This window comes from Anarhichas minor, unplaced genomic scaffold, assembly GCF_050575085.1.
Source record: "Anarhichas minor isolate MPS153535 unplaced genomic scaffold, ASM5057508v1 ptg000023l, whole genome shotgun sequence".
In the NCBI taxonomy this organism is placed as follows: domain Eukaryota; kingdom Metazoa; phylum Chordata; class Actinopteri; order Perciformes; family Anarhichadidae; genus Anarhichas; species Anarhichas minor.
In genome coordinates, this window is record NW_027466469.1 from 5618009 (window position 1) to 5690097 (window position 72089).

Here is a 72089-nt window from a genome sequence, read left to right on the forward strand (position 1 = left end):
GACTAACCTTGTCTGTGAGCGGGTCACCATGGCTGGCTAGCTGCCATTTGGGAACACTGGAAGTGTGAAAGAGATGGCAAATTCCCTCAATTGGCTTCCAAAGCTGAGCTTAGTGAGGCCCCTTTTCTTCCTCGGTGTGACTAGCCGCCGAGGCAGGATCCCCGAGAAGTCTTGTCACTTTGACCTAATCCGTTTTCTGCCCAGCTGTGGGGGTGGGGGGGAAGTCACCTCTTAGTTTTATCACATTTGAATGCAAACAAGGCCGGAAGGGTGCTCCCGTCGGAGCACCATTCTGAAAGGGAGCCCCTGTAGTCAGGGAGAAAAATGTGACAGGCAGCTCTATCATTGCTCACCGGCCAGACAATTTGAAAAATATTGCCTCTTTTCAAGGAGCACTGTCCTTTTTTTGGGGGCCTAACCCAACACACCAGGCTGTTTAGCATCACCACAGCCATGAGATTGCTCCTGATGAGAGCCATACTATGGGGCCTCATTGTCAGTGGTTAACATTGCGTTGGAACTAAGAGGATTGACTTTAATAATTCAGCAGTCAGCAGGTGCATACATTCATTCGTTCATATAGAACCCTTTAGCCATTAACCACATAACTGGTTTCTCTGAGAGAAAAATAAAACGGACTCATAAACGTTCTGTGAAATAACCTGTTAAGATTACATTAAAAATAGCTTAATTTGCTGTCTTTTTCTACATCTTTGCGTCATCATAGATTTTAACTTAATGCTTGCGGTTGTTCCGCTGACATCAATGTGTAAGCCTCGCAACAGCTTTGTCTGACTTAATTATAAAGGAAAGCATGAGTTTCGTTATTTGGATAATGACTGTGTGCCTATGGATCTGCCAAAGACTTGACAATGATGAGGTCATTAGTTAACTGGGATGTGCTTAAGGTCCAGATGTGGGGGCTCAGTAGTAGATTGTGACGCAATCCGGTTCTACCGAGTGAAGCCAAAGCGGAACTTGCATTCTCTCTGCTGACCAGCAGGCAGTGGTGGGCCGTCAGGGCCTTCAAAGCCTTCTCTGCTGGCCTAAACAGAATCACAAAGTTATAGCTATTTTATAATTGAATAATTGTTCATAAATACACTACATGTATTCTTATTTTCTCATTGCACAGCTACTGTCTTCCTCAGTTGCTCTGCTTCCAGTGCAGCTTGTTTTAAGTAGAGCTCTTATCCAATCAGATGTCACCTCTGTGTCTCTAGGTAAGAAGAGAGGCCCGAGGCCTGTTAGGTAGACTTTGCAGATTAAGTAAATGGGGATATTGTTGATTGTCATAGTCTTCAACCAATCAGATCTTTAGTTTGACATGTTATGCGTATTCTTTGACATGTCAGGTGTAGGTGGCCTACAAGGACGTCAGCATTAACGTGCGGCGTGATTGGTCAGTGGGCTAGCGTCACTGTTGTGAAGCTGAAAGCTAGCTAGCAGAACTTAGTAGTAGAGTTCAAGGTGAAAGTTATGACATTGACATGACAATTTTTTTGCGTTTTCCTTGGTGTAGCTTTGTTTTTTTAACACTCAATGGCTGAAGGAGGAGGAGAAACGGATTTGGGAGTTACTGGCAACGCCTTTCTGGAGAAGGATATTTCCAGAAACATGAGTTTATGGTCTCAATCTCTAGTTTCAAGTCTTCTTCAATACAGCATGATGTTCATTTAGTAAATTATGGTCCATTTAGAGTCAAATAGACCATGAACTTCTTTTCATTGGTTGCGAAAAAAACAACATGGCAATGGTCGTAATCCAAGATGGCGACGGCGAAATCGCCGAACTCAAGGCTTCAAACGGCAGTTCACAAACCAATGGGTGACGTCTACATGATATGTCCACTTCTTATATATGGTCTATGGACACAAAGGGCAAATATAATTATGTAAATTATATGTTTTCCCTGTGATTGCAGAGATGACATGTTCTTCCTTGAGAGGCTTGATCCTAAAAGATCTTTATTGTTTTTACTGTATTGTGTATATTTTAACATATTAAAATATACACCCAAGCTTCCGCCCTTCCTGCCTCAAACAGTGGTGGTTTCAGGTGGCTTTACACCTTAGCTTGTCTCATGTATGAGAGCATGTTTTTAGCATAATGAAAATAAATAAATATAAAATCCCCATATCAACAAATGCGGATCTCTCCAAACCACACACCACGTTTGTGCCGTCCTCCAGCTACTGCACCACAGCTGTGACAGTCTGCGCTGGCTAAAAATGATGAATGGGTTTAATAAGTGTGTAGCTCACGGTTACAGCACAGCCAGACGAGACAAAACAAACCTGTGTGTTTCCGTGTGTTTTAAGGAGCATGTAGAAAACATGCATGTACAGACTGGCTTTGTGGCCCTCCGGCACCCTGTCTTGTGGACTACTGATACTCAAGTCTGTGCACACACAGTAGGTTTCCAAACAAGCTGATGAAGCTCAGAGCCTGTTGTCGGGAATTTAACTGGCATTTTACATTGTAGCCGGAGTAACTTTTAAGAAAAACCTTTGACACGTGTCGGCAACTTCTTACATTAGCATAAACAAGCGAGAGCCACCACAAAGATACATAACACAGCACAAAAGCTCAAACTATATCAATGGGAAAGTAAGTCTGACTGACAAATTATTTTGCTCTCTGTAAATTGACTCCGAAGAGATGGGTGGTTTCAAAACAAGTTCAATTTGGATATTTTTCCGTATAATTTCTCCTGTTTGACACATGAAGGACTTTGACTGGCAACAAGCCTTTGTTGTGCCCGCACCTGTAACCAGAGAATCATTGGACCTCAGGAACTGCAATTTACGGCGGCCGTGATCACACAAGTATCGTCTGACAGTGCCTCTGCCACATTTCATTTCAATGAAGTACTGTAGCTGTGTCAATGGTTACTGGTAATAATAGTATAGCTTTCCCCTCTGGGAGATGACGTGAATGCAATCTTGCCACACCATCGCTCTGCTTTTAAGCCTCGCGCACACTGCTGACATATCGCACAAATGCTTCTTTTATTACCTGGCAGTGATTGTTTGCTGAATGGGGGAATGGCCTCCAGGAACCCGCTAAGCATTCCAGAGGAGCGCTACATTATTCCTGGGGGTTGGGGGGGAGGAACGGCCATTGTGTCTCCGCTGGCTCGGACCTATCATGTGGCCCAGAAGTTAAGGACGAGTTTGTAAATAGCTGGATTTGATCGGATTTTCTCTTTTTAAAGCCGGAGTGCGAGACGCTTACATATAAATGAAAGTCCATTACATTCAAGCGCTCGCCAAACAAGGTCATATAATGCTGATTAAGTCTATAGCCGCCAAGGGAAGCTCTCTGTATTTCGCAGTATGGCAGACTGGTGGTGTCTGGTGTTCGCGGCGACTTTCCTGCGCTGGCGCACGTATAAAACTTTTCTCGGAGGCTTCTTTGGAATGTTTCCGCCATAGCTTCTTTGATACTCCTAGATGCTGCTCCGACTTGTCTCTCCTATATGATTTTTCCTCTCACTGCCAGAGGGGGGGGACAAAAGTTCCCCACTCCAGATTTAAGTCAGGTGCACAATTGTTTAGAATTGTTTCAAATTTTATTTCATAAACCTGCAGGCTGCACTTTCTGTGTTTATAGACAACTTTTGATTAGTATTTTTGGTCAGAGGGCCTATGACAGTCTTATGGCGGGAATAAAGGAGGAAGTCAGGTGGCGTAGTGTAAATAGCGATAAAGTCTGTGAAGGGAGGAGGTCAGGGTGGATGGATGGGTCGAAAAACACCTTTCACCCAGGAGACCGCCGTTGGTGTCCCGTGTGAAACCAAAAGCCGCCATTGACTTGAGCTATGTATGTATGTTAAGTTATGCAATGTTACTTTAGGATACGTAATGTAGCCCACTTAACTGTGTAACAAACATACTCATTGACACCTACAAGACTGGCGCTAGAGGGTTATGTAGAGTATCACATAGTTTGCAGCGTAGGGCCACTGACCAAGCTGCTGTACTTGACTAGGTGGGATTGAAAATGGGTTGCAATATATCCCTACATGAATGAGAATTTATGTAGTGTACCCTTTGAACCAAATCCACTAAAGACAAAAGCTACTCTAGTCATATTTCTAATTGTTTCTAACGTTGGATCAAATGAGTTGTCCGTAGTGATCCACAGAGAGTCACCCCAACTCTGCAGTTCCCCTACGTACGCTGCCTGCCAAACTGAAGAAATACAAAGCTAGCAACGTCTTCACGAACCCCCCAAATTGTTTCTAGTACTAGAACTAGGAGAACTACCAATTAAATGAGAGGAGTACATCTGGACTTGCCAACATTCCTTTTGGTAATAACAACAGTTAATTGCTAGGCGCTGGGAACACAAGGGACTAAAAAAACAGCCTTTGCCTCATTTGGAAGATAAATTGATGGCAAACGGTAAAAATAATCAACAATTTGGATGCACTCACATTTAAATATAGAGGTTAACATAATTGTTAGCTTATTTTACAACATCTCTGCAATGACTTTGGCACAAATGTACAATGTTATTAAAACCGATAGAGATGAATTATTCTTTGGAAGACTTAAGCAGCTCTTTTGGGAGAGAACAAAAATGAAACAGCATTTGCATAATTCATAATCTATCCATTCGATTGATTTGTGATTGCAACCGATGCACCGTAGTATTGTGATTGTACATCGCTTCATGTCCTTACACAGTATTAGTTCCATGTCAATCAGCCTGGCCGGCATCAGTTATTTAATTATCATCCTCCGTCCTGACATCACTGGTCCGGCCAGCTGTGTTTTTCTGGGCGGAGGATGACACCGACGCACACCTCTGACCTCATGCTGAACTACCCTCTCAGCCAATCAGGCGGCAGCGGGGGGGGGATCCGCTCCTGCAGTTAGCTACCACTGGAACACACTCGGGGGCTAAATAGAGATAGAACATCTTTCCAGATCAATTGGAAAAAAAAGAGGAGCACTGAGAAGAGCTCCGTGGAAAATGTGTGTTAGTGGAGCATTTGGGTGACGTAGCCTGCAGCACGGATACAAAAGACGCAGAGAAAGCCTCACCTGTTCAATCTGAGAGCCGCTGTCTGAACCTGTCCGTTCTTTCCCCCAAAAGTATGAATCAAAAGATTGTATCAGTGGCAGGCTGCCCAAGCCCGGGCAAAAACTCCTCCTGCTTACGGTCAGTCGGAAAGCCTCAGCATAAATATCAACTTTCCCTTCTTGAGGAGGCCTCAAGCTGTCTAAACAATGACAGAGGGGGGACAGAAACAAGCAACGTGGAGCCGCCATGGGAAAGCAGAATGCACATCTCAGGAAGCAGAGGGAAGAAATAGCCTTTATTTTTCTTATTCCGAGAAATATGAGCTTAGATCCCAAATGTGTTTGTTTGACTTTTTACATTCACCAGGTGGTGCAGCGCATTCCTACATTCTCTTATTATCAAAACCCACATTAAGACATATGAGGCCAGGTCAGACAGAAACAATTTGTGCATTTCAAGGTTTAAAAATACAATTACTATATTCATATAAATAATACATTAAATGAGAGGTGCACGGGCTCCAAGTGGGTACCAGGGTTCGATTCCCGGGCAGGACGGCCCTTCTGTGTGGAGTTTTGCATGTTCTTCCCGTGTCAGCGTTGGTTCTTTACGGGTTCTCCGGCTTCCTCCCACAGTCCAAAGACATGCAGCTTTGGTTAATTGATGACTTTAAATTGCCCGTGGGTGTGAATGTGAGCGTGAATGGTTGTCTGTCTGTATGTGTCAGCCCTGTGATAGTGTACCCTGCCTTCACCCAATGTCAGCTGGATTGGCTCCCAATTCTCACTTTCTCCTCCTCTCCTTTCTGCGCTTGAAAACTAAAGTCTGGTCAAGGTTAGAGTGAGACCATGGTTATGGCAAGGAATAGATCAACATTTTGGGAAATAGGCTAGATTGTCCACTCAAGACTACAGCAGTTTAAATTTAAGCCCACAGCCTAGCAGGTACTTAGCTTAGCTTAGCATATAGACAGGAAATGTCGGTGAAATGGCTAACCCGGTTCTGTCCAACGGTAACAAAATCCCATGTTACATCTTCTTTGGTTAATTTGCACCAAAATTCACTGTTTTTGTTTATGCTAAGCTAAGCTATTGGGCTGCTGGCTATAGCCTTTAAATTCATGATGCAGACAGAAGAACGATATTGTTTTTGTCATCTTTCTCTCTGCTAGAAGGCGAATACAGTGAGCGTATTTCCTAAAATGGCATACTTCTGTTTTAAGATACGGCAAAGATAGTGCTGAGAGTTAATACAAATGGAGGTCTGTGGCACTCTCTGGGTCAGATGTACGCATAATAATTTAGGAAAAATCTGTAAAATAACAGTGTTTCTCTGCAAAACATTGAATGAAAATGTCTGTAAATGTACTGTTTCTGATATTTATTTCAAATGTTTTGTTTGGCAGCCACCACTACAAGTCAATTAAGCGTTTTTGTGTGCAGTGTTTTTATACACTCATCTACCACCGCTCCCTTACTTTGAAGGTCACTACTTTCCAGCACTGTGACTTTCAGAATTGTCCAACTTGGACGTAATACTTTACTAAGGTAAATAGTGAGTGTGCCGCGGCTTCCTGCTCTTCTCACAAGATTTATGTAATTGCTCTTTAAAGAATAACAAGTGGTTGACCCATCCCAACAGTACTAGTCACAGATTTCATGGACAAAGGCCCATACAACAAACTACAAGGGAATCTCTTTCACCCAGAAAAAAAAGCTGCAGAGTATAATTGCATAATAGATCTTCAGAAGGTGATCTCTGTCTCCCTTTCTACCTCTGCCAGACTTTGTCGGAACATCAGAGGCTGCAGTGAGATGAAAGGTCACCAAACCCACAGGTACAGTGATGTTGTCGCTATTGTTTTCTCTGCAGTATCATTACCCTGACAGCTGACATGCAATCTGGCTTTTAATATGTCACATAGAGACCCACAAAGGATCTGCATCACAGGCAGCGAGCAGCGAGGCCTTCCAGCGCCTGACGTTTGGCACAGAAGTGGGCTGAGGTCTTTTTTTCCCTTCAGAATCCATGTCTTGTCACTTGTTAAAACTCGTTTTGGAGTGGAGAGCGCACCAATCCAACCCTGGGCTAATGTTGCCAGCGTGAATGACTAAGCCTTTTAGTCATCATTATTGTACTAATCTCCTAGTTTCCATTGTTTATAAATCTGTGCCATTGCAGTGACCTCACTGTGAACCTCAAAACTGAAAAATCCAAAACATTTTTTGTGCAGTATGGGAAATAAAAAATTAATAATACTAAAGTTTGCCTCTGCATTCATCTTCTGGAACTTCCTTTCCACTGTGATTAAGAGCTCTATCACAGAGGCTGTTGAAGCATGCAGTTTCAATGCAAACTCTGTTCACATTGACAATATGACTGTGTCTTATCTCAGTAATTCCTCATGAAGCTCATAAAGATATGCGCTTGATGAATGCGAGCAGAATAGTTTCCTAACCGAAGCAATGCAAACGTAAAAAAACAGACAGGTGATTGGACGTAAAGATAAGGTGTGCGAGGTCCTGCCCAGGTAGTGTAAAGCACACCCAGACCTCAGAGGAAAAACAAAGCTCCTCGGGTTTCCTGTCTGCAGGAGGAGACGTTAAAGTGGTGATTGAGGCCTCGCAGGTTTTTAAAGGGTTTGATCTGTCATATGTAACCGAGTCTGGTCTGGTGTCTGTCTCGGAAATGGAACATTTGATTCTGGGGTGAACCACCGCTGCTTCCACAATCATCAGATTGGATCACCGTCAAGATCAACACTTGTTGTAAGAGGGAGAATCTGTAATATCTTAAAAGAATACATTTTTTGGTGACGTATTTCAAAGCGGCTATAATAGATATTCTTGTAATAACAATGTAACAAATGCTTTTGAAAGCAACCCGCTGTAAACTACCTGATCAGCTCCAAACAGAAGACAGACGCAGTTAGAGACTAGCTGGTGAACATAACGGAGTATTAAGCAGAGAGAAAGATATGTCCCTCACGAGTTGGTAGAGACAAAAAAGTTAAGTTGAACGCTTCTGTCCACCCAACAAATAGTTCAATCTTCACTCTCCTTTTAGCTCTGTTTTGGGCTCCACCATGCTCAACTCTGTTCGCCAGCTCGCAGCTAACTGTTTCTCTCTGTTGTGTGGCGCTGGGCAGTTTGTGTTAGCGAGTTTATCAGAGCTTTAGGAACCCGTCAAGCATCAAGCATTGGACGTGTCAGTTTCCACTCGTTACATGCATACAGTGTCTTTTCAAAATAAACTTCAAACTTAGGTTTATTTAGTTTTTAGATTTGCTTATTAAACAAAAAAAGTACTTGGTTAGGCTGAGGAAAAGATTGTGGTTTGAGTTAAAATAAGTATGTTTGTTTTGTAAAATAAGCATGCTTGTTATATAACCGGCATTCGTCCGGAAGATACAAAACAAAACTACAGTAAATAAATCTTATTTCTTCATTTAAATCTTAAAATAAGTCTTGTTGACTTGGTTTCACACAGTACACCAGCAGCAACCTCCTGGGTGAAAGTCCTGTGTTTGTTTGACCCATCCTCCCTAACTTCCTGCTCGCCGGACATTCTCGCTCGTTAAACTACGTCAGTTGCTCTAATCGTCTAATAATGACACAGATAAGTTCACATTGGAGTTAGTTGAAAGCATGGTGTGTATCATACACATGCTAAATGGTGCCTTGGTGCGTTGGTATCAGACACTGAGGGCCATTGATCAAAAGTCGGTATTTGACACGTCAGGAGTGAGAACGGGTCGCGAAAACAGATGGGTGACAATTCTTTGCTTGTTTCTCTCTTTGTGTCCAATCGTTAATCTTAATGTAGCTTTAAGTAAATGGAAAGCAATGTATTATTCGTACATCAATTGTAATATTATGTAAATATTGCGTGTAACAATGTAAGTGTTTCAGGCTAACTGTAAAAGTGTCTATCAAATGTCAGATCAAGTACCTTTTACTTTGAATCTTCTCATAATAAAATTTAAAGGTCTCTCTTTTTTTTCTTTATCATTGCAAATGGCAAATATCAATATCATTGCAAGCAGCAATACCAGCAGCCAAGCAAATGGGCCATTCTGAATGGTCGAATCAGTAATATCAGAAAATATCACTGATCATTGCTTGAAGTTCCCATAAACGCTTCATCATTCATCAAATGTAGTGGATGTATTGATATAGCATTAGTCTGTCATCAGGCTGTTCATTACTCAAACTATTTTAGCATGACTGTCACAACTGTTTCCAGGTTCCTCCAGCTGCCCCCTCGGCCGCGGGGATGATCCACCGCATTCCTCGGCCTTAATCAACTGTGAATGGTGAGAGGTGATGAAACCATCAAGAATGAGCGAATCCTACACAGGAATTTAAAGCGTCACTTGAAGCGTATACCTGCTCCCTCTGTGAACGAGTGATCCGTGCCGTTCATTGCAGTAAACTAGAGCAGGATGCAGGATTTGTTTCAGCCGTTGAAGCTTTGGGCTTCAGACGTCACCGTTTCTCCTCACATAACGGCTCAATATGCTTTGAGAACTTTTTTTTTTTTACATCCTTTTATTTGGGGGAGAAAATTATAGCTCTCTGGGCATAAAGCAGGAAGTCGTTTGTGTAGCTGATGCTCGCTTATTTGGTTTTCATGTCAGCATGGCCACAGGGACATACCTCCCATGTGCTGCGAGTACGGTGGTTCATACGGTGCACACCACGCGTCATTAGTACATTCTTCACACATCTTTACAGTCAAAAGAGCAGAGGGTGTAGTGTCTGATGTAAACCTTTGCAAGGGACAACTCATAATTTAGTTCCTCGGCTCTGTAAGGTCTAATAACAGCATGACACTCTTCCATACGCTCCACAAATTGGTCTGAGGTGCATGCTAACACAAGCACGAGAATCATTTCAGATACACGCCACACATGTGGTAGAAAGGCCTGCAGGAGGAAGAAAAAAGGGTAATTAAGTGCATTTTGATGTTATTTCCTTTTGGCTTCTCTGGAATTAAGCCGCCTGTCAATCACTGCAGGAAACGAAGGGGGCCTGGGACCTCCTGCATGGCTTCAGGTCTCAGTGCGTAACCACAGCACAACTGCATGACGCCTCAGTGCCGATGGCAGGAGATCTGTACCTGCTCCGTGCACTGATCTCTGTTTGGACTGAGATGAGGGGGAAAAGCAGGTAGTTGGCACAACTGCAACACTAATCCATGTAATCCTTTAAATATAGAGTTCTGTGTAGTTTCTACAAAATGCCTTTTTGTCATCAATGTCATGAGAGAGTTGCATCCACATTTATGACATCCTTACTCAGGTAAGATCAGCAGTGAAATTAGAACAACTGGAAATTGGATGTCATTCAGGATAGATAGAGTTGGATTTTTGTCTTTCAACTATCTCCGATGTAAACCCATCCACATCATTAGACATTGCTCATTAGACAGAACAACTGATGTTGTAAAAAGACAATAAACTGTTTATAAGAAGTGGACGTAGTCGCCGTGATGTCACCCATTGGTTTGTGGACTGCTGTTTTGAAGCCTCGAGTTCGGCATTGTGTCCGTTGCCATCTTGTCACAGAAGTAACATGTGTTGATGGAGCTAAGTACAACAGAGCGCTGAACAACACCTTTTCATCCAGACTCGTCACATACTGACGCTTGGTCAGACCTTTTGGCGTGACTTGCTAACGCACTGGGTAGCCCAGCGCGTCAAACTATGATGCTCCACTGCAGTCGCAGTAGACACTTGGTTGACGTTGTGAGTTCACGCTACGTTCGGGCGACAAAACCACTTAGTAAGGTTTAGGAAAAACATCAGGGCTGGGCTTAAAATAAGTACGTATTAAGTAAAACGTCTCAAACATCACTAACGCAACTTCAAAATAACTCAACAACACTTTGGGACACAAACACAGGTAGTACTGCGTTTGTTTAACCCACTACATTATCACACTCCCAGAGCTATTACTCTGAGTGTCTAATAAGGGCACTAATGGGTTTACATTGTAGTTACTTGTAAGCCCGGTGCATCTCATAGAGGCGCTAAAGGGTGCATTGTTCGTCAGTATTTGACGCCCTGGGATTGAGAACTGGCATTTTTAGGCGACCAAAATGTTACAATTAACTTTAATGAACTCACACTGTGAAAGGTTTAAAGATCTAAGAGGAAAACGCAGAACACCCTCACATCGGACAACGCCCTGGTAGCGACCTGCCAATCATAAAGTAGCCACGCCCTAAAGAATACCCTGCTTTGTGGTCTACTTGACTCTAAATGGACCATCATTTACAAAATGAACATCATGCTGTATTGAAGAAGACTTGAAACTAGAGATTAAGAACATAAAGTCATGTTTACAATGTTTACTGAGGTAATAAATCAAGAGAGAAGTAGAGTCGTAGAGACCAGATGAGTCGTTCCCTGATGGCCAGTAGAAAGAATGCAAGTTTAAGGCACTTCCACATTGGCTTCCTTTTTCAGACCCGGAGACCAGGAGATGTCTGGTAAACACTGCATGGCTGTGTAGTGCTGGTGGGAGGGGAGGTTGGTAGATAACGAAACACAGGACTTTCACCCAGGAGACCGCTGTTCATATCTTGTGTGAAACCAAGTGAACATTAACTTATTTAAACCCTAGTAACTTTCTGACTTTACCAACGGTAGTTACATAACAAACAATTATTTTACGCAACAAACGTAGTTATTTCAACCAATACCATGATCTTTTCCTAAGCTTAGCCCAGTAGATTTGTTGCGTAAGTAAACCTAAAAGCTACGCAAACCTACGTTGGAAGTTCATTTTGAAAAGACACCATGCATGTAATGACCAGAACCTGACATGCCGTCCATGGCACATCTAAAACTGATGCTAGAGCGGAACCTAGAGCGTCATAGTTTGAAGCGCAGGGCCACTGACCAAGCGGCCATATTTGACGAGTTGGGAGTGAGAACGTGTTGCCTTTTCATAATAACCGAGTGACCTCAACTCTACTGTAAAAGATTAACTAAATCCACCGTGCAAAACGCATACCAAAGTTGAGCCCAAGCTAATATGAGTCTCAGCTAACAAAATCACATTGGTATTTTCCTTGAGCTGCAGCAGAGGAATACTTCCTGTTAGCCAATTCACCCAAATTACAATAAAGCAATGAAACGGCTTTCTACAACCTGGGGAAATGACTCTGAAAAGAGTTTTACGAATGTCACTTTTCAAAGTTGTGAGCTCCTCAAACAAGATTGCATTCACCTCCATTATTATATATTTTCTGGGGTAGATCTCAAAAGCTGATCAAACAAAAACAAAACCATCTGCATGGCTAAATGCCAAAAGAGATAGTTGTTAAGTGTTTTGTTTTTTTAATGAAAAGTTTAAGAGTAAGGCCATAACTTCTTAGATCTCTTGAATTGTGCAATAACTTACGCAGAGCACCTTTACAAACAATTTGATTGCATTTTCTTTAACAGTGAGTAACGCTGAAAACATTTTACTACCAGAGAGCAGAAGTTTAGCTCGGGGCTATAGATTTATCATTATCTGGCATGCCCCAACTGTGGCCTGTTTTAACCAACAAATAACACATCATTCATTATTCAATCCCTTCTGAGCTAAATTATGATTTATTGTAGATGCAGCCTTTAAAGTACGTGATATGAAATCTTTGATTTATGCATCCCTCAATTAAAATCTTCACAACACCCTTTGGTTTTTTTCTAAAGCATGTCTACCTTGTTTCTGTCTCATTCCTCGCCTACGACGTCATTGTTGGCAGAGATTTCTGTTTGGACCCTGATTGGCCCTTGCTCTCAAGGTACTGCCATAATGATAGTTATTAAGCAGCCCCTGTCTTAAATAATCAACGTTCTGACAAAGAATCTCTCCTGCGCAAGCCAAGCGTGACGGCTTCCAGCGCCATTCGCTGCGCAGAACAAGCACCTTTTTTCGCCGGAATCTGAAAACATCAAAGGTCTAGATTTAAGAAGAAAGCATTGCACAAATAAAATATCTACTCCGGATTACAATTTATACGAGCAGGAGGCAGACTCAGAGATGAGGCAGCTGCAGCAACTGACAGTCATACGTTTTAGAGTACAACCACAATACAGGTGTTCATAGGTGCAAGGCTGGCAACACCTGGAACATTAGCAGTGACGTAGCCTACTGGTGTTTATAGGAAAAACACCACGACATTAGTGCTTCAGTGATCCCCTGTCGGCGTGCGGTTTGAGGCCTTTGGAGGACGAGTCGCTGCTGTGCTCGTATCTGCAGGTCTCTCTTGTAGTCCGGTTCGGCTTTTCTCTGGAAGTGTATGGTTTATATTGCTATCCAAGGAAAGAGGATGTGTGACAAAACGTCATGGAGACATGTGGCAGGGTATATGGAAGAAAAGTGTGATTCACAATATCACACTTGCAGAAAAGTTTGTTCATCATTGATAACAAAAATAACACTGAAGTACATTATGAAACAAAAATGCGGAAAAATGCTAACTTCTCCAATTTTTCTTTTCAAACACCGCTGTCTACAGCACTGCTCAACAAGAAAACAGATACATCCTTGCTTTTGTAGTTCACAGGAGGGATGCACGGTTACATTTTGTTTTATGTATTATGGGTTTATGGATTTTATGATTCTCTTCTGTTTTATATTGCCTATACGTACACTACATTGTCTTGTTAGCTTTGTTCTAAACTGATGGCAGCTGTGTGAAGGACTACTGCCCGAGCAAAATTCCACCTTGGAGAGAAGAAAGGATATATCTTATCTTAATGCTGATTTAATATGTGTAGGGTTTGGGCTGTTGGTCAGACTAAAGAAGCAATATGAATATGTCATGTTCACCAAGAGAGAATTACAATTGGCCCCATTTTAAAGACAACTTAGCAACTTTCATGGGAATGAACGGGTGCCCTCCTCCAACGCTGCATCGCCTCTCTTTATACATGTTCGTGTCCTGTGTGCGCCCAAAATGGTTCAAAAAGGTTTTGTTACTTACTTTTGACACGTAACTTACGTACCTTACTGATGCCATCCACGTAAGTTACAACAAACATAGATTTTTTTTAATGTAACAAACGGCTTACTTATTTTAACCCAAACTACGATCTTTTCATAAACCTAACCAAGCAGCGCGTAACACCTAACCACTTGTTGAAGTCTACTTTGACTAAGCTGCACATTGAAAAAATGACGCTAAAGTGGTTCCCGGTGCATTGGTCAGGTATCGATCAGTCTTTCCAATAAGGTTGCTGAACAGTGTGGTCTCTGCTTTCATAAAAACATTTATTTAAAACAGTCATTTCATACAAGTTCATTCTAGTAAATTAACTAAACAATACATTAACATCAAAAGTATGCCATCTGTTTTGCTATGACAGCTGAAGTGTTTGTGTCAGTGTGCGTTCACACTTCGTTATACATATGCCAGTCATGATTCTAGAGCGTAACAAACCGACGGCCTGTGTTATGTGTTGATGTAGTATCACACCAAGGTTTCATGCACTGAGCAAAGTTGTGGGCCTTGTGGTTTTGCTAGCAGCATACCTACTGCAACATGGTGACATGAAGTAAATGTAATTAGTCATTTATATTTGGCTTTTTTGTGTAAAAAGTGTCACACTAAAGGACACTGAGGCCAAAAAGATTTGATTTATTGAAAAAAATGTCAGGAGACAACTCACTTTGAAACCCTTCCATGTCCTTCTGAGATGTTCTTCCTGGTTGTACAAGGACCCCTCCTCCCAAAGGGCCACCAAAGAAATGTGCCTGTTTAAATATCAAAATATAGTGTCACACCATGTCATATTTTTTCTGGGACAAATTCGTTTTGATCAGAGACGACTCAAAATATTGTGCCTGGACTTTGAAAAAGAGCATTTTCACAATTATACATCTGTGTTATCATTCTGTACTTCATTGAAGAGAGTTGCATTTATTTTGCTTGGAGTTTAAACTTTGTGAACCGTGATGCTTGGAGTGGTGACACCATATGGGTTTGGTTGGAAATTGTGAAAAGGTGAGTGATGAATTGCATGAATGTTCAGTTTGACATAAAACAGGATGTTTTGAACAATATAAAAACGTTTTTTGACCAAATCTTTATTTATTTGTGTTTGCCACGTCAACCACCCATTTTCTTCAAAGACTTCTTGTCCATGTTGTCTGAAAAGTTGAGATTGAAAGTTCATTGTTGACCTTGGAGTTGACAGTTGAAATACTATAGTAAACTATACCATGGTATAGTGTACTATAGTAGTACATGGTACTTCTGACATAACTTCAAGTAGTACTATGCTCATGACAGGGGAATCGCTATGATACTTGAAAAGGTCATATTACCCAGAGTGCTTGTGAACCGTACTTTCATTCTAATATTGAATGATAAACAATGTTTAATTGTTGATCATATATAAAACACTGTTTATATATATATATATATATATATATATATATATTTATATATATATATATTATTAACTATTACATATAAAATTGGACATTGTGGCTTTCATCACACTGTTTTGTCAATGATTGTTTCAACAATAACCTTTCAGTTTTGACCAGCAAGATATTATATTATATAAATAAATAAAATCCACATTAATGAGGAAGGATGTATTGTTAGGAAGTGGAACCAACGTCACATGCATACAGCGGTAGGTTAGTGAGTGGAAAGAAGGAGTATCATAAGACAGAAAATAGGAAAATAGGCAATCAGCATATCCAGGTATGGATATGTGTGTCTATTTCATGTTGACAGAAGTAGCTGGAGAGCATATCATTATCGGCCCTGTGAATAGAAAAGTGAAGCATGTAACCAGCCGGCGCTCTGTCAGACACTGGAATAACGTTGTTGGGTCCTCGGTGACAGAGCCTTGGTGTTACTCTTGGTGAGGCTGTTTGGCCAGCTGCCTTTTCAAAGCGTCACTCTATTGAGGCGAAGTTTAGCCGAGGAATGTTTTGTGCCGATTATTCTGGGAGCGAAGACCTTTTCTATTGCTCGGATTGAAATCCTTCTTGACATCATCTCCTTGCAATTGTAAAGCCCCCCCCCCCCCCCCCCCCCGCTTTCGTCCCGTTTGCCATTTCCACAAAATAAATAGCGTCCAAATTTGATCTGGGTTTTGCATGGTTACCATTTTGTTAATGGGCAGTCTGGCCTCTTGATGAGACCAAGAGCATTTTTGGGGGGCACAGTGTGGTTGTTGTAGCAACGTCGTTGAGGAGTGAATGAAGCAGATGTCAGAGTAATCCATCAGCCAGCAGCTCCGCACTCCCACACACACACACACACACACACACACACACACACACACACACACACACACACACACACACACACACACACACACACACACACACACACACACACACACACACACTGGTGTGACAGCCTCTGCAACCCTCAATCACACCCACTTCACTCTGATCCGTCCTCATCATAACACTTGAAAGATGTGTCTCAAATACAAAATGACCTCCCACAACAACAACTTTTATTAGCCAAAAGATGAATGAAAAGACAACGTGGTTTTACTTGGAATACGTCAACAGTGACCTCTGATTTAAGAGCACTGCAGCAGCGGGCGATATTGCTTCGTCAGTTCAGTCTCATGCAAGAAGAAGCTTTAACGAGGACTGAGTCAGTACTGAATGTCACGTCACTCGAAAGTCTTTTTAACAACCTAACGAGAGAACTGTGAATTTAAAAAAAAAAACTGCATTGTTTGCTGCACCCATCAACCTACTGTATACTGTACAATCCCAACTGGCCACTAGTGTCACGGTTAGGATTGGTTGTTATATGTTGAAGTATTAGGGCTGGGTATCACAATGTCAAAGTCATTAAGTTCAGACTATCAAGTATTAGAAGATTGGATTGAATTGCTTGGTCTGGCTTTGTTGTCTTGTTTATTTATTCCCCAATCAGATATTTCATATTTATTTATTTTACTCATTTTGTTTTTGTATTGGTAGAGAAACTCAGGTATATTAGTTTTATACAGCTGATGTCCTGGACTTGTAGAGTTCAAGGATCCGACCATTTGTTGGATATTCCACCGTCCATCTCTTCCCAATCTCTCTACTTCTGACTGTCTAATGATCTTTTTTTTTTTAAGTATTCATATGAAATGATACCCAGCCCTACTTGGTGTTGGTGAGAGAATAGACAAAGAGCCCAAAAGTAGAGCTGTGTATTGGTGCTTATCCACATAGAGAGCCACAGTGAAACTGTAACTCCCAGATTCTGTTCCTGAAATATAATAACCTCAACAGTCTCACTCCCAACTCGCTAAATACCAGCACCTGGTCAGTGGTCCTACACTTCAAACTATGATGCTTTTCTTTTCAAAGCAGTCCTCTGTGTTCACAAGAAACGTACAGTTTCCGTCAGTGTCTTTTAAAATGAACTTCCAACGTAGGTTTACTTAGTTTTTAGGTTTACTTCAACAACAAAAGTACTTGGATAGGCTGAGGAAACCATCATGGTTTGGGTTCAAATAAGTATGTTTTTATGTAAAATAAGAACGCTTGTTGGGTAACCAGTGTAGTTAAGTGCGTAGGTTATCTTGGACATAAACAGCAGTCTCCTGGGTGAAAGTCCTGTGTTTGCTCTGTCCGACCTCCCCTCACATCCGCCCTTAACAGGTTTCCTCCCTCTTTATACTCTCTCGGTTGCTATGAAGTCTCATAATGATGCAGATTTGAAAGCCCAGTGCGTCCCATACAGATGCTAAAGGGTGCACTTTGGCGTCTGTATCATGCCAATGACCAAGCGTCGGAATTTGACGTGTTGGGAGTGAGAATGGGTTGGTCATGTGGTTCAATCCATATGTATAGATGGATAGATAGTTTTAGAAAAAAATTGAATATTTATTTATGTTTATTCATTTTTCCTTGTTAGCAGCCTTTAACAAACACCATTAAAGACCTTTGTTACTCACACGTCATGCTAGTCATGGCAGAATGACCCAAACGTTGTTTAGACAGCAGAGATTACAGCTCATAAGATGGAAAGATGACAAAAACACGAGGGTGGGTATCATAGCTAACAGAGAGAGCCACAGTTACAATGGCGTATTACTGCTAATACGTACCACAGGCGTACCGCACCATTAAAAATGTATAGCATTATGCTAATGATTATTTTGTTTAACCTTTGTTTAAATTTCCAAGGGTTTGAATTTGAATGGCAAAAGCTGTTGCAGATACTAGTTGAACTTAGGCTATGGATGGTAAACCACAAAAAGACATTTTACTTTTTCAGAAAGGCAGATGAAAGAAGCTTCGTAAGCTAACGTTAGCGGAACAGCAGCTAGCATGGTGGTGACGTCAGGACTTTGTCTCTCTACAGGTGGCAAAGCCAGGTGAGATAAAGTTTCCTGAAATGGGTTATGAATCACAATGCTGCACATTTCATTCAACGTTATCATGTTCCACTGCCGAGGAACAAGGCACAATTTTTCAAAACAGTGCTTCAGTGGCAAACTCAGTAACTCAACAGTTAGAAATGCTAAGGGAAAATATCTTACATAGAGATAGAAAATAAATTAAAAAAAATATTATATAAAAATAATCTCTTACAAAATATATTCTATCAATCAACATTAAGGGGGAAGTCATGTCTGGAAGCTCGCATTTGCTCCTGGTGACGTTCATCTTAGCTTGAAGAGTCAATATTGCTGCTAAGTCACAAACTCTGTAACATTCCAGACAACTAGCAGCAAACTGTGGGGGACGGGGACAGAGACGAGTGGAAACAATACTATCATAGCGAGCCCAGGATCAGTAGTTTAATGTTCCTCTGCTAGGCTTAAAGCACATGAGCTGCAGGCTTGCAAATGTGTCTTTCAGTCGAGCTCCAGTGTGTAAGTTGTCTTGTTAAAAAAAAAAATGCTTTTAAGTCCACTTGAAGGCATCTACACCAACTTAAAACCTTACCAGATTTAGTCAACAGTGAATTTTCCAAAATCATCAGTAGTTTTCTCATTTAATAAATTATTAGTCTAGAAATAAAAACAACTGCTTGAGGTGAGTCATGCCAGCAGAGAAGTCAAGCCTGGGGCAGGAAATGGCATTCAAATGAAAAAAATAAAATGTATAAGCCCATAGATTGAGTCCAGTGTCAAGGCAGATGTCCATTGGCATCAGTATAATCGACACACATTGGAGGAACCGGGTGTCGTGATTGTTGAGAGAATGTCAGTCACTCCGCACGCGTGTATCGGCCACGCTCGTCCAAATACATGCCCAATAAATATTTCTATTTACAGGTGTACACCTCTGTCCTCTCGCTGCACGTGTTGCACTTCACGTAGCAGCACCACAGGAACTTGCAGTTGCACTGCCAAACGCGCGAGTACTGGTGCGTGTCGTATCCTCTGCCGCAGCACATCAGGTCGCAGCTGTTGGGCTGCAGAGCCGTCTTGTTGCACAGGCGACCCTGCGTTCCCATGCTGCCCGTCAGCGGGTCGGCCTCGCAGTAGTTGGGCGACCTCTCGATGTAGACCAGCTCCGTGTCCGTGGGCTTGCGGTAGGAGTGGGGTTTCTTGATTTTCAGGAAGACGGGGCGCTTGTTGCGGCTGGCCCGCACCGGCTCCACGTGCACGGCCTGGTTGTACCTGTCCTTGAGGACATATCCCAGCTGGCGGAACTTGGGGAGCGTCGTCCAGCATGTCTTGGTGGTGCAGGATCCCGACACGCCGTGGCACTTGCACTCCAGATGCATGCCCTTCTCCAGGACCTACAACGTAGAGGGGAAAGTTGAGATGGAGCAACGGTTTCAAAGTTTCAAACCAAAACGTGTGCTGAGTTGCAGCCCCCCAACTGAAATCCAGTCACATTTAATTATTTAATTTGTTTAGATCGAGCTTTGCCCGATACATTGCGTTGAACTTAGATGTTTTCCACCATCATAAGATCAAAGTTAAGAATTATTCTTATCTCCTACAGCTCTTTTGTTGCCGTCTTCCCATAATGAGCAAGTAAGAAACACATGAGTTTGCAGAAATACCGAGTCTAACATATTGCATGAATAGTTCAACAGGTTGAGACAAAAGTTTTCTAAATTCCAAATGAATGTAAGCATTCCAGAGATCTCAGAGCTGCTACAGTATGTCGCCCTATGGCCAGTAGCTATGTGTGTGCCATTCTTTTTACAAGACAGGGTGAGTCTGAAAACACATTCATGGAATAAACGAACCCTTCTAAGTTCATGTAGGTCATGTTATTGAGAGTTAAAAATGATAAAAACTTGTGAAATTGTGGTGGAAGAAGTTCTCAGATCTTTAACTTAAAGTAGTAATACCACAGTGTAGAAATACTCTCTTATAAGTAAAAGCCCTGCATTCAAAAATCTTACAGAAGTACAAAAGTATTAGCACTAAAAAATACTAAAGTTTGAAAAGTACTAATATGCAGAAAGGCCCATTTCAGATTCATATATATATATAACATTGTATCATAATGCATTAATGAGCTATTGAGTTGCATTGAGGGAAGTGTGTTTGTACAAGAATCTGTTTTTGTCTTTTACTGATTTTCACCCAAAAAATCTCTGGATGTTTTTAAAATGATCGATTCGAACTGATTTTTTTTTCAAATTGAACAAACCCATGCACCTTAAGGTTTGTGTTGTTTCTGCTGCAAACATACAATTTCAGTAAACTTCCCGAGAAATGTTTCCAGTAAACGAAAAATTGGGAGAAATAAGCGATAGAGTCCCTCTAAATTAGAAAATCAATAACTGATTTGTGCTGCACATGCTATTTTGCATTACATTGTTCTTTTAATCTGGATTTAATAACTAGAGTAGATGGGATACTTTGTAACATAAACCAAATTTAAGAGCCCTAAACCTCAAAGATCATTCATTGCTTTACTATGGACAAGAGCAATGGAGAAACATGCAGCGAAACCACAAAACTATTCTTTGTATGGGATTAGAATAGAATAAATCGGTACGAGGCGATTAATCCAGTCAGAAGCATGGCTTAATTCACGAGTTCTTGGTGACTGGAGACATGGAGGCGGTTACAGCGAGCTGATGGCAGCGGTGAAAGGCCTGTGTCCAGAGTTAGAGTAGAGGCGTTTCGGTGTGATTGGCGAAGCGGCCGCGGTGTTCTGTGTGTGCCGCGGGCTGAGCGACATCAGCTCACCCTTCTCCCTCCTCCTCCCTGAGAGGGAACCCTCGCCGGTGTTAGCGAAAGCCTCACCCTGCTTTTGAATCATTCCGCTCTGATGTGGCCTCAGACTCTCTGGAGTCCCGCGGGGTAATTGTCAAAAGCCCTGGATGCATACGGCTTAGCGTGGTCATGCCCCCGAGACCTGACAAGCATTTGATTCATGGCGTTCAGTGAAGTGAAGTGCCAACCAAGCTGCCACTGTTTGTCTAACAGTAAGCCTCCCGTGGCACCTTTTACTCTATTTCATCTTTTTGTTTATTCTTCTCAAGAAATGTAAAGGTTGGCACTCACAGTGACACACACACACACACACACACTCATCTCCAATTAAACATGAAAGCCTTACTACAATAATTACAGAGGTATCAGTTCAGTAGGTGTATATTAAGAGATTCACACGCTGTGTCACATACTGACTGGTGCCAGACCTCAAACATAAAGCCCCAAAGACTAAAGAGAGATGGAAGTTCTCCTCTTTCCTCCTGAATGGGACCACGACCTGTCACTATGGCACCAACATGATATCTCTGTAAGCATTTTCACTTCTCAGCTTCTCAATGTTTATAAGCACAGTACTCCAAATACACATTTTCATGTATAGTCCTCAAAGTAATGCATATTGAGGAATTTTCACGAATAGAAACAATAGAAGATACTTTTGGCGCTCTCACACAGAAAACAACTGAAACATCGCTGGGAACATCCCAGCTTCAGCATCTACGGTAAGTTCTAGAACCACTCATACGCATCTATGCAATGAAATAGAGAGGTGAAGTCCCCGCCCCTTCCGGTGGACCCCCCATGGGACCTTTTTCTGAAATAAATATGTATGATAGTCAACGGCGAGAGACAAGTCATTTTTTGAATCCCATTTGAATTGTGCCATAAATTACACACATGATGTTTGTCAATTCAAAAGATAATTTTGCTTGTCAAGAAAGTCGCATTTTGTTATAAAACTGTTTCCGTAAAAATACGTGACTAGAAATTAGAATGCCTGTGTGTTTTCGTACTGGGATCACACCAACAACGGGTCTTACTCGTTATTTCTCTTCACAGTTGCTAAAACCAGTCGCTGGATAAAACACATCGGATAAGAAAACATAACGTGTGAGCTTGGAATATAGCTGAGGCAGCCAGATAGCTAGCAAGACAAGGTAAGGGCCATGTTGGTGTCGAGAGATGTAGTTTACTGAGCGATTTCACACAAAACAAAATGGAACCACGACAAACCTACGACAATTTTCAACTTTCTTAACTTGCAAAATTATCTTTTAAATTGACCAACATCATATGTGTAATTCATGGCAGAATTCACAAAGGACACCGAAAGGGGCGGGACTTCGCCTCTCTATAGGAATCAACAGATAATGAGACAAGATGGACAGCACCTGGGATTTGGTTGTTAGATTTGCTTTGACCGCATTATCTGTTATGCTAGCCTCGCTAGCTTAAATTAGTAGTTCTAAAGAGTATTGTTTTCGACTGAATCAATTCATTATTCAAATGTAAGCCAAGGTTTAATAGTGCTCATCACAATTTCCCAGAGTCCAAAGTATGGTCTTCACATTGCTTGTTTTGTCCAATGAGAGCCAGGGTAGCTGTTACCAGTCTTTATGCTAAGCTAAGCTAACAGGCTGTAGCTTCATATATACCGCGCAGATTTACAAACCTTAGCCGGCAAATCGTAACACTTTAAGTTATCGAGGATGAGGGCAGTATCCTGGCTATTCTTAGAAGCTTTTCTCAGTCTTCCACTGATCTAGCATGTTCCTGCTGGGACTTTTTTCCAACATATTGCTTTCTTATGGGGCCATTTTGTGGACAGTCCCGCAGTTTTTATTGATCTGTTATTTGGCTCCGTCTGTCCCCTAGTAAACAACATCAGTCGAGCTAATGCACTCTAATATGGTCATGGGTTCATCTCACTGTGCATCTTGTCGGACGCTGTTTACCTCTTGACTCTACATTACTTGTGTTCTCTAAATACCAGTAGGATCTGACCACACTTTGTCCTCTTTGGCCTCCGATTTGGCTTTATTTCTAGACATGCAACTCTCACTTGCGCTGATGATGTACTCTCTCACTGTGTCATTGAAACAAGTGCGCTGCCAATCTCAGACCCCTACCAAGATTCTACCCATCAGCTGATCAACAAACCATGTGTAAACCTTGTATATTAACAAATGTCTAATAACAAAATTATAAATGCCCCAAAGTGAGAAAATGATATAGACTAACTTGTATAGACTAAAGCCGGGCTGAATAATAAGTGCAGTCAGTCGTGCACTCAGTCCACCAGGTATCTTGCTCTTGAATTTCACTCAACATAATAACAAAAACGAGGATTTATTCATCTCGTATCGTGCCTAACGTTTGTGGATCATCACATATTGGGTCTGGAAATAATCTGCATATGCTTCGGTTCAAAATGAGACCAAATTTTTCAATCGATGTCAGTTTTTCAGCCATGGCAAAGCCCCCAATGTAGCCTACAACGGACTAGGTAAGGTTTGGCCCACAGGCCTAGCGGAGATAATGACACAATTTACCTAATAATAATTATTTACTGCACATTTCTGCACATATATCTGCTGTAATATGTTGCTGTGAAATTACTCAATGACCAGTTACATACTGGGCTGTTGGCTGATTGGTTGGTTGAACTCCTGGTACAATGTTTCCTCACACAGTATGATATCTCACGAAAAGTTACCTCTTATTTTTCATGCGTTATCCTACGAAAGCCAGCCACCCGTGTCACATTCCGCTCGTTATATGAATACGGACTTTTCAAATCGAACCTCCGTCTTCACAGGAAACTACTTTGGTTTAGACAGCAAAACTACTTGGTTAAGTTTGGGAAAAGGTTGTAGTTTGGGTAAAATAACTACGGAAGTGCGTTAACTACATTACGCAAGTTACATGACGAATAAATCAACTTTGACTTCTCGTTTCACACGGGGAACGAACAGCGGTCTCCTGGCTGAAAGATCACTGTTTGTTGGACCGCCCGCCCTGTGTGTGATCTTGTGGTAATTTCATGGCATATCTACGAATTGGGGCGGATTATTTTTCGAAGGTATAGCTACAAATGCTGGATGAGACCAGCCTGTCCGGTGAGATGTTGCTGGCCACTGTCAGCTAAAAGACATTTATTGAAGAATGTGATGTAAGACATTTTTGGTCAGTAAGAAAGTCATGATGCAGTTTGATGAATGAAATGTATTTCCCTGCGTCAGTCTAAAGGGACAGATACTCGGTACCGGCAGGTACCCTGAGTTGAGGTATTGGATGAGAAAAAGTTGGATCGGTGCATTCCTAGCATCAACCCTGAGACAGACTGACACCATGTCCAAGCCTGAGATAGAAGGGAAGGGTGCACCTTGGACTCCATGGTGTGTCTTATTATAGAATATTCTAAATACAGCATCAACTTAAACTGATTTTTTAGGTGTCTAAAATACGTCCACAGCAGTACAATGCTTTGCTCCTGTGCTGGTTCTCCTGTCTGTTTCTCCAAACTCCATCTACTGTAGTCAAACACTGACTACAAAACCCCACTTCAAAACATACAAACTATCCCTTTAATATTTCTAAAACCATCTACTGTAAATTACTTATTGTTGGATCATCGTGATGAAGAATGAAATAAAGTGGATTTCTGGATCTGTTCAGATAAATCAAAAGGTCAGACTCCATATTCACCCGCCCGCACTCTCAGGTCAAACGCTCTAGGTCTTCTGTTAGTTCCACGCACACGATTTAAGACCCGTGGTGACCGAGCCTTTGAGGCAGTGGCGCCGAGGCTGTGGAATGCTCTGCCTGCGACTCTATGCCTCGCAGATTCTGTGAATACTTACAAAAAACAGCTCAAAACCCACCTTTTTAGGCTGGCGTTTGAGTAAAAACCCATGTCCTAGACCTGCTCTTAAACTATGTTTTAATTTTGATTTTTGATTCTGATTTTCTCTCCGTGTATGTAATTTATTGACCCTATAGGGTCACATTGTGTTTTTTATGCTTTTAAATTTCTGCTCTGTTAAGCACTTTGTGATTTTCTGTCTGTGAAAAGCGCTCTATAAATAAATTTTATTATTATTATTATTATTAATAAGACGAGCTGTACCTTGCGTCCCACTTCGTTGTTGTGTAAATTCATGAGAGTCCTGGCGTTCTGCTTGATCTCCCGCGCGTCCACGAACACCTTGGAGAACCCCAGGCCGTAGAGGACGTCCGCGGAGCAGCCGCCCCACTTCCAGCCCTCCTCCTGGTTGTAGAAGCCCTGCTTCTCCTTGTCGCAGCCGCAGCCGCTCAGGCTCCCCTGGGTGCAGGCCGCGGTGACGGCGTGGGCGACCCCGGCTGCGATGATAGCGTAGGTGAACGCGGCCTCCTTGCTGCCTGCGATTGGGAGAGAGAGAGAAAAAAATGCATATTTTAATCACAATTGCCGACAACAGGATTCACTATTTCAGGCACTGTCAAGACTCCTCGCATACCTGGCATAGCTGCCTCGGAGCAAATCATAAAACACACGAGCCAAGTCCAATTGCTCAATCAAGCTCAGTTACAGCAGATACAGGAAGAAGCTCTGAATCGTGCAGAAAATATAACAGAGCAGTTTGGAATGGAGTAGAAGACATTGTCTTTGGGATGAGTTATGATCAAAGTCAAACTGGACTTTATATTTTAATAAATTCACCAATTAACAGTCATTGTGCCGAGTATATATTTGAGTGGTAAAGATGTTGTTGTTTTTTAGCCCATTGAGCGGGTGATAAAAACATAAAGAATGTTTAGGCATCATTTATGGCCTTCTACCAAACCACCATCGCACATGTGAGGTGCATCTGAGAGGCATGCAGCGCCTCCCTACATGGATGGATTTCCACTCCATAAATCTGAGCGCTTCAGGTCAACTGTGTTTTTTCTTTTTCTTTTATAAAAATGAAAATAATACCTGTTGGAGCACATGTAAAAAACATTCAAAAGAATGAGCATAAGATGCAAGAACAATGCTCTGAAAATGTCATCATCTTTCAGAATTGAACAGAGGCCTCCTGCTATCCAATGCGTCAGCCTGAGCCGTCAGACTGACCCTTTACAGCCAGCGGAGGAGCAGCCAGTGCCCACAGTGAGCTGCTTCATGGAGCTCACTTGGTGGGTGAGGGGAAACATTCTTGATCCTAAAGCCAAAATACTGTACATCGCTGCATCGCTGCCAAGCACAATCCCAAATTGATGTGCTCTTGTCAGTTATCAGTGTTCCAGCCTGCCGAAACAGAACAATGGAGTCAGACAGACTGTGTGCAGGGCAGGTGGACCCGACCTGGAACCTCATCTGAATTTGGGTAGAATTTGGTTCCATGCAACGTGGAAGTTATTTTTCAAATCTGAGGATATGCGTTAAAAAAAAAAAATAGTGTAGTGGTCTAAAATCATTCCACATAAAACATCCTCAGTCAAAGCTGCAGGACCGGGAGGTAAAGATTTGTAAACCTAGAAGAGAGTACTTGTCTGAACTTGAAGCTCTTTTTTGGAGGAGGAGGAGGAGGGGGGGGGGGGGGGGGGGGGGGGGGGGATTTATGCACATACATGACGGAGCTTTAGCTGAGAGCAGATAAAGAGCATGTAGCTCCGCGTGTTACAAGCTACAGGAGAGCATGGACGGTTACAGTACGTAGAGTCATGGTAGCGATCAGACATCTCCACCATCACAATCAGGAGGCCATTAAAGAGGCTTCATCACTGCATGCACAGAGCCACAGTGTACGCTCATCCACACATCAAACAGAAACACATCGTATTAAAGCAAGCCGAGTCATCCAGTACAACCATTGCAGGCGTACAACCGACAGTTGAACACCAGTGCGTTAAACCTGATTCTCCCCAATTATTTCCGCAGTCCTTCTCTTTGGAGAGAACATCGCCTCGAGCCTTGTTCCACACACGGGATGAAAAATCTGTGGCTTGGTTGTTTTTCTTTCCCCACCGGGAGCAGATGCACCGAGTCTGAGCTCTCAGACTTACAGACATTTGTCAAAGTGTCAGAGGTCAACGTGGGAGGAATGCCCTGTTGGGTTGTTTTCTTCTTCTTCTGACAAATTATAGCAATTTTCTAAAGTTTTTTTTATGACTTCCTAAAAGGTAAAGATAGCATACGACTCAAGGACATCAAGGAAAACATGCTGTGTTTATTACTATGTTATGCAGTAATTAAACACATTCTCAGTAATAACTACTTACTTGCTTGAAAACAATCTCGTGAGCGCTGTAACTGTGAGGATGACATGTTTCAACAATATGGAGCTCAGTGATGAAGTGGAGCTCTCAGCTTAATAAGCAGTTAGTAGCTGTCTCCTTCCAAAACAGCAGCTGTAGTAATGTAGTCATATTTATATTGATACTCAACCGCACCGTAATTACATAGACTTCTATGGGAACACCAGCAGTGCGTGTCATATGAGAACAATACATTCGATTAGTAACTACTTATAGCTCTATTTTTAGTTTTTGTTGTTCTTGGTGCACAGCTGGCTGAAATGAAATCAAAAGTGCAACATACCCACTTTGAGCTCTTTCCCGAACACCGTCCTCTCCGCCAGGGCCGAGCAGTTCCAGCGTCCGTGTCTGAACTGGAACTGGCACTCGTTGATCCCCATCTGAACCCCCTCTCCGATCACGATGATGGCGTCGGGTCGGCTCTGACAGATCGTTCTCTGACGGGGGGCCAAGCCGGGGATCTTATTACAGATGATGCTCGCTCCCAGTGCGACCACCGAGGACAGACCCCTGCGGTGGAGGTGACAGGTTACAATGTGGCTGTTCTTCCCTGTGTAGGTTCTGCAGGTGTTTTAAGACGGGCTTTTTTCTTCTGGAGAAATTATAGACACTTCTCTGACTCATCACACATGCATAGAACTGCATTGTTCCTACTTCTCCACCAAAATGAATGTAATAATCAGTTAATGAATTGCAAGAGAAGCGAAGCCAGAAAGGCCCCTACTTCTCACTTTTGGGGAAACTTTTATTTCTCAAATGTTCTTAAAATATTTTCTTTTTCCTGCATTCGTTTGCAGAAGCGTAAACTGTGTGAGAATGCACAGCAGGACATCCCCCCCAATAACTCACCCGATCTTCAGATACAACACTCCAAGGCACAGGAAAAAGTGGAAGATCCAGCGCCGCGTCTTCCTACTCATGGTGCTCGCTCGGCCGCAGCCAGCCGGTGGAACGACGCTCCGCTCGGTGCAACAAAACCGGCCTCTATTCCTCCGCAGAGTCCCGCGGGGTGTCCAGGTGCTCCGAGCTGCCGCGCGCGTGAATTAAAGAGCTCCTCGGGACAAACCAAAGTCCGTGGTGATCAACGCGTCCCGATTTCATTTGGTGGTAGGAGTCCGGCGGTGCGAGTCTGCGGTGGAGCATTGGGGCTGTTGTTTTCCAGGTGCGCAGCTCAGCTCCTCAGTGATCCGGCTTGAGAGAGTGTGTGTGTGTGTCTACCTTTTCTATCAGGGCGTGTTCTGCGGAGGATCTGCCTCTGAGCAGCTTGCAGGTACACGCTCAGCTCATCGGTCTCTCTGCGCGGCAGACCTGCGTCCAGCTGAGGGTTCAAGGAGCCGGTCAGATGTCGCAGGTCATGAGCTCTCTCCGGGGCGCCGCATCATCCGCGCTCACTTCACGTCTGACAGACAACCAGCTCTCCAGCAATCACCCCCCCCCCCCCCCCAACAATGAACGCCCCTCCCATCGACTGCCTGTTGTCTTGGCACGTTCTGGGACCCTGCATCTCCCATCAGATCACATGGCACGTGATGCGATCTTGCGCTACAGATCGAGACCGTGGCTGCGTGCATTTCATTTTGTTGTACTCAAGTGCAATTTTGAGGTTAGGGGAGACCGGGCTCGTTATGTGCACTTTTCATTCCCTACCATATTATACTGGCATAACACACGTTAGAACATACACTATGTAAAGATGAAAGACTCGTTTTAGTGTAAATACAGGCGGCAACCTCCGGTTCAAGTGAAGACAAAGAAGAGTCTTAAAGCTGCATTCACTCTAATGTCCATCAGGGGGCGACTCCTCTGGTTGTATAGAAGTCTATGAGAAAATGACTCTACTTCTCTCTTGATTTATTACCTCAGTAAACATTGTAAACATGAGTTTATGGTCTCAATCTCTAGTTTCAAGTCTTCTTCAGTACAGCATGATGTTCATTTAGTAAATTATGGTCCATTTAGAGTCAAATAGACCATAAAGCAGAGTATGCTTTAGGGCGGGGCTACTGTGATTGACAGGTTGCTGCCAGCACCATATATGGCATCTCTACGTCACTCCTCCTCACTCCAAATATGGTCACCTCCATTCACTGGTTGCATAAAACCAAGATGGCGACGGCCAAAACACAGAACTCCAGGCTTCAAAACGGCAGTCCATAAACCTCTGAGTGTCGTTATGACTTATAATATGCAGTCCGTACTTTAATAAAGTATAACTGTCCTGAAGAAATATATCAGCTACTTCACTAATGGTTAAAACATAAACTAGCACAACAATTACAATAATAAGCACAATGATCTAAACAGACACATCTCAAACTAACACACAAAAAAACACATGCATTTTGGTACATATAACAGCAGCCTTAACACAATACACAATACACAATAACCAGCACTGCATGATGGGAAATGTGGGAAAAATGTGGGTGTGAGTAAAAATCACTCGGACACCCTCTGTGAAACGTCTTTTTACCGCGTTGCAATATATCTGCATTATGTGCCAGGACACAGTGATTTGGGACAGGGCTGTACGGGGGGATTCAAAGGCCCATCGGCCCCGTCCTCCGGCACACCTAATCACAAACCTTTTCTTAAATTAGGATTAAAGTCATGCATTCTGCCAACCAGCCCCATCACAGGGTTGCTCACAATTGGCCCATACACCTTTGTGATGTAATTATATATGTCTCTTCACAGACGTAGCCGATACCTGATACCACCCCAACACAGTTTTATAAGATATTAGTCAGAGACCACTCCCCCGATACTATACAACTTAAATGTTACCCTCAGACAAATGGTTAAGCTGCAAATAATTTAAATTCTTGTGTTTGTTCTGTAAAATGTCAGAAAATGGTGAAAAATGTAAATTGTCACATTTCCATAAATCCAAGATGACGTCCTCAAAGGTCTTGTTTTGTCCACACCTCAAAGATATTCTGTTCACAGAAGAGCAAAGAAAGCAGAGAATATTCCCTCGTGAGAATATGGAGCTTAAGTTGGTGATGTATCTGATAGTTGACCACCGATAAATGGTCGCAGCTCTTGTGACTCTCAGATGTTTTAACTTTGTAGATCAGTGCAGTTCAAGAAAACAAACATTTGGATGTTTCACTGTTTCTGTGTGAAGGATACGCTATATGTGTCTCCCCTACTTGTACTTTAATATTTCCATTGTGTTTTACTTAATACTTCTACTGCATTTATCGGACAGCTGTAGGCCATGTTACTGCTTACTCTACAGAACATCTTTCATACCAAACAAACACGATGCACTGTTTTACATTAAAAACACTAAATAGTTACAATTCGCTTCGGCTTGACCGGCTGCAACTCTAGAATGCTCCTTACATTGTAATGGATCAAATAGAATTATCCAGAATCATTTAACTAAACAATTTAATCAAACATAAAAGGAGTACTTTTGCTTTTGATACTTTCAGTATATTTTATTGATAATACTTCTGTACTTCGACTTAAGTAAATATATTGTAGTATTGCCACTTTTACTTGAGTAATGACGTCTTTCCACCACTAACAGATCCAAATGTTAATAATATTACATGTATGAGTTCAAGTTACAGAGTGTACAGGTCGTCTGCCCAACTCAACAGACTTAAAGACTTTAATCGTCATTAGAACTGAAAATACCAACTTCCTAAATGAAACATATCAGAGCAGCAAAGGGAGGTGTTGCTGTGACTAGTAGTCCGGCTCAGGTTCTCTCCTCTTTGAAGACCATCACCTCTTCCATGGTTCACACTGAGATAAAGGCCTGTAGCACCATCTATCGACACCACGGTGCAACTACTGTCACCATGCTCCACGGAGGGGGGGGGGGGCTGGGTACAGTACACATAGACCCACAGTAAGAAACGCTTACGCTGCAATAATAATAATAATAATAGAGCAGGTTTTCTCTACGTCAGTTAGTTTGTGTTCATTTGATGAACCAGCTGTATTCAGGAGAATGTTCGGTATGCAATATGAATAGAAGTGAATCATGACACAGGGCCACAAGCACAGCACACGTAATGTGGTGTAGTTAGTGTTAAACCCTGGTCTGTAAGGGGGGGGGGGGGGGGGGGAGGCATTTCCCTGCTCGGCCCAGTTGGGAATCCAACAAACCTGACTGGGTAGGTCGGGGCTTTACCTGAGGAGGCTTCAGGCGGTCTGAGGGGCAGGGCCGGAGAAAAGAGTCCACCACAGTAGATATGTGCCACATGTACATCCAATGAGCAGTCAATGCAGGACCACATTGGGATGAGCAGTGTTTGTTCAAGTATTGTACTTAAAGCCCGTACATATCAGTGGTCCACGCACACACACACGCGCGCACACACACACACACACACACACACACACACACACGTGTTTCCGTAAACAGACTAACTTGGTCGACATCTCTATGATTTTACAGTCCGTTCTGTTGCAGCTGATACAGTGAGACTAATTATACATTCACCTGTGTGGGTGTGCAGGGCCTTTAAGTAGACTTCAGAGACACATGTTGTCGTTTTTACTCCTACATTTACTTGTTGCAAAGGTATGGTGCTCAGCATTAGTTACCATGGCGATAAAACTTGGTAAGAAGTGACCCTCCTGCTTCGTAGTACCGGCCTCAGTGCTCAGGCTGCTGAAGTTTTAAGAAGCTTCCTCTTCAGTGGCATTAAACTGTTTGGGTGTTGATCTACAGTCAGGGCCACAAGTATTTGGACTGTGACACAATTTTTCTAATTTTGCCTCTTTACACGACTCCAGTGGATTTGAAAGGAATCAGTCAATATATGGTTGAAGTGTAGACTTTCAGCTTTAATTCAATGGCTCAACCGTTATGGAATTACAGCCATTTACACAGTCCCCACATTTTCAGAGGCTCAAGAGTAATTGGACAATTGTCTGACAAACAGTTTCATGGCCAGGTGTGGTCGGTTCTGTCTCTATTTCATGACAGATGATGCAGATAATAGGATTCAAAATGTTAAATTAGCATTTGGTAGCTGGTCCTTGGACCTCTCAGCATGAAACCAAAAAGGTGTCAATGCAAGTGAAGGAGGCCATTATTAGGCTGAAAACACTTAAACCATCAGTCAGAGAGCAGAAACATTAGTATTGACAGATAAACAGTTTGGTACATTCTTAAAAAGAAGGAATGCACCGGAAAGCTCGATTAGACTTTAACAGAAAACATCTGACAAAGACTGACCAGTTTGGGAACAAGATTCTTTGGACAGATGAACTTGTACCAGAATGATGGAAGAGAAAAGTGTGGAGAAGGAAAGGAACAGCTCATGATCCAAAGCAAACCACATCATCTGCCTAACATGGTGGAGGCAGTGCTTTGGATGGGCATGTATGGCTGCCAGTGGAACTGGGTCACTGGTGTTCATTGATGTCACAGCTGATAGCAGCAGCAGGATGAGTTCTGAGGTGTTTAGAGCTAAACTATCTGCTCAGATTCAGCCCAATGCTACAAAACTGATTGAATGGCGCCTCACAGTGCAGATGGATAACGACCTAAAACATACTGTGAACACAACCCAAGAGCTTCTCAAGGCAAAGGAATGGAATATTCTTCAATGGGGGAAGTCAGTCACCTGATCCAAGTGAGCAGGCTTTTCACTTACTGAAGATAAAACTGAGGGCAGAAAGACCCACAAACAGCAGCAGCTGAAGGAGGCTGCAGTAAAGGCCTGAGAAAGCATCTCCAGGGAGGAAACTCAGCGTTTGGTGATGTCTATGGTGCCAGACTTCAGGCAATCATTGACTGCAAAGGATTTTCCTCCAAATATTAAAAACAATGATTATATTCACAATTATGTTAGTTTGTCTAATTACTTTTGAGCCTCTGAAAATGTGGGGGATGTGTAAAAATGGCTGGAATTCCATAACGGTTATTGTGATATTTCTGTTTTATCCATTGAATTAAAGCTGAAAGTCTACACTTCATCCACATAGTGACTGATTAGTTTCAAATCCACTGGAGTCGTGTAAAGAGGCACAATTTGAAAAATTGTGTCACAGTCCAAATACTTGTGGCCCTGACTGTATATTGCGATATGCACAGGAATATTCAGGCTACATTTCAAAGTTAAATGCATCAATCTGGTGCACTCAGAGCAAAATGAAGAGGCTTGATCAATAGTGTTTTAGTAAACAATTTAATCACAAACACGTTGGTTGCATAGATATGAATGGTGATGACACACACAAAGCATTAGAGCGAGGGTTGGTAATGTTGAGAAGCTAGCAACAGTGTGCTACATTTCAGCCCGGTGTCTGCAGCTCTTCGGTAGGAATGAATGAAAACACTGGACGGGCTTATTACCGTCCCGCCACAGCCACACATACCAGATTGTTTTTTGTCAGAGCATTTGATCTATTGATTGCTGTCAGGATGAATTTCATGACCAACCCTAGCGTTGAGTCCATGGCCTGGGAAAGTGTTTGGTTGGGGCGAGGCGTGCTGTAACGCTCGTAGTCAGAGCCCCCGTCACCCGATGAGAAGTGTAGAAATGCATACTTTTTTATGAAACTGTGGTGGGCCTACATGGATTGTAACTAATGGGAAACACTTGATCAGTCATTAAAAATAAAAAAAGTCCTTTTGTCTCAAGCAGCTCAGAAGTGGAGGCGTGACGTGTTAGAGCTCATTTGCCGACATTGCACATCCTGACGTGACGATATATCGTTCAGCTCTAGTCTAGTGGTCCCAAAGGCTCTCTTTGAAGATGAATGTATGAATACCATATATTATAAATAACAGTGAAGAGATGCCACTCCTCAGGGAAGGCAATACATTGTATAGTTATCTCCCAAAACAGGGCAAAATCACTACCCTCTAACTATACAATCTACTACCTCACACTGTGTGAGCAGCTGTGATGAGACATCTGTTCCTGTGGAACCATGATGGAAGCTGGCCTTCAGAAGACATGGAGGGTCCACTGAGACGTGTACCTGGCACTTTGAGAAAGAGAGTAGGCTGAATAGTTATCTCCCAGTGCGGGTGTGACCCTAAAACTATACAACCTACTACCTCATCCCACGGTGCAAACGGAGCCGTGGCAGATTTAACGATGAAGAGACTCCTCGGGTCGAGGATAACCACCGGCTGAATCCAGGTCTGCTGACACGGGCAGACAGCGGAGACCTGTGTGGAGAAAAGAGAAGTTAAGCTCTACATCAATAATAGTACAGCCGAGGAAGCTTCTCAACAGGTGTGACCAACGCAGAGCATTTCAACTCTGGAGTGATAAACATACTTTCACTCCAAATAATAAAGTGAGAACACGATGCAGTTCCAAGATGATCTGAGCCAAAAGCAACACGCTGGAGGGCCATCTGAAGTTCAGGACCATGGACAGCAGCTGGCAGCGTATCACATATTGTGCTGCGAAATGTGCGCCGGACATGCGGCTGGACCGTTCCGCTTTCTTCATTTATCCACGTCGACTCTGACAAAGACTGCCAAACATGAACTTAAGTGCATCCACAATTACTGACGTACGGTTGGAGACGACTGGCGTAAATACCGGATGAATATCAATAGTTCATTTAACTGTGTAAGTCAATGCTCTTGGTGGCAACAAATTCACAAGTAGGAACCGCTTACACTTAACTTTTTTAACTTCATTTAAAGTTTTAGCTGTACATTTTATTGGGACTATAGACCAGGGTTTTCTGCAACAGACATTAAACAGGGCCTCTACTAACGTCAGACAATAGTTTGAATGAGAGATAATGTTATGCTCATTAAGCTTCATGGGAAATGAGCAGTGGTGCAACAACAAGGGGCAGTTTAAATCATCTAACATTAGTTACTTCATTAACAACGATGAGATGTGTCAGGATCACACGGGACTCAACTGAGCAGGCGATCGCTTGAGGACTAAAAGCCTGAATCTGGATTTCTTTTTTAATCCATCTATCATTAAAGATAGATGGATTCTAAATGTCTGGTTTTGTCTGACAGATGTACAATGCAACAGAGGAAAGCAGCGAATCCTCTCAATTGATTACTTGAAATGATGTCATCTTTGGCATCATTTAGCTCGAAGAATGACGATTCACTGATATCAAAATTGCGGCGTAAAGTACGTAACGTTAATGCGTTGATACGTTGACGACTTAAGACCAGTTTCTGGAGAAATTAGTAACTTCATTACGAGGACATGGATTTATACTTAGCGTATATAACGTTAGTGCAATAATCAGCCAAAACACTACAGAAACCAGTCTGAGGAAGAATTAACTAACGCTAAATGAGACAGGCGAGGCTCGTGACACCAGTGATTGCACAGTACTGTCCATGTCTAATAACAAAATAAATTTAAAAAACTCCTTTTAATTGGGGGCTACTCTGTTATTTTGCAAACTCGGAATTAACTAACCCTTCACGTCTCTGCACGAGACGGGGATCTGGACGACACTCCTTTAACAGGCAATGGAAGCTAGCAAGCTAGTTCTAATTACTAGCCAGCGTGACTGGGCAGTTAAGAAGTGCAACACCGTATTTGGATATTTTCACCCTTAGGAAAGTCCTATTAAATGTGGCAATGAAGAGTACATCTAAGGTGCTCAACACGTTGTACCACATTATGCCAGCTATGTCAGTTAACCACTCCTTACAACTTGCTAGCTAACCCTGACTAGCTAACAGCTAGCTAGCAGCACGTTCCAGCATGGTTGTCCAGAAAAGCGTCGGATAACAGCACAGCAGCTGACTCTTCCGCAACAAAACCATTCCAACGGGTACTCTAAAGCTTTTTAAAGAATACGTGCCCGGGCACTGAGGTACATATATTCGAAATGTGTAATTACTACAGTCTACCCACCTGACTGGCATGTCTGGACCGCTCCTCCACACCCTCTGAGTGACTGCTTCTTCTTCTTCGTGGTTTTTTGGCGCAGCTCACAACGACCTTAAAGGGCCCATTATCCCCCCCTGGTGTTTAGTAATGTACACTACAGCAATAACTCTGTGAATGAATTGATGAATCACAAATAAATAAATCAATACTGGGTACATCCATGTGCAATAAAATCTAAGTGACCTGCTTGATTCGTTTTCTTTTACAAAACGGAATCGAGTTCATCTCATTGCACCCCCCCCCCCCCCCTTCTTATTTATGTTATTATATTCCCTGCAGTTAATATCAATATGTTCAACTCCTTTTGACAATATTTGAAAAAGGATGTTGGATTTCCATCCAATCTTCTGTTTTTGGTTAAGAACTTAAATCCCGATAAAATTAGCAAATAGATTTTAAAACACTGAGGCACATTGAAAATGCACGAATTTCAATCATTAATGAGGTCACAGGGACGGGATGAAAAAAAAAGATTGCATTTGCTAATAATGCAAAAGCTTGTGAAAAAACGGCCTGATATACATCAGCTGACTAATATATTATGTACTGATGTTGTCTGGAGCCAGTTTCTCTTCAGGATTCAGTTAGACATAGTGTGTGCAGGATTGTGTGTTCATTTGGCCAACCAACAGTTGCACTCCATGTGTTACCACATGACGGACTTTGCGGTGTGTGTTCACAGCGTTTCTACAACACAACTAAAATACTCCATAAACGCCCATGTGAACGTTAATGTGATCTTGAACATAACAGCCTTTTCAGACGGCAACGTTATCCGTTTTAGGGAAGCTCTGATAAACAGCCCAGTCATTCATTCAATAGCAGAATGTTGAAATAACTTTCCAAGACCACAGAAGATCTTCCAGGACATTTTACTTTTCTCCCTCTAATTTTCCATGTGTTTTAAAAGACTGGAAATCGGTCAACTGTTTTCCAGGTTTCCCAGAACACGAGGGGACTCTGTATCTACTGATGATGACCGTTATAAAATAATACATGGCAAACATAAACACTAAAAATTCACATTTCTAAGCTCCAAATCATGTTGATTTCCACAAGTACAACTGAGTTTTTCTGGCCAAACTATTTCCCCCTTTACAGCAACGACTGAATGCTTTGCATGGCTTTCATCATGCGTTTGATGTTAGACTACTGAGGCGGCACCAGGAGGCACACTTTCTCTCTGAGCTGTATGCTAATAATGAAGCTGATCATACTGTAAAAAGATTCACACGCTTCACACGGCTTTCAGTAACTTGTGTTTAATTCAGTAAGAAGTAGCCCATTGTAACAATGAAAAAATAGTGCTTGTCGGAAAAATTCCCCACAGTAAAACGTCTCATGTCCTTAGTGTTATTATTATTATCATTATTACCATCAGAGTTCCACATTCGGAACGTGTCAGCAGATCTACATTACATTGTATCCACGTACGAGACATTCGAGGCGTCCACCGACTCGTTACACACACACACACACACACACACACACACACACACACACACACACACACACACACACGCACACACACACACAAGGCGACGTTACACACAGCAGCATGACACAGGCGAGAGGCCAGTGGAGTTGAGGCAGGCAGCACTGTGCTAAATGCAACAGTGGAGGCAGATCGACGTTTGACAAATGCATGAACAACAGAACAGTACGAGAGCTTTTTTGGTGCACGCGGTATTGAGGACATAGAAATCGATTGGAACTAAGACGACTGCGCAGCTCGTTGTGGTAGAAACCAATCGCTGCGTTCTTAAATAGGGAGCTCTGAATAAATAAGACACGTTGTAGCATCTGCACAGTGTAAAAATATTATTTTAGTTTAAATAAGAAGTCGAAGACCGGCAGCTTTCTGACAGCCCGAGTCACACGTTTAAATAACGTCGTGAGAACGTTTCTCAGTCATCTTCCTACTGACATAACAGTTAATAATAAAAGCGACATCTAGTCCCTCACAAATATATTACACTGAGAAGAGATGACGAACAAAAAACTGAGCACGGTGGCACATTGACAGAGAGGATGGCAGTGCTTAGAGACTATGATGAGCTTCCAAAGGAAAACAAAAACATGAAACCTTTAAATTACGCAGTCTTCCAATATCAGAGACTGAAGATTGGCAGATCTCAGTGGTATCCGATGCGAGGAACAGGCTTAAAATACAATAATGCCCAAAAGTGAAAGTAGAACCCCGTGTCTTCTCTCCTCTCGTCAGACCGGTCCCGTTGAGGCCCGGATCAGGAGTCTTCGTTCTCCTCCGCAGCTTTGCCACGCAGCTCATGTTGGAAGGGGGTCAGGGTTTCTTTGAGGATCGCGTACAGAGGCCCGCTCTTCTCTGAGGAGGGGTCCATCTGGAGAGAGAGAAGAAGAACAAATGATCATTCCTGCGTGCAAAACAAGCGTCTTAATGTAATCAATACGCACCATAATGTTGATGCTCACCTTAGTAAACACTCTTATTGTTTGGTGGAGAAAACTAGCCTCCACCTCTTCAGGCATTGGCAGGAGATGAGCAGCACAGTCAAGGATGCAGAGCAGAGTGAGTCTGTGGCCCTGGCAGCGGGAAGAATGTATGATACTATCAGATTATTGAACAAGCAGTAACAGTACCACATAAATCATATGAACCAAAGACAGTCCAATGACAAGCCAGGTGATGGCCTTGTCTTCAAACCGTTGACTGTGTATAAGAAGTGGACGTAGTCGTCGTGACGTCACCAAATGGTTTGTGGACTGTAGTTTTGAAGCCTTGAGTTCCGCATTCTGGCTGTCGCCATCTTGGCTTTTTGCAACCAGTGAATGGAAGTGACCATATTTGGACTGTGGAGGAGTCTAACATAACTACCGTTATGAAGCCTCGAGTTTGTTGATTTGGCCGTCACCATCTTGGATTAGACTGGACTCGAAGAAGACTTGAAACTAGAGACTGAGACCATAAACTCATGTTTACAATGTTTACTGAGGTAATAAATCAAGAGAGAAGGAGAGTCATTTTCTCATAGACTTCTATACAATCAGAATTAAATTTAAGTCCAAATTTGTAACTCAAATTGAAGAAAGAAACACATCAGTAGCTTAGCGTGGGGGAGAAAAGGGTAGAGCAGAACTGGGAAATGGCATCTGTTAGCGGGTTCAATTGGAAGTTTTGTGTTTCTAAAAGCCAATTCCCACTTTCTGCTTTGGACCCTATGTGGACGTCACCGTGCAGCCCATAATTTGGGACTTCAAGAACTGTACGCACAGGAAGCACGTGATCCAGTTTGGTTCCCCACTGGAGTCCAGTGGGTCCAGTGGGTGGTGTACGCACCTCTAGCTGGTTTGCCAAGAAGAAGAAGGTAACAAAGTGGATGCTTGTTTTGAAGAGTTGTGTGAGGAGATCCGCTTTTACCCACATTTAAATGGAATACAAAGAAAGCCAAAACAACGTTGCTATCAACTGGAATTGATCGTGGCCAGACCGACCCGAAAGGTCAATTGTAGAATGAATGGAACCAGAGCAAATGACCAGTAAAAGTCTGCAGCTGTCTGCGGACACAGAAAGTATGACCGAGGCTTTAGGCTGAGTGTCTATACAGGTTTTTGAAGCTGGTTTAGCGCTGGCTTTCTGAAGTGCACGGAGCGGTGCATCTCAGAGCAAATGCTGTTGGTGTGGACTGCCTTTAGTACATTCACAATGAAAACAGGACTTTTTTTGCAGACACAACCAGGATTATCGTTAGTGCTACAGTGTAACTGGACACTGTGGTAAACTTCTGCCTGGAACAAAGCCGTTAAACAGCGTCAGAGAGCGTCACACAGTGATGCTGTGGAGGATATTCAACCCAGCTACCCTTTCCAGCGAGTCCAGGGCGTTCTGTGGGTTGACGTTCTTCTCGCTGAGGGCTTTTACGTCCTCGCTGCTGATGACTGGATCCTTGAGCTGCTCCAGCCAGGACCACATCAGACCGGAGAGGACCAGAGGATCTCTCTCCATGCACAGCCTCTCCCACGCTCCCTCTCTGGAGTTCAGCTCCGTCTGCACGTCACAACAAAGAGAAGGATTGAAAACAAAGTGTCACAAAGCAAAAAAAAATATGCAGGTTTAAAATCAGGCGGCAACCTCCGGTTCTGAAGAGTGAAGCCAATGAGGAAGTGTCATAAACCTGTATTCTCTCTACTCACCAGCAGGGGGTGACTCCTCTGGTTGTATAGAATTCTGTGAGAAAATGACTCTACTTCTCTCTTGATTTATTACCTCAGTAAACATTGTAAACATGAGTTTATGGTCTCAATCTCTAGTTTCAAGTATTCTTCAATACAGCATGATGTTCAATTAGTACATTATTTATTAAGTCAGTCAGTCTGTGAATAATTTAAAAAAAAGAATAAATATTAAATAAATACCAAATGAAATTAATGATAATGAATAATTAGTCAAACTTGATAATAAAGAATACTTTTCCATAGGCCAATTTCACTTCAAAATGATAGCAGACCACCTCAGAGTGTCAGACAATATCAAGACATTCTGATGTGGAATTTCAAAATGAAAGCCCTCTAAAATGTCATATATGCTACGAGCTAAACTCAGATTAGTTTACTACAGTAGAATGACCACGCTGGTATGATCATATGCATCAAACGGTATATATATTGTATATCGCCCAGCCCTACTACATGTTATATTTGAGAGTATTTCCTGAGGTACACTACCTGCCACATCGAGACCTTGGAGGTGAAGTCCTTGTCCGTCAGGTCCATGGCCAGAGCTTTGGCCACCAGCAGGCGTCTGCCCTCTGGGGACAGCTCAGACTGGAAGGTGATGAAGGGAACCTCTCTGACATCTGGCAGCGTAGCGTCACAGTGAGGTGTTCTTCCCTGGTCGGACAGGTCGAAAGGCAAACTCTGAAGCCCTTTGTGGAGTTGCTTTTTGAATAAGGGGGATCCCGTGTCTTGCTTTGCGTTTGTATCGGGGCCCTGAATGCTGGTGGTGATGTCCTGAGGAGAGAGGTCGTAAAATCTGGGCGGGGTGCAAGCTGTAAGGCTGCTGTGAGACAAGGAATGTTTGATCAAGCATTGGATTGGTTTGTTGCTCTTCAGATTTCCTAAATGGAACTGTGATTGTCCAAGTTTATGAAGGGCGGAATCGCTGTAACTGAGCCTCATGTTGTTGGACAGGGAGGACTTCAGAGGGCTTCCTGCATTCTGCTTCCTCCACAGAGGGTGGAGCTCATTATCACTGGCGAGGGGCGGATCGTGAGGGGGTCCGGACTGCATAGAGGGTGGGCCGAGGGGATGAGACGAACAAGCAGGGACGGGAATCCCCTTCCCCCTCATCTCCTTCCCTAGCTGCTGGAGGGCCTGCTGGGACACAGTCTTCTCCACCTCGGCTGTCAGGTCAGGGATCTCCAGCCACTCCTCCTCGATCACCACCTGTCTGTCGGCCGCGATGTCAACGAGGAGCCCGCACACCAGCTGGACGACCTTTGGCACGTTCTTCATCTGTCGGGCCTCGTAGCCGTGCAGCAGGTGGCGCTGGCGGGTGAGGTACTGGGAGAGGGTGACGGCACTCGCTTTGGGTTCTGCGCAGGAGAAGACGCTTCGGAGGGGAACCAGGAACTGGGCGAACTCCCTGACGCACAGCAGCTGGCCTCTGGTCTGGATGGAGTTGGGCCTCTTAGCTCGCACAAACAGGATGGCTTGGTCGGCGCTCATCCGGGACGTGAAAACCAAGTAACAAGCCAACAACACGCCTGCATGATGAAAAAATAAATACAAGACTGATATTTTATAAGCCACAGATGAGGATTTAAAGGGCGGGTCCATCTGCATTCTTTTCAGGGTTTTTAAATAGAAACACCCACTGAGCTGTGAGCAAAAAACAGGGAAGAAGGCTACCAAAGTAAGCTAATCAATAAAGTTATGGATAATGTGAATACTAGCATTAGCTGTGTCAATATTAGGCTTCAGTTCCTCGTCGTAAGCTATATTTAGAATATTTTCACAGCTTTACCTTCCGTCAGACAGACCTTTGTGTCGGAGAACTGAAGCAATTATATCGCTCTATTCAAAGCCACTGGACTCCTTTGACGAAAACAGTAATTTCATCTCGCAGAACCCGGGCGTTGGTGGTCCGCCACTGCATCGATAGGTTTACTTTGTTTGACTTTCTGATCCGAACTAACGTGGCGTCCACAGCGGTACATTGCTTAGCTTCCGTGCTGGTGCTCCGGTCTGCTTTTCCAAACTGGGAGCGTGCCGACCACCTTTTAAGTTACTGTATGTAGTACAGTGGCTTTAAGGATGGATCGTATACATCAGGTCACATGGGGAACAGTTTTTAAAAGGGCTTGAGAAAATAGAATTACGGCGCTAAAACATACGTACTTCGGATACATAAGGAACACCACTGGGAAGATACAGAATGATATAAAAAACTCAACAACAAAAAAATAGACCCGCCCTTGAAGCCATATGCCAAATTGACCGGTGTTACAAACCTGTTCTTCCAAGACCTGCGTGGCAGTGGACAGCCATTTTCCCCTCTTGGACGGCAAATGACATGACTTTCACCATGTCAAGGATTGTAGTCAGAGAGGCCACACCGTAATCCTTCCATCCAAAGTTGTAGTAATAAACTGAGACACACAAAGCCAGAGCAATTCAGAGCTGGTCAGTATCCACATGATAATACATCTATCTGTTAAAGTGATGGAAGTGCATCACAAAGACATACAGTATGTGTCTTTTACATTAAAAGAGTACTCCTCTGATGCAGCAGTTAATTCCTACAGCACGGTCAGACTCGTGATGATCGCTCTGATGCTGTGAGGATCTTTCTTGGGGAAAGATGTCAGGAGAGCTTCTCAGTAAGGAATCAACCTCCAAAGACAACAAAAGTGGAATCCCTCGGTAATCCTTGGTTACTAGGGATCACATCACGTTCCCGAAGTGGAAAAACATAAAACATTGATGGTCTGAAGTACATGTTGAATCAACAGTAGTCCCTTATCTTATACCCACTACTGAGATTGATTTCCACCTCTATTCTGGGGCCATGCAGTCTACTCTTCATCAAAGATGGGTTGCACCACACATTTTGAAACAAAACCATGATTTATGTAAAGTAAAGTGAGCTAGTAAAGCCCTCACTAATATGTACATTTCCATTCACGTCTAATAAGACAGCGATCGACAATGTAAACACAGAAGTCACTGCCTCTAAGAAGAATTCACGAGAGACAGAAATGTGACTGAGACGCATCTTAGCCACATGTTGGAACGTGTTTAACTCTCTAGTGTACACATACGTAGGCTTTACTCCTCCCATAGTGTAACTACATCAGTGAACCTTCTGTGGAAATAACCACTCTCAGCTCCGCTTCTGAAAAGTGAAGCCAATATGGAAGTACCCTGATTGCATTCTTACAACTGGCCAGCAGGGGGCGACTCCTCTGGTTGTATAGAAGTCTATGAGAAAATGACTCTACTTCTCTCTTGATTTATTACCTCAGTAAACATTGTAAACATGAGTTTATGGTCTCAGTCTCTAGTTTCAAGTCTTCTTTAATACAGCATGATGTTCATTTAGTACATTATGGTCCATTTAGAGTCAAATAGACCATAAAGCACGGTATGCTTTAGGGCGGGGCTACCTTGTGATTGACAGGTCGCTACCACGCTGTTGTCCAGTCTATTCTCAGTGGTTTTGCCCAATCCTCAGTGAAACTGTTGTCCTTCACTCGCACATCTCACGGAGCAGATACGCTTTCATCTTATTAAACTCACACTGAATCTTTGAGACGCATGTCTGACGCTTTGTTTTACGCTACAAGGACATTTTTGTCGCGTTTAGTGACGAGTAATCTGCATAGACGGCTGTTTAAATCACACAAATATCCCGCTGTATATACATGTGTTTTGAACATATTAACTGTATCCACATTGATCGATCAAGGCTCTCAGACTGTCCGAGAGCTTGCTGGCTAAACAAGCTTAGCATTCGCTACGTTAGGCGCAGAAATAAAATACATTAATCAGTACATCAACAAAAACCAAGATGGCGACGGCCAAAAACCAAGATGGCGATGGCTAAAATGCTGAACTCTAGGCTTCAAAAGCGTGTGAGAGCCTAAGAAGATGCTAAAACGTTATGTATAGCTCATAGTTCATGAATCATGCGTGTGTATGTGTTCATTTATGGGTCATTGTTGGCTAGCTAGCTCTTTTTGCTAACTGTTAATTGTTGTAATCAAGCAGCATTGGTTCAGGTGTGCTGTGTGTCTGGAGCCTACAGAATGTGTTGGTGCGGGTGGATGTGGACACTCACTTCCTGCCTCCATGAAGGTTTCGGGCCGATAAGTGAAGCCGCTCTCCTGCTCCAGCGGGTTGCCACAGCTGGCGTGTTCTCCGGGCCGCTGCAGGTTAATGACCGTCTTCAAAGCACACCTGAGCACCACAGCAGGTCAACACAACACATTCATTACAGAGCAATGACGGCGAGCAGCCTCCCGTTTCACTGTGAATCTAAATGTTAGTAAAGCTCAGATTGAAATGAGGTGAGAAAGAAGGAGACTACTGTACCTTTGAAACTGATCAATTACATTATATTTCTCTATGATTTCAGTGGAAGGCCTTGCCATAGCTAGCAAGTTGTCAGTAATCCTGGAAGTGGAGAATATGACAAGTTAGGGGGAGTTGTGTTAATCAGAAAAATCATAAAGAAATAAGTGGAAATATGGAGTAGTTATCAAGTCAAACACAACTCTAAAGAGCTCATAATATCAAAGAACCGTACTAATTGAACTCATAGATATCACCAAGAAACAACCCCAGTTTGTATTATGTAGGTTCTGTTGACATGTTGGAGTCAAAGGTTTTTAAAGAGAGCATTCTAGATATCTCTTTGTATCCGCCACAACAAAAAGAAATGTTGCCATGTTTTTAGTACTGAAATGTTGTATAAATGAGGCTCTGAATGATGTGTGAACAAACCCCTCCGTACAAACCTCCAGAACATAGAGAGGAATGAAAGTGTACAGTTTGGTGTGTGTGAGAGCTGCTGAAGTGGAGATTTGTGGATCAGAGTAAAAAAAATTATATTTAGAAGAAACAGCCTTTAAAGATATGTTTAGTAAAATGAAATATTTTGAAGACACTACAGGTGAATACGGTAAAGATATTCCACAGTTGATTGCTTACATTAATACACATTTATTTTTTTGTATTTTATGTTTAAATATGCAAATGAGGCATTATCTAATTGAAACTTGTCTTGAATTTTAAGAGAAATCTACAAATCAAATACACAAACTAGTAAAGTAAACACCTGAATATGTATTGTGGATGTTTTCTTTCCACTTGTTATACTCTATGTTCTCTATGCTCTCCCCTTGCATACACACTGATGCACCGAAACAAAAGCTCTCACTTGTTCAATGTTTCCATTTAAAAAAAACAATCAGACCATAGTGTAACACAAAAAGCAGAATAAACGTATTGGCTTTTCATGTAACTATTGATGTGGACTCCAGTGACCCACAGCGACCGGGCACAGCGCTGAGAGGAACAACAATAACAGTATGAAGACCGGCCAACGTACCAGGATGAGTAGAGTCCTTTGACGGCTTGCTCCTCATCGCTCCAGCGAGAGGGGTTCTCGTATTTGCAGGCCTTCCCCCCGCAGGCCATGGAGCACTGCATGTGACCGGGGATGACGTGCCTCAGGGTCTCCCCCATCTTGGTGTACTTTGCTGTAGGGACCCTGGCATTGGCTGGTGGGGGGGGGAAACACAACAACAAAGAAAAGAAACATAAGAACAGTTTGACAATACTCATCGGTGCTTAATGCATGCCTTCCCTGCAGCTGAAGTCATCGTCAAAGCCCTAAATCAAAAACATTTCTTCAGTGTGGTGGTTACGTCTCTCTCTGACAGTCGCCATGACTCTGTGGAAGGAGGAGGAGAGCGTCTCCAGGGCGGAGCTGCGTCTGTGCTGCAGGACCTTCAGCAGAACGTCCGGGGGCGAGTGCCGGCGGTCGCGCCTCCTCGCGCTCCCCGCCATCTCCCCGAATACGGAGCTCCGTCCTCTGTGCGGCTGCATGTCACTGCTGCCGGCGTCTCTGTACTGACAGAAGTGACCGGCTGGACGGCTCTGTGCCAACGGTGAATCATCACCCGACAATCACCCGTCGGCAAAGAGAGGCGGCCGATCAGTTTCATCAGCAGCATTTGATGTGTCGCCATGACGACCGTCTCCAAAGTCGTCGGTGGGAGGTGGACGGGGGCGAATGTTGCACACACAACGATTACACACACGGACGCACCCAGATCTGAGGGGCGGCTTGTTAATGGAAGAGGAAGAAGAGCCGTGCATTGAGCACTGTACACACAGGAGTGAAACACTGAATCAACAACACTTCTATATAAAACTATCTTGTTGAAAGTTTCCCAATTTCAATTGATTATTTTGTTTATTAGAAAAGCAGGAACATCCTCACATTTAAGCTGGAACCAGCTGGAGCTCCTAGATCGTTTCATGGAGAACATCATGCCTATTGCCTGCTACTATTAAACAACAGCAATTAAAGGGCAACACCCCCTAAATTAAGAATTCAAATGTGTTATTTCCATGGCCTAGGAAAGTTTAATCAATATTTGTGAACGTGAGCTACTCTCAAGTCTCAAATATGAAGTCTGGAGCTGCTCCATATGCTCATGTGAGATGAGCCGGTCCTGTGTAGCACCGATCACCGGCGACCGCCGCACAATGCCGGTTAGATTTGCGACCGACTTGATCCCAACACGCACACGCGTGAGCAACGATGAACTCGAGACATCGAGGCGGCCGCAGCTTTTAGAGCCAGGCAAAGCGGTTTTTCTCCACCGGCTGCAAGACCCAAGGGCATGATGGGAAACGCCTGTTTGTCGCCTGATCAAAGAACTGACTGGCAAAATTCCACCATAGCATGCTATCTAGTACACTAAACTTTTAGTGTGTCTGACCCCTTAGTATGAAGCTCATTGTGGGTGAATTGCATACTATATCCGGTGGAATATTACAGTATGCAAACACTGGACACTACACCAGTATAAATATCCCACAATGCAATGCGATCATGTTTGTTTGTTTGTTTGGGCTCAGTAACGTCAATAACGCTTCAAATAAAGTGATACATACTACTGTTATTTCACACAAATCTCGCATGGAGATGAATTTTGAAAATGGGCGTTGTTCCCCTGGAAGGTTGTTGTATTAATACATTTTAGTATCCTTGAATATGAATAACAGAAGAGCTCAAACCAATCAAAGTGATCCAGAAGGTGAAACGATGGTGCTGGCTGTCAGTGTGTGGGAGCAGCAGAGATCACATGACATGACAGACATTCACCAGTCTGCTTCTCCTTCTCTTCTTCACCTGGCTTATTATCTAGTCTTACAATCAGCACCAGAGGAACACCTGACCTTTATATGTCAGAAGGGAACATTTGAGCACATAAGTGTGCTAAGGAAGAAAAACTGCTTACTCCCAGTCTTAATTATGTTCCCAAATCCCCCCAAAAATGCCATAATAACGTCAATTAATTTTGTGCTGTATAATGTAATCTGAAACACCTGTTATATATATTTAATAAATTGTTTTAATCACTGATACTCATCACTTACGTATCTTAGAGTTAAAGACTTTTTAGGTTGTTGATTGATTTTCAATTATTATAAATTTAAAAATTCTGTATAGAAAACCTGACCATGACTTATAATATGGTCAGGTTTTCTTATTCCTTTTGTTTTCATTGAGTCAAATAAAAAATAAATAGAACAGTCGTCTACAGATTTATTGTGTATTTAGTTTTTCCACCCATTAAAGCTACGAGGAACTTGATTTTTGCGGCCTCTGTGGGCAAAAGCGGAAGCAGAGCACCAGAGTCCCTTTAGACTCCCTCATGTTACTGCAGCAGGGTCTGACAGTCTGCTCCTCTCAGTCCTGGTTCTGGTTCTCCCGTGCCTCCCTTCCCTCCAGGGGGTCCAGCAATACGGCCTGGGCCTCCAGCAGCATAGTGTCGGTGTTGGCTTCCAGTGGGGACCGAAGGAGCAGGGAGGAGAGGCTCTGCTCCTGGAGGAGGAGGAGATGCTGCTGCTGCCAGGAGCTGAGCTCTCCTCCTCCTGCCTGGTTGAAGGTGGCAGCAGAGCCGGATCTGTCAGCGCCCCGCTGGTCTGAGCTGAAGGAGTTTCTGCTGATCCTCCATTTACTCTAAATTCCTCGCCAAATCTGACCCGGTGTCACCGATGACAAGCATTAACAATAACTATATAGAAATAGACAATCTTCCCACTGATGGTCTCGTTTACTGATGTAGGTCATATAGAGGATCAGGATTAAACTGAGACGGTTTCACAGCCCGTTAAATGTTCCTCATAGTGACTGAAAGCAGCAATTTTAAGGATTGGTCAAATTAGGAAATTGTTCCAGAGGAGACAAATTGAGGTTTCAATCTTTTCCTCGTGGCAGAGATACCAGAGCGATATCTATAAAATCAATTGAAGCTCTGACTGCATCAGAAAGAAATTAATTATTGAAAAGATGTGATCGTGATCCGTCACATCCATGATGACAGACGTCTTATTCATGACAAACTAATATCCAGCATCAATACTAAAAGGATCCTGGAGTGTTCTCCTGTTGAATGTAAACGGAGTGGACGGGTGTTAACCTGTAAAGTCATCATCAGCAAATGATATAAAAAAGGCAAATTATCTTCACTGAATGAAACCATTACAGTCTACAGTCCTGTGCCATTGCACTGCATTACAAAATAAATAGCTCTTGTGTTGTGTTTGTGTTGCTGAGCTCTCCTACCTGTCTCCATCTCCGTGCCGCTCTCTGCACTGCGAGCTCCACTCGTGGAGTAAGGCAGGTCGCTCAGTATGCTGACACCGGCTGCCATGGCAGGGGCTGAAATGGGAGGATAAACACTGCGTGTCAAAGGCGGATAAAAAAAAAAAAAACGAAAGGAAACGAAGTACACAGCCTCGCCAGCGGAAGCTTCGGGGGTGGTGCTGATAACGCAAATGGTAACAAGGTGCACACACAAATGAGATGCGAGGAGCGCCGTTGCCCGGCAAAGACGACCCAGGGGAGGGGGGGGGGGGCAAAGTGAGCCACCATGTCAGCGGCTCACGTGTCAGTCTGACGGCTGCACCTCTGGGAGGCAGGTGGGAAGGGCCTGGTGGCAGCGGTGGGAGCTGAGGAGGTGCTGAGTTACAAAGAACGCTTTACACTGCATGTGAGAGGTGAAGCTAAATCCCTCCTATGTCACTGGGCTGATGCCACGCTCATCAATTATCCAAGTGAACACACATCCACCTGCTATTGTGTGCTGCTCCGGGGCCGCACTTCTTGACTTGCACATCTGATTTTTTGCAGCCTGATATCAGGGTCGTGACACACGGGTCTCAGCATCACTCCGGGGACCGAGGGCTTCTCACGTTACACCCGGAGCTCTGATGGGCCTCGGCGCTCGGCCTGAACTGGTGCTGCAGGAGTGAAACTCGGCACCTTCACAGCTCCTTTAACAATTGAGCAGGGTAACTTCTCGACGGGCAAATGGTTCCCTGACCTTTTGCTTTCTCCTTCCTTTTTCCATCATTAGCATGTTTTTCTAAGTGTGGTGACTTTTGCTGGACACCCGGAGCTGTCGGACTGCACCAGCAGTAGTTACCATGATGGGAACAGAAAAACAGCAGGAGGCTAATTAGTACAGGACTCTAGATTTTGGGCAAGTTGTTTACATGTATTTAACCTGTACTATAGAGAGGCAAAGTCCCGTCTCTTCTGGTGGACCACCATGGGATCTTATTTGGGAAAATTGTTTTTCAAAAAACTGTTGAAGTATAAGACTTAAAATACTTCATGAGAAAGACCCAAAGTACCCAGGGTACTGTCTGATAAAGAGTCACTGGATAAAACCATACACTGTATGTGAGAAGTGGACGTAGTCATCGTGACGTCACCCGTCGAGTTCGACAATTTGTTAGTGAAAAACATCTTTGACAGCTTCAGAGACAAGTCAAATTTATGTCACTGTGCCACTCGTGTTAAGAGCAAGACTTCTGTAGCCCATGAATATTGATGGTGTAAAGTTAAGAGCCCGTCTTCCCCCCCCCCACAGCTGATTTTGGGGCTTCTTTTACACTGTAATCCACACTTCTTGTTACACACTAATATGGCACCTAGACCTAGTATGACACCGGTTGAAGCGTTTCCAGCATCACGGCCGGAGAAGAAGCCCGATCCAAACGGCGGCCCGTCCTGCCGGAGCCCGACACCGCCTGGCACCGTTTATAGGAAGCTCTTGATAACAGGCTGGTGAACGAGAAGGCTGTTCTTCATGACAAGTGTGACGTGTGCGCATCAAATATTAACAATGATATGACACCGAGCTAATATAGGGACGGCAAATAAATGTCTTCACTCGGCCGCTGATCGAGAGCAGATGAACCGAAACACTTTGCGGTGGATCCATATGCTCACGGACACGAGAGAGACGGTGTGAAGGCTGAGACGCGTCTCTCAGGGACGCTGCTGACGAGAGTGGGATGTGAGAGTCATACTCCACTGAGTGTGTTGATAAAGAAATATGGCGCTCCTCATCCATCCATCCATCCATTTTCCTCCGCTTATCCGGGGTCGGGTCGCGGTGGCAACAGGCCAAGCAGGCTGACCCAGACTTCCCTCTCACCGGCAACATGTTCCAGCTCATTCTGGGGGATCCCAAGGCGTTCCCAGGTCAGCTGGATTGCTCCCTCCAGGTGGGGACGGAGTGCCTACCTCAAGTGAAGGAGTTCAAGTATCTCGGGGTCTTGTTCACGAGTGAGGGTAAGATGGAGCGGGAGATCGACAGACGGATCGGTGCGGCTGCAGCAGTAAAGCAGGCGCTGCACCGGCTCAGCTCCCTCTTCACCAAGACAGAGCTGAGCCGGAAGGCAAAGCTCTCAATTTACCACTCGGTCTACGTTCCTACCCTCACCTATGGTCACGAACTCTGGGTCGTGACCGAAAGGACAAGGTCGCAGCTACAAGTGGCCGAAATGAGCTTCCTCCGTAGGGTGGCCGGGCTCAGCCTTAGAGATAGGGTAAGGAGCTCGGTCATCAGGAGGGAGCTTGGAGTCGAGCCGCTACTCCTTCGCGTCGAAAGGAGTCAGCTGAGGTGGTTCGGGCATCTAATTAGGATGCCTCCTGGACGCCTCCCACTGGAGGTTTTCCAGGCATGTCCAACTGGGAAGAGACCCCGGGGAAGACCCAGAACACGCTGGAGGGATTACATCTCCCAGCTGGCCTGGGAACGCCTCGGGATCCCCCAGAATGAGCTGGTGCTCCTCATATTTCATCTAAATCTTTCTGTGCCCGGGAAATGGCAGGAATATTCAAAGTGGAATTTATGGAAATAAAAAGGAAATAACAAGAACAGAAATGGAAACTGGGTAATAGATGGAAACGAAGCTTTTACCACATCATAAGCAGACACAGTCCATTCATTTGCCAAATAAATCAACTAATTTGTCAAATGCATACAATATGAGATGTCATGGTGAGTTAGCTAGCTAGCAAGTAGACTAACGGGGAGAGATACTTGGGCTTCACAATAAAGAACGAATGGAAATAGATAAATTAAAACTCTGCAATTCTTCAATCAAGCTACTTCCATCATGGTAACAGTGAGCTAGCAAAAACTAGCAGTTGTTATTAACATGTTTTAAATGGGTTAATCTGTACATGTGGTGTTCTTTAGGAATTTTAAACAGACGTTCTATGCTGTGTCTTAATTTACGATGTCGTTCACTCACTATTCCCTATTAAACAGACACTCAGTTCACTCAACATTGAGCAGTCAATTAGGACTTCTACATAATAACTGACCTCATTTGCAAGGGCACTAGTAGTTTATAGACTTCAGTCACTCAAATCAAATGGCACAGTAAATATGACGCACTGTATAGTAAATATGGCTCTGACTTGTCATGGCACAAGTGTAATTAATGACATTAATGACGGTGTTATTACACCCGTGCTTTTCTTATGACAAGCGTCTGCCATGACAAAGGTCTATTACAGAAGCACGAGGTTACACATCATGGATACGGGACTACTTCTTCTCATTGAAGTCAGATGATGGTGAGGGAGAGCACGCTGGTGTGTGCACGAGAGCAACACGTCTGTTACACAACAATATTAAAGCCATTTAAAAGCCCTAACAGATATCATATATCACCTCCTCTGACTAACGGTACGGGTGAGAGACCTGATACCGAGCGGTGAGAGTGTGCCGGCGGATACAAATCAACGTCTGGCCACTTGAGTCGGCGAACAAAGCTGCATTAACGTCAGCTCTCTTATTAACGTTAATTAGCTGAACGTTAAAGCTTACTGACGTTGCGTTAGTTGTGGTTGTACTTTCAAGTTTGGAAGTCACAACGTGTCTTTTGGCGCAGAAAGGCTGGCGTTAGGCTGGCCTGTGAAATGTTGTGTAGCGTTAGTGTCTGGTGCTGATGCTGCGAGCCCTGACGCTAACGTTAGCTAGTTAGCTCGCCGTACTGTGTTAGCGTTAACTGAAGCTAGCATGGTAGCTGGAGAGGGCCTGACTCACCGTTATCCTGTCGTCCGAGTCCGGGGTTGTCTATACACTATCTGACACAGCCGATTCATCTCTCTGACTGCGTGGTTGTTTTGTCGCTGGCACGTAGCAAATCGGGATTTTTCTCTAGCCACATCATTTGGTCCGCTAAGTGCAGCTAGCTCACTAGCTAACTTAGCAACCTGACATGTTGTCATAGACCGGTGCCGTTACGTCACGTGACCACAGACGGAGCTCAGTTAGCATCGCTGTAATGTGGTACTGTCGATACCTTATCTTATTGAAAAATACTGAAGGGGTTTGTGATAATACAATTGTATTATCATTTCCTTCCATGAGAAATTAAAAAGAGAACATCTTGGCGCTGGTGAAAGTTTACACACTGAGCACACAGCCCTGTAATAACTTCATTTTAAGGCCTATTCTCTACGCTTATGTTTATTTTTCGTTCTTTTTTATAATTTTTCTTTAATATTTTTTAAATCCCAATAATCCGGTTTTTTTTTAAATATTGCAACTGCTTCACTGACTAAATCTCGTACTGTAGAACTGTCTTGGTCATCCTAACACATTAGGGAATCGTGTGTGTCTGTGGGTGTGATTGAATTCCACACTGAGGTCATTAATTACCTCTCAGAGAAAATCATTTCTTCCTAATCTGTAAAAGAAGCAGTGCGGTCTGTGACTGGCTGACAAAATAAAGAGCCCTGAAAAGAGAGGCAACAGCTCCGTGTATCTCTTTCTGAGGTCCTCTGGTGCAGCCTAGTGGCTGTTTTATTAAAATGATGCTGTTGAGTTGCAATGGGAGAAAAATAATAATAAATATATATATATATTATACTGATATACATCAGTATAAAATACACAATTGAAAAAAAACTGATATACATCAGTATAAAATACACAATTGAAAAAAAAATAATATTTGATGACTTTATTTCTGTAATGTTTGATTGAACATTGTCAATAAGCTTTTACTAGCCTCCATGAAGATGAGTCATGACATAGTTTTTTTTCTTACATAACACTATTTAAAAACTGTAAGACTCTTAGTAGAAAACATAGATTTGATTTTTTATGAACACGATGTTGAGATCTACACGTGTGTTGATTCCCAGTGAGGATCTGGTGGTAAACGCAGATCTCCGGTGTTCACAGACATCTTTAACACCTCCCTGGAGACATGCCACGTACCAGCCTGCTTCAAGGCCTCCACCATCATCCCTGTCCCTAAAAAACCAAGGATCACAGGACTCAATGACTACAGGCCCGTCGCCCTGACCTCTGTGGTCATGAAGTCTTTTGAGCGCCTTGTCCTGTCCCACCTAAAAACCCTCACCGACCCACTCCTGGACCCCCTGCAGTTCGCCTACAGAGCCAACAGATCTGTAGATGACGCAGTCAACATGGCCCTTCACCTCATCCTCCAGCATCTGGACTCCCCAGGAACCTACGCCAGGATCCTGTTTGTGGACTTCAGCTCTGCTTTCAACACCATCATCCCGTCTCTGCTGCATAGCAAGCTCTCCCAGCTGCAGGTGCCCGACTCCACCTGCAAGTGGATCACAGACTTCCTGTCTGACAGGAAGCAGCACGTGAAGCTGGGAAAGCACGTCTCAGCCTCCAGGACCATCAGCACCGGTTCCCCCCAAGGCTGCGTTCTTTCCCCTCTGCTCTTCTCCCTGTACACCAACAGCTGCACCTCCACTCACCAGTCCGTCAAGCTCCTGAAGTTCGCGGATGACACCACCCTCATTGGACTCATCTCTGGTGGGGTTGAGTCCACCTAGGTGGGAGACTGACCATCTGGTGACCTGGTGCGGTCTGAACAACTTGGAGCTCAACGCTCTAAAGACAGTGGAGATGGTTGTGGATTTCAGGAAGAACGCAGCCCCACCAGCCCCTATCACTGTGTGTGACTCCCCCGTCAACGTGGTGGAGTCCTTCCGCTTCCTGGGCTCCATCATATCCCAGGACCTCAAGTGGGAGCTGAACATCAGCTCCATCACCAAGAGGGCTCAGCAGAGGATGTACTTCCTGAGGCAGCTGAAGAAATTCATCCTGCCAAAGTCAATGATGGTGCATTTCTACACTGCCATCATTGAGTCCATCCTCTGCTCCTCCATCACGGTCTGGTACGCTGCAGCCACTGCCATGGACAAGGGCAGGCTGCAGCGCATCATTCGCTCTGCTGAGAGGGTGATTGGTTGCAATCTGCCATCCCTCCAGGACCTGTTCGCTTCAAGGACCCTGAAGCGAGCACGAAAGATTGTAGCCGACCCCTCTCACCCTGGACATGATCTGTTTGTGCCCCTTCCATCTGGCAGGAGGCTGCGGTCCATCAGAACCAAGACCTCACGCCACACAAACAGTTTCTTCCCGTCCGCAGTCGGGCTCATTAACAAAGCCAAATGGCCAAAATGGCCAAAATGGCCAAAATGGCCAAAATGAAAACACAAAATGAAAGTTCCTCAAAGTAAAAATAGTTTAAAATATGCGCCTTTGTTAAGTCATGTTAGTGTAAAATATATTAATATTTTATGCTTTCATTTCATGCTTTATTGGATAACGTATGACCATGAAAACTAGTGGTTTTTTTTAGGAAACGCTGTTCTCCAGAGTTTTACTCATGTCCCTAAAGGGGTCTAGAACAATACTGCATCATTTAGCAGGTACTTCTACACACTTACAACTGCAATGGGCCTTCCCAGTTGTGCATTCCATGACAACATGTTATTCTATGCTGCTTATATTGGAAACCATTTTTGAGATGAACATCTGATTGTTGCGTTGTTTAGTTTCCAACATGTTCAACAAAATGAGATTTAAAATGTAAAAAACATATTTGAATAGACCACCAGCTGTGAAGCATTCAATGGTTCTCTGAGGTTTTCAGCTCTTCTCACAGCAGCCCTGAGGCATGCTAAAAATATGCTGTGGGAGACGTTTCACAATATTTTGAGGCAAATAACCACAAAGGGGAAAAATAATCTCAGAGGTGCTCTGGTGTGTTTTTTGTTTTTAACCTCTAGAATTAATTTCTTTTCCTTTTACCTCAGTGGCGCCTGCAGACTGAAGTGGAACACTGATATATCCTCTAAATCACTAAAATGCTGCTTCTATATTAATTCTCATCAGCTACCCAAGAACTTTCACATTTTTTTATGGAATAAGTAAAATGGTAAAAAAGTAAACACCAAAGTATGGCTTACATTTCTTGCCATTTCTAAATGCCCTTCATGCGTTCAAGTGTTAATTGTAGAAAATAAATGTTACGCTTATTGTACAACCTGCCATCGTCAAAATGATTTATAAGTCGCAAAGTCACCTGCAGGACATTTCAAGTGTCCGTCCTTATTTTCCTCCCTTTGCATATAAATCCATGCAGGACAAGTGCGGCTTTGCATGTAACTTTGGCTCCAAGCGGACGAGCCCCGAGAGGAGGCGGAGCTCCGCGACGAGACCCATAAAACCCAAAGCCTTATTCCTCCGCTCACTGCCAAGGTGACGCGCTCAGCGGCTGATGATTAGCTCCGACCTCCGCCGCGCACACACACACGCACACACACACACACACACACACACACAGCAGCAGTAGCAGCGGAGTGGGCATGAACGCAGCCGGGTTCGGGAGTTTTCGGTCAAAGGTTCGCTCCTGGTTCCACACTTCTTCTCCAAGAAGAACCAAACCCGGCCCGAAGTAAGCCGACACGGGACGCGAGAAGCCGTCCCACCGCCTGTGCTTGATATTTCTCCCCACCTGGAGGATAACTTTGATCCGCCGTCTCGATCCCCGGACTACAGAGGCTCTGCAGCGGGAATGTGACAGCTGGTTTGGGCCACTGCAGGGAGCAATAATCGGTTCACGCGCTCGGTGTCTGTTTTGGGGTGAGCGCACGGCCAGACTATGCAGCATCATTTGGACATTGGGGCGCATTACTATGCTCCGGAGGCTCCGCTGCACGACCACAGGACTCACCGCTACAGGAGTTTCATGATAGAGGAGATCCTGACCGACCACCCGGAGCACAAAGCGTCGGCTCCGGCCGGGGAGCTGCTTAAATTCGGGGTGCAGGCTCTCTTGTCCGCCCGGCCTTTCCATAACCAGCTGGGTAAGAGGCGGCTGTGCGCGGATGAATGAGTAGAACGAGGCGATGTGAGAGAACTGAAGATAATAGATAATAATAGATAATAATATAATATATGTAATATTTTTAAATATATAGTATTAATAAGGATAACATAGATTTAAAATTAGAATTATTTTTACATGCATATACAATTTTAAAGTGCGTATTTTGCTCCTGATTAAAAAAAGAGTCTTTCGAGGGAAAATAATTAAACTTTTGACACATGCAGGATTTAAAAAAAATGTTTTCTTAGAATCGAGTTGCAGCTAATGATTTGCATCAATTATGCAAGAGTGACATATAACCGACATTATGGAGTAAATATGTCAGTTAAAGGAGACAACCGGGGCGAATTCAAGTCTATTGAAAAGAAAAGGAAACGTCTCATTTTGTTTGTACTTGGGGAAACAAAACACCATAACGGCTACAAACAAGATTACATTATATTAAAATAAAATATGATAGATATTTTTAAGTTGCATAAGTCAATTGTGGATTCTCGGTCAGGTTTCAGAATAATCAGTGGATAAAAAGAACAAAATTATTATAAATGTTGTATTATTTACTGATATTCCTGTTTAAAAAGAAATATTTTCAAAATATGATGTGGCCAAGCGTTATAATAAGACATCTGCATTTATATTTGTATCTTTTAGATTTATTTTGTTCATATTTATTTACTGACTTCATCATTAAACATATAGTGAAGTTCAGTGCCAGGCCTTTTTCCACTTGAACTGATGTTAAAATTGATCTAGGCCTACATGTAAACAGCTGAAATTATAGTTTGTGTCCAGCTGATTCCTGCCTGATTAAAAATACAGATGCATATATCTGTTTTTTAATAGAACACAATACTAAACAAATAACAACATGTCTTATTCTAACGTTTCAGAGCATTCAAGTAGATGAGGCCCCATAGTTGTTGCTAGTTTAACCTAACTGCATATTCATATATATCATAAATCGGCCCTGAAGTCTGACCTGAAGTCTGTTAGAAATGTGTGTGGCGCCTATGGGACAACCGCACACCTATCAGACTGGTCAAACCGCGTCCTGGAGCTAACCTAAACTAGCTAGCAGTAACTTGAGCTATACTAAAAACAAACCTCTCCGTGTATGTGCTTGCCCCCCCCCCCGGTCCCTCCAGTCCTAAAAGCCGACCAGACGAGCCTCCTCAAGTTCCCCATGTCCCCGCTGTCCTGCTCGCTCGGCTCCCCGCTCGGCGCCCAGCTGCTGTCCGCGGCGTCGGGCCTGCATATCGGCGGCCCGGCGTCTCACCACCTGCCGCTGGACCTGCACCTCCGCGGGAAGCTGGAGCACGGGGCCGACGGAGGCGGCAAGAGCAAGAAGGGCCGCCGGAGCCGCACCGTGTTCACCGAGCTGCAGCTCATGGGGCTGGAGAAGCGCTTCGAGAAGCAGAAATATCTGTCTACGCCCGATAGGTGGGTCTACGAGACGGGTTGATTTTACCGCCCTTATAGCCAACATTTTGACTTGAAATATCTGTCGCTATTTTTTATCTAATTTGTGTATTATTAATTGATTTGTTTTCCCTATTAACCGTTAACTTGTAGGCCTACCTTTTGTAAACGCTTCCCCTATACAAATATGTTTCAAAGTCTTCTTTGGAATGCTAAAATACTTGTATTGTGTTCCTCTAAAAGTAATCAAGTACAAACACGTGGAGTCAAAAAAACTACCCACCAAACTATGTTGCCAACATTTTCACAAAAACAGGCAATGTTATAATTTAGGGGTTTATCAAAACGCAAAGGGAAATTGTTTGCAAGCAGCAATTGGTAACCCTATCAGCATAAGATCAGTTAAATAATTTATTATGCTGAGTTATTAGAAGCGACTGATCATTTGTCCATAATAGGCTACAGACAATAGAAACAAAGCTCAAGCAGCATGATGTGATGTGGAGTTATTGATCGTATTGATGTATGTGTTCCTCACAGAATAGACCTGGCTGAGTCTCTGGGCCTCAGTCAGCTGCAAGTGAAAACATGGTACCAGAACAGACGGATGAAATGGAAGAAAATTGTAAGTTATTCCTCATTGTGGTGATGATGGTGATGATGATTACGAATATGATGATGATGATGATGATGATGCTGATGCGGTAGAGGTCATGTTATATGAGGTTAAGCCTGAACAACAACACAAAAACAGCGAGTAGTCTGTTTTGTGTTATTTCAACAGATGTCGATGGGAAACGTAGTTCAGTGAATGCATCGCAGTGGTGGAGATTTAAGCCTGTTTGGGACCTTTTTAGGAGATCAAATGACATTTGTCATGTCTTTAATTTGGAATTGAGGGGGGGGGGCGGCTGTCTGTAACTGTATTTGTTGTGTGTGTTGGTGTGAGTCACTCTTCTTCTTCTTTATGTGAACGTACATCATCAACAGATTTCTCTGCTCATGTTCAACCCACAGGTGTTGCAGGGGGGAGGCCTGGAGTCCCCCACCAAGCCAAAAGGCCGCCCGAAGAAGAACTCCATCCCCAGCAGCGAGCAGCTCTCCGAACAGGAGCGAACCGCCGCCGACCGGCAGTCCGAAGGCTCGAGCTCCCACTCGGAGAACGCTCAGGAGGAGTGACCCCCCCGACGCACGGACACTCCCGGCTCTACACACGTGCAGAGCATCCGGGGACACGGCGTGATTTTTGTGTTTTCTTCTTCCGGATGGAGCAGGAGGGCGCCGGTGCTTCTTTAGCTGGACCGTCTCGCGCAGGCTCCAAAAGAAGGCTCGCGGGCCCCTTTGCAGGATAGCCTGAACTGTTAACACGCGCCGACATCCTCTAGCAGCCGCGTGTTGTTGTTGTTGTTGTTTTTTTACCACGCCCTCCCCTCGTGGTGAATTTGCTGCTGTTGAGGAGGGAGCTCAAACCTTCGCAGTAGGTCTACCCCTTTATATTCTACGGAGATCCGTGTTTTTGCATTACCTTTATGTAACTATGCTATGTCTAGTGATTAAATATATTTTCACAATTATACTGTTCTCTGTTTATTATAGAAGAGGCAGCCTCATGAGAACAAGTGGATGTGATGATGATGATGATGATAGCTTACAGGCTCATCAGTCAGTCGCGTTCACGCGGCTCAGGGCCTAATATGGTTACATATCTCCATGTTGCATTATCGCTGCCCACGCATTCATATTAACAGCCAGGTTTATTCAGTGTTTCTGGCTGCTGGTTGAGTGGCTTTCTTGTTCCGATGCAGATTCATGATTGTGTTGTGTGAAAGAGAGGAAGTGATGCTGACTCTTCCCACTGATGAAAAATACACATTTTCTGCTGCAGGTGGAGAAAACATATTCCCTTCTAAAAGTTTTGGCTTTGCTTTAATTTATTTTTCTACTTCAAAGGCCCAGTGTTGTATTCACATGATCCATCTTACTGCTGTGTGTTTGTGCTAAAGCAGAGAAAAGCTCCATTTTTATTACTTTACTTCTTTTTTTTTTTGCCAACGGACACATTTTCTTAGGCTGGGCTGTTGGTTGTTCTTGGCTGCGCTTTTAAAAGCAAGAGGAGTCACACTACACAGAGATCAGATTTATTTTTAATTTTACTTTGTATTGTTTTTTACGAATTAACATTGAACGTCACATCAGCTCTCAAAGACCAGACACAGGTTTAATAACTTTAATAACTCTCTATTTATTAGCATCAACGGCAACAGCAGGTCGGCTTTGACCCGCAGCTTTTTTAAAACATGATTTTAATAATTCCTTGATGTCGAGAAGACCTTTTTTTTTTATTTGAACCCTCATCCTACCACAGAGCTTCTCTTTGTCATATCTCACATGTGCTTTATTCCAGTATTTACATTTTAAATCCTTCAATTGGTAATTGATAATGACTTCTGTGCTTTAAAAAAATAACAATGTTTTCACGTCAAGATGGACAAAAGCACCAAAATCAGTTTGAAAAGATCAAATAGCTTTAATTTAAAGTATCACACACACACACACACACACATTTCCTCACGTGCTGTTTATTAACACGAATTAATTAACTGCTACTTTCCTGAAATAATATCGGTTTTTCCTTGTATTTCTTTTACGTAAGGTAATATTTCTATGCTACTTTCTTGTTTTCTAGAACATATTAATATGCTTCTAAAAAAAAGTTATTTAAATCAGATCAATAAAGCCACCCGTTACAGGCCTTAACTATCTTTAATAACCTAAATGCGCGTTGTTACGGTTTGTTTCACTTCTCGTTTCATGTGAATATAAATATTTTACTCAGTGCTTATTCATACAGTAAACGTGGGTTGCTCAGCTCTCTAATTAAAGGAAACATGAAGTATGTATTTGGCGCTCGCTTCGTCAAAAACAAACATCTGTGCATCTGAAAAATGAAAACAAGTGGATCTGTCACGTGAGCTCACATCGGGTCGGCAGCACACGACCACGTTTCATTTAATGGGCCCATAGTCTCGCGCTCTTTATTCTACTATTAAAACGGCCGATTGGTGGTGAATGAACAGAGCGGAGGACGACACAGTGTTTCATATTCATTTAAAGTGGAAGCGGAACACGCGCTCCAACATGCAGGCTCTTATTATGGCAGTATACTGATTGAGAACAGTGTTAACACCCTCCAGTCTGTCTCACAACGACACACACCTGTTTGATCAAGACATATTGTCAAAAACCCAAGAAGTAAATGACTGTTATAATAAAACTTCCATCAAGTCATGGTTGGTTTACTGCTACTGTGCTTAAGCTTGTAATAATACTAATTATAATAATTGTCATAGGAACAATAAACTGTATTAGTATAGCACCTGGCGTACAAGAAATGCAGCACAAAGTGCTTTAGAATTAGAGAAGATAGGATTAAAATGAACCTAAAAACAGATAGAGAGGCATGGTTATGGGAAATTAAAAAAACACTTGATGAAATAAGATTTAAATTAAAATAAGGTCAAATCCAAATAAGATTTTGCATAACATGAGATGGAAAATAGAACCCACTGAATCATAATAATACTATTAAAATCATCCACATTTGCATTATGCACATATACATTAATACACACTGACATAGGGTGTAGACACAGATGTATTTGGGCACCGTTCAAACTTATCAACCTGTAAAAAATAGCAATAACGCAAATGTTTCACTCTTAATTTGTAGACAAAATAATTATATTTATTATGAAAAATTATTTATTATGAAAAAAAATCAAGAGACACTGATGGCTGAAGTGATTTTAAAAAAACATCTGTGACTGACATGAAAACAGCTCATTCAGTTTTGCATCAGAAAACAACTCAATGCAACTGTGCAGCTTGTTAAATGCGTTGCGGTGTGAAAAGCAGCTCAAACACTGGGAACATTGGCCTAAACGTTTTAGGACTTCACAGTTTCCACGTTTTGCTGCTGCTGTCCACAAGCTTTCACTGCGGCCCTGCATGGTGACCTTGAGGCGAAGGCGTCGTCATCAAGGAGGTCATCCTGTGGCGAGGGTCGGCGCGTATGAAAGTGCTGCAAACAGAAAGAAGAAAGCAAGAGATCATTCACTTTAAAAGAAAACGTGTCTTTTTTAAAAATACGAACTTACGACCTGAATTAAACATCTGCATCCACACGCGTTCCACTTATCAGCAGTTTTCAGCACTTATTATCAGTGTCATTATCACATCAACACAAAAGCAAGTTATTCTTGGTTACAGTATACATATATATATATATACATATATATATATATATATGTATATAAAATATTTATCGTAGATGTAATAACACTTGAAATTATGAGCTTGTTATATTTATATTAGCAGCAGCAGTGGAAGTGCGGCGATGCCTCTGAGGCTTAATGAACTTTATATATGTATTTCTATTCTCTGTGTGCAAAATCATGGAATCCAGATTCTTCAAATTCCTGCTAATCATCTGCAATACCTTCCTTTTTTCTTTTCTTTTTTTGTACGGTGGTCTTGTACAGTTCTCAGTTGCACCTAAAGAGCCACATGGACATCTGCACGTCCCCACTACACACACACACACACACACACACACACACCATCCTCATCATCATCATCCAAGCAAATGGTTAATCGGTATGCAGACTAATGATGGGTTGACCCATCATTCAGAGCTGAGGTTGGCAAAAAGAGTCCCAGTGACGAGGAACAGAAACGTGAGCACATTTCTTAAAGAAGCATTTCTCACTATTATCGATTAGTAAGTGGTCCTCCTGAGTGTGTGAGGAGGCCTCTGCTGGAGGACGAAGGCTCTGTCCACGTGCACATCCTCCCTCCTGGGCTTTGGAGTCGGCACAGCAAACGACTTCCGACATAAATTGCAATCAGGAGGGAAGAGTCAGCCGCCAGGAATCCGCAGATTCCCCAACAGCCACACTCACTTGGAGCAATTTATTCATTAAAGAGGGGGGGGGGGGGGGGCTTTTTTGTGGTGGCACGAAATGGCGCTCCGGTGCAAGCAATGAGAGGTTGACCCCAATTTTTTCGAGAGCGGGTGTTTGTGGAGTCAAAAGGTCCGCGCTTAGACAGAGCCCAGGCTGGGGGTCTGGTGGGTCTGGTGGGGGTTCTCCACGATTAAAGAGCCCCTGATTAATCCAACGTATGTGCCAAAACTGCACATGCGGCCGTATGATCCCAATTAGACTGAAACCCAACTCTGTGCAGGCCCCGGCTCCACATCGGCTCTGCCGTTCCTCTCTTCTGTTTTTACCCAACATGCCTCTTTTCTAAATTATTATTATTATTATTATATTTATTATTATCGTTCACTAGGCGTAGGAAGTACGAGCAAAAGGGAAAAATATTTCAGAATACCGTGAATACCAGAATGTCTGCGTCCATTCACAGAGAAAGACTGAAGAGGCCACATGTGTCATTACCAAGCCCACCAGTGTTACAGATACTGCTGGTGTGACGTCGGGGCACGATGGGCTGAATATGAAACAATTGTTCAGTGTTATTAAGTCGGTGTTATTCTGAGGGCACCAGAATATCTCAAGATTAAAAAGACATTTTCTCACCTTCCATAGTGGCATGTAGCCATGTCGATAGTTTGGGTTTTATATATTAAGATATTTGGCTGCAAGATTTCTGCCTGAGGGGAATTCCGTGTTGGAATGTAAGTAAGTACTTTTGTACAAATTTGAGGTATTTGTACTTGACTTGGTTTTTTTTTTGTGGTTTCTACTTCTACTCCACAACCCTTCAGAAGGAAATATTGCACTTTTTACTTTTACTTTGCCTATAAAACATGCAAATAAGTTATATAATATGATATTTTTTATAAATTAAACTACCCAACAGTATGAAATAATTAGTCGATCAAACATTTAGCGGACTGACTGAAAATTAATTGGAAACTGTTTTGATAGTAGCTTAAACATTTTACTTGTTTATATTTTATTTTATTCATTATTCCCATTACACTGTTTTCAGAATTTTTACAAACTAAAACATCAATGGAGAAAATACTCAACATATTACTCCCTAATGTCAATAATACTTAGTTGCAGTCCTGTAATACACGGTAATATCAATATAACAGCCACATGGAGTACATTTACTTTTCATACATTTAAGTGCATTTTCCTGATTATACTTACATATTTTAACATTTTCAGTGCAAAGCTTTTGATTGTAACAGAATATTTTTACAGTGTGTTATTAGTACTTTTACTTAAGTAAAGGATATGAATACTTCCTCCACCACTGGGTGAATGGAATCTGTTCTGTGGTGCTAAAGTTGGTGCTAGTTTATTGAGAATTAGCGAGCACAGTATCAACTGACATGATGAGGGCCTTAAAGCTGCTCTAATCAATATTCTTCTATTAACAATGACTAAATAGAATCATAGTTATGAACCTCAGCTCTACTCAGCTCTCTCTATTCTGAAGAGTCAGGACTTGGTGGGGACCAAAGCAGAGCTAAAACACCCACAGTGGTAGAAGATTCAGAAGGCCGGTATCATTTCTTCACATGGTAGATCACTGATACGAATGGTTGGGTTAAACAAACACAGGACTTTCACCCAGGAGGTCGGTGATTGGGTCTTTTCCTGAAGCTGAAGTTATACTTTCTGATAGGATTAGCGCACAGTAAATTTCGTCATCAAAGGGTGCATGTGTAGGCTCTGTGTGGACGTCCGAGTTCCGCCAATTTGATGTGACCGCATGGAGCTGTTTGGATCTGTCCGTGGAACTACTATACGCAACAAGTGGTAGTGTAGCGATCTACAGAGCATTTGTGGAACGCTTCCTTAAAGAGGACAGTATACACAGGACTACTACTAGTCCGTGGTGTCCGTAGTCAGTGTACACGTTGCCCAAACCTAAAGTTGTTTTGTTTCAATTCACAGTTTCACTTTCACTCAACGTGATGCAGTTTGGACTGTTTGAAGCATTAGCGTAGCAGTGATAACTACCGATACCATTCAATCGCCTGATAACATTCAAAATGGGTGGCGAAAGAGAAGATAATATTGCATTCATCAGGTGGACACAAGCACAACTGTTGTCCACAGCAACTTTATAAGGTGATAGTCGGTCCGTATTGTGATATTTACTTGTTCTGCTGCCAAAATAAATGATAGACGCCAGGGGCGTCGTTACGTTTAATAAAAATTTAAAAAAAAATAATAATAAATTAAAAAAAAAAAAATTTGGTGATGCCATTAAATTAAACTATTGTTTCTCACATGGACAAGTTATTTATAACTCTAACATGCTACATATGTGTGTGCGTTCTGGTTTGTATGTTTTCTCCCCCTTCAAATTGCAATCCAACAGCCTATCATCATACTTAACGATATAAAGTTGACACTGTCAGGTCCATTCTCCATCCATTGTGTGCGGTCCCTTTAAGAATTAGGATTTGGGAGCTAGTTTATCCGTCTTTCCTTTACAAGCAGGAAAATTATTTCTCTCTCTTCATTTGAGAAAAGCTCATATTTGTGTTGTCAAATTTCACGATGACGCTGAAATTCTGTCTCTTGTGTTATCATATACTGAATGCAAGCAAAACTACAGAGCAAAATCACACTCTTTCTGATTGAACCAATCTATGAACTGTCTGAAACAATGGATATCCACGGCCCCAAATGGGCCCCAAAAAAAATTGCCGCACACATAGCGCGCAAACATGCCACTCCCCATGGGGCTAAGCCCCCCCTGTCTTTCAATCTTAGAAACGCCCCTGATAGACGCCATAAGGTGGGTCCTGCATTTTTACCTGAACTTAAGGCCCTGCATGTGTTGCTGTATAGATTTTAGTTTGTTGGCCAATATGAAACTCAGAAACAGATATCTCACAGCCCAGTCGCCAGGAAAAAATGTTGCCATTGTACCTTTCTGCAAACTACGGATACGTTAAATGTTGCTGTTTTTGCATTCGGACAGAGCAAGCGACGTAGAAAAATGAGCGACAACGCAGAGCAGGTGACAAAGTTGTGACGCCGTTATTGATCGTTAGCTGGTATGAAAGTTAAGTGTTATAATAATGTTAACTTTACGTTTGTTATCGTTTACGTTGATTGATGTTTATTTATGGTAGTTACGTTGTTAGGGTTGTTATGTGGTATGTTTCACTAACTTCAATCAACTTTCATGTTTCATCAATTTTTTTGCCTAAACCTAACCAACTGTTTCACAAAGTGAACCAGAACCACGTGGCATGTTTGTTTCTGCCAGCGTGATACGAGGTTAACATTTCTGGCGACTGTGCTGCAATACCGGTAAAAATGAAAAACAGTGTGCGTGGCTAAATCACACAAAAGTTAAGTGAAAAGGTATATTTTTGAACTAAAGAAAGCTGAAAGTTTCAAGCTGCCAACCAATTAGGTTCTTCATAAGTCAGGTATCATTTAGCAACACTTCTCTTAGTAACATGACCGATTCAACAGTCGTGATGTAAATATGCACTGTAACTAAAAATCATTTAATGATTCATTTCCAGAGTAATTCTCCATTTTGCGTGATAATCAATTATCCCGGTAATCAGCTGCAGCCACATTAACCCATGACGCGTTCACAGACGGCGCTTTATAAATAGCTCAGTGTGACTCCCATTCATTACGGGGCTGAACTCTCAGCACTCTGAGGGGGGCATGAAGTGAACCGCGGAGCAACATTTGCAGTTTGAGGCGACGGGGAATAAAAGCCCTCACTGTTTCACTCTCTGCGACAACTTGTGCCAGCGAGTGGGCACTCACCCAGGGCTGCAGTTCAAATAAATACTATTTTCTATGTGTACTCAGACTTCAGAGTCACGTTTTATAATTCAGAAGGACCCGAATGAACATTCTAGCTGCCATATATATATATATATATATATATATATATATATATATATATCATTTATATAATTTGTTTATGTTTCTTTCCTCCAAAAAATACACCCCCTGGGTATAAGACCTATTCTCAGACATGCAAAGTTTGGCTGAAATATAATATGAACACTAATATTATCATTATTATGATCATCATGGTAACTATATTGATCCATTAGTCATGCTTTTTACATATATTTGGCGTTCAGCAGACTCTTCACTGCACTACATTTCCCATAAATCACCTCTCTGTCTCGCATTGTACTCAGTATTATGACATTGTATTCTTTCTTTTATTTTCTAATGATGACCTTTAAAGGGTCTGTTCACCACAAAATGACAGACAAACATATTGTCTTCCTTACCTTTGGAGGTATTTAGCCGAGCGGAGATTTCCACTGCTTCCCCAATACAATGGCCGCAAATTCATTCAACACGTTTCGCTGGACCTCTTAGATGCACACAATGAGTTTTGGAGAGCAACACTGAATGCAAATATAACTTTGGTTGGTTTACAAGAAAACTCTACTGCACTGTGACAGCATTGTTCAATCTGCTTCTGATGGAAATGCAGGAATGGTGCTTGCATGGCAAACACAAGCACATCCAACACGGCCATCAGCCTCATGTCATCACAGTGGAGCTGCTGCTCCCCTGAGGTCAGCACAAGATCAGGAGACCCTGGACCCCACAGGTGGTGGTACCAGAAGACACTGGATCAGACAAGGGAACGCTGAGATGACGCTTAGAGGTTTCTTTTATTTTTATTACAATCAGACATCAGAATCATTTGAAATTCGATACCATATTTAATATAATGTCATTAAGGGGCTGTTCTTCTTTTTTCCCTAGTCAGAAGTTTCAGCTCACAATCATAACCAGGGTTACCTCCACGTTGCACATTGCTTCCTTGACAACTTGGATAGATTTTTCCCCAAGAAAATCCAACAAAGACCATTTTTAAAATGATTGTGTCCCAAAATCATTTTCACTTGTAAGCAATACAAATCAACTTCTTACAAGAACATTTTGAAGTGAAATGTTATATTCAACAATCTCAAGTCTTTCGAGATTCTCATTTCAAGAGACAGCACTGTCTGAATTTTCTTAGTTTGTTTTAAGGGAAGACGAGGTGGGTAGGCTGTAACATTTAACTAATAGATACCACCATTTTATTCTGAACTTTGATGTTTAAATATGCAAATTGAGCCATCACTTTATCAAATATGTGCAAATATGCATTTCCAGAACAGAAATCTGATCGTTGGATAAAGACAGGTTAAAAAATGTGTTTCATTTTGTTGACACGTAAGAGACAAATATTTATATAGAGAACATTTCTTTCTATCACTCCATAAATCACAAAACACTGTCAACAGGCAAATGTTTTTAGTAATAAAATGGTTTATAAATCAGGCTATGAATAATATATGAACAAACCCCTTTGTAAAAACCTTCATAATAGAGAGGAATGAAAGTGTAAAGTTTGGTGTATGTAAGAAGTGGAGATTTCTGGATCAGTCTGAGAAACAACTCATTTAGGCGACATGTATACAATTACATTATATATCATTTTGAAGACACTCCAGGTGAACAGGGTTAAACATGTTAACTAAGAGATATCACCATGAAACTTCACCAGTTGATTACTGACATTTGTAGGATTATTATTTGTATTACAAATTAAGTTTTCCTACATTTAATGGTTGTATATCCAAACAAAGCATTATCTAATGGTAACCTTTGGTGAATTTAGAAGAAATCTACAGACGCAAATAAACAAATTGATAATATAAACACCTACATGTGTATTTTGGATGTTTTCTTTTCACAAATCTGAAAGAAAACATGAAAGCAAATAGCCCAAAATCTCTAAATTGACGATTGAGATGGTTTCTTTTAATCTGGGTTGTAACAGTTTAGCAGTAAGTAGTTAAAAAACGTTTTTATACATGAAAATATCATGGGATTTACCCACTAATGGTGTTGCTGCCTATTACTGTCAACAAAAAGAAATGTGAATTTTCATAGTAGCGAACTGGTCCATCATCATCACTATGCACTCAGACTCATTTCAAGACCTAATGGAGATTGTGTAAAAGTAAAGTTTCCTCCTGCAGGTGTCAGGTGATTTCCTGTGGCTCTCCGTCTCGCAGCTAATGGGAGAAGGCATTAGAGGACATAAACAAGAGCACATCAGCCCGTCGGTTTCCTCCAGTGTCCCGATGCTCCCCCCTCAGCCCCTCCGCGAGCACAGTTTGCAGGAAATGTCAGCCGGCGTGATTGATTTGAGATGGGCGATTCCCTGACTTCATGCTTGTATAAAGCAAGACAGCTGTTGGGGAGAAATCAAATTCCTGCAGGAGCTGGAGAGACATGTTTTTTCCATCTGTTTAGCGGAGTCGTTGCCTTTCGTTGGACGAGTAAATAATAAAAACATGGCCAAGATGTGGCAGGAGGTCAGTGAATACCCTCATTATATAGCAATTACAGCACAAAACCCCCTTTCCCTTTCAAAATCCAACTTGAAAGGCAATCCCACTTTCTCTGGCTTTTCAAAAGTAAGACATGACAAGGCGGCCATCTATCGTTGGTAACAACTTCAAGACTCATGTTACCCGTGGTGCATAGCTAAAGGATTTATCCAGTCGTTCATTCGCTTTAGTGAAAGATTCCTCTTTAGTTTACTCTTCAGAACGCAACCAAATCTTTTACTTCTCCAGCCCCAGAAATATATATTGTCGCTTAACTTTTGTAGTAATTAGCCGTGCACATTGTTTCTTTTTTTGGGAGAAGTTCAATGTGGAAGTTTTGCTTTCAGTCAGAGAAAGTGATGCAGTAAAATGAGCGACAGTTACTGAGAGTTACATGGTTAAAATGGTAAATGGAACTCAAAGCGCTTTAATTTCATGTTCAGTCACCCATTCATACTACCTGGGCTACCATGCAAGGTGCCACCTGCCCCTTAAGGACTATCTAACCATACATACCCATTCATACACCGCAGAAACAGCGTAGTGTCTTGCCCGAGGACATGGACGAGCAGAGCCAGGGATTGATTGAAAGACGACCCGCGCTACCACTGAGCCACAGTTGCCACAGATTAATAACGAGTATTACCAGCAGGAAAGTCCACAAAGGGCGACAAACACAGGACTTTCACCCAGGAGACAGCTGTTCTTGTCCCATGTAAAACCAGAAGTAACCGTTGGGCAGTTTGTTTACGGTACGTTGTTACGTTACGTTATTATTTTCACTAGGGTTCTAACGGTATGAGATTTTCACAGAACCATAACCATCTCTGATGAACGATTTCACTGTATTAAACTATTACTATCATTATCATTATTTGTATTATTATTATCAGCTACAATGATCCTTAAAGGATTGAGAACACAATTATAATAAACAGAATTTTAAACCTGATAAATATTGGCATGCAACTATAACATGTTATATAACTGAAGCATGCTTTACATCAGTGGTTCTCAACTGGTCTGGCTGCGGGACCCACCATCACCCCTTAATGACAAGCCGCGACCCACGACCCAAATTATACATATATATATATATAATTTGGGTATATCTATATTCAAGAAGTCTAGTAGTAGTAACGTCTCTGTGTGGTAAACAACTGCCAAATCAAATAAAGAAAGTACACATCAATTATATTTAAACAAATATTATTCTAATTTTTCAAATTTAACTGGATGGATTATAAATAATACATAAATAAATGTTCTTCTCATTTCAAGTAAAATAACAGCTGGATTCAAAAATAAATTGCTTAGAAAAATTATGATCTGCAGCTTTAAATTCAGTTCATTCAGGATGAAGTGAAAAAGCCACAATATAATATTTTTTTCATCTTCTAAAAAGAGAAATTAGTGTTGGAATTCACTTTTATGACTCTGTCCAGTCAGAGTCTAATGACTCTGGTCTCTCTGGACATTTTTCTCTTTTGGTAATCGTCCTATGATTTGAGTTTCACAACTCTCACTACAACAGTCCTGCTCTGCTGTCTATATCCTCGTCTCTCCCCGTGTGTCACGGGATACTTCTCAAGTCTCTTAATTGTCGTTTCCTCGCTCCTCGCATGGTTTCCTCCATGCATCCCTTGGATGGACTAAGACGCAAGGAAAGGACGCAAGTGAGGGAAACGGGGATGCAATTAAGAGACTTAAGAAGTACCCACGGTGTGTGTACGTCTCACTCAAGTCAGGAAACTTGTCAGAATGCCCATATTTGATTGGCTGAGCTGCATCACCTGACGTGATTCACAACGCATTGGTCGGTGTTTTTCCTGCACCGCTGAACAAGTGCCGTAAATGCTGGAATAATTCCGCTGCATAAAAAATGCCCTTCAAAATAAAATCGCAACTTTTTTTTTTTTTTCGGCCCGCCGATCCACTGAAAACGGGTCTGCGACCCACTTTTGGGTCGCGACCCACCAGTTGAGAATCACTGCTTTACATGTTATCAGCACTATAGCATGTGAAATGACCTACAAATTGAAAAATAACATCAGCTGTGAGCTTTTAAAATAACATTCTATGATTATTAGCACTCAACATGTACTGCAGGTGGGCAGCTCCCGCCTGCACCTTAAACTCACACAAACTCACTTGTGTTGTTTTCTTTATCAATGCC

At 42.7% G+C, this 72089-nt stretch overlaps 3 protein-coding genes across 9 annotated transcripts; 1 reads left to right on the top strand and 2 right to left on the bottom strand.

The window, feature by feature from the left end:
• Positions 1-16239: 16239 nt before the first annotated feature.
• On the bottom strand, positions 16240-36403 carry wnt7aa (wingless-type MMTV integration site family, member 7Aa). 2 transcript variants are annotated; one of them, XM_076096872.1, is made up of 6 exons: positions 36328-36403; positions 34530-34643; positions 28340-30429; positions 27774-28000; positions 25338-25609; positions 16240-19767 (listed from the first exon to the last, which is right to left on the bottom strand). In XM_076096872.1, exons 3-6 carry the CDS (start codon positions 28408-28410, stop codon positions 19288-19290), a joined length of 1050 nt encoding a protein of 349 aa, XP_075952987.1. In that variant the 5' UTR covers positions 28411-30429; positions 34530-34643; positions 36328-36403; the 3' UTR covers positions 16240-19287. The 2 variants fall into 2 exon arrangements, 1 of the variants encoding a protein (XP_075952987.1); XR_012955844.1 differs by lacking the exons at positions 16240-19767; positions 25338-25609; positions 27774-28000; positions 28340-30429 and adding an exon at positions 33638-34456.
• Positions 36404-37609: 1206 nt separating this feature from the next.
• Positions 37610-53213, bottom strand: ptpdc1a (protein tyrosine phosphatase domain containing 1a). Of its 6 annotated transcripts, none has more exons than XM_076096947.1 (10): positions 52995-53213; positions 49208-49303; positions 45953-46124; positions 44935-45015; positions 44681-44799; positions 42852-42989; positions 41065-42131; positions 40202-40387; positions 38815-38925; positions 37610-38723 (listed from the first exon to the last, which is right to left on the bottom strand). In XM_076096947.1, the coding sequence occupies exons 2-10, from the start codon at positions 49293-49295 to the stop codon at positions 38610-38612; spliced, it is 2076 nt and encodes a 691-aa protein (XP_075953062.1). In that variant the 5' UTR covers positions 49296-49303; positions 52995-53213; the 3' UTR covers positions 37610-38609. The 6 variants fall into 6 exon arrangements, with proteins under 6 accessions (XP_075953062.1, XP_075953060.1, XP_075953064.1 ...); XM_076096945.1 differs by having other exon boundaries at positions 46272-49303; XM_076096949.1 differs by having other exon boundaries at positions 41065-42104; positions 52995-53212.
• Positions 53214-56889: 3676 nt separating this feature from the next.
• On the top strand, positions 56890-59754 carry barx1 (BARX homeobox 1). Its single transcript, XM_076096680.1, has 4 exons — positions 56890-57094; positions 58263-58557; positions 59077-59161; positions 59554-59754. The coding sequence occupies exons 1-4, from the start codon at positions 56890-56892 to the stop codon at positions 59713-59715; spliced, it is 747 nt and encodes a 248-aa protein (XP_075952795.1). The 3' UTR covers positions 59716-59754.
• Positions 59755-72089: the final 12335 nt, after the last annotated feature.

Bases quoted from the DNA above. Each gene is read 5' to 3' on its own strand.
- wnt7aa (XM_076096872.1), bottom strand. From the start codon at position 28,410: ATGAGTAGGAAGACGCGGCGCTGGATCTTCCACTTTTTCCTGTGCCTT. The intron at 28,001-28,339 runs GTGAGTTATTGG...CCTCCACCGCAG, and splicing joins GTGTTGTATCTGAAGATCGG to GGGTCTGTCCTCGGTGGTCG. The intron at 25,610-27,773 runs GTATGTTGCACT...TCCCAATCGCAG, and splicing joins CGGGAAAGAGCTCAAAGTGG to GCAGCAAGGAGGCCGCGTTC.
- ptpdc1a (XM_076096945.1), bottom strand. From the start codon at position 46,452: ATGCAGCCGCACAGAGGACGGAGCTCCGTATTCGGGGAGATGGCGGGG. The intron at 46,125-46,271 runs GTAACCACCACA...CCCCCCCACCAG, and splicing joins GGCGACTGTCAGAGAGAGAC to CCAATGCCAGGGTCCCTACA. The intron at 42,990-44,680 runs GTGAGTGTCCAC...TGTGTGTCTCAG, and splicing joins AACCTTCATGGAGGCAGGAA to TTTATTACTACAACTTTGGA.
- barx1 (XM_076096680.1), top strand. From the start codon at position 56,890: ATGCAGCATCATTTGGACATTGGGGCGCATTACTATGCTCCGGAGGCT. The intron at 57,095-58,262 runs GTAAGAGGCGGC...CGGTCCCTCCAG, and splicing joins GCCTTTCCATAACCAGCTGG to TCCTAAAAGCCGACCAGACG. The intron at 59,162-59,553 runs GTAAGTTATTCC...TTCAACCCACAG, and splicing joins GGATGAAATGGAAGAAAATT to GTGTTGCAGGGGGGAGGCCT.